General features: G+C 45.4%; 1 protein-coding gene across 1 annotated transcript; it reads left to right on the top strand.

Annotated features, from left to right (window-relative positions):
* Window positions 1-16,955: 16,955 nt before the first annotated feature.
* On the top strand, window positions 16,956-56,445 carry LOC144689980 (neuronal acetylcholine receptor subunit alpha-2-like). The gene is made up of 6 exons (XM_078557516.1): window positions 16,956-17,074; window positions 26,093-26,244; window positions 42,093-42,137; window positions 43,650-43,759; window positions 51,597-52,629; window positions 56,001-56,445. The coding sequence occupies exons 1-6, from the start codon at window positions 16,984-16,986 to the stop codon at window positions 56,124-56,126; spliced, it is 1,557 nt and encodes a 518-aa protein (XP_078413642.1). The 5' UTR covers window positions 16,956-16,983; the 3' UTR covers window positions 56,127-56,445.
* Window positions 56,446-72,089: the final 15,644 nt, after the last annotated feature.

Genomic DNA, 72,089 nt, shown 5'->3' on the forward strand with positions numbered 1-72,089 from the left:
ATACTCACACACACTGACATACTCCACACACTGACATACTCACACACACTGACATACTCACATACACTGACATACTCACACACACTGACATACTCACACACACTGACATACTCACATACAATGACATACTCACATACACTGACATACACACACACACTGACATACTCACACACACTGACATACTCCACACCACACTGACATACTCACACACACTGACATACTCACACACACTGACATACTCACACACACTGACATACTCACACACACTGACATACTACACACACACTGACATACTCACATACACTGACATACTCACATACACTGACATACTCACACACACTGACATACTCACACACACTGACATACTCCACACACACTGACATACTCACACACACTGACATACTCACATACACTGACATACTCACACACACTGACATACTCACACACACTGACATACTCCACACACACTGACATACTCACACACACTGACATACTCCACACACTGACATACTCACACACACTGACATATTCACATACACTGACATATTCACACACACTGACATACTCACACACACTGACATACTCACATACAATGACATACTCACATACACTGACATACACACACACACTGACATACTCACACACACTGACATACTCCACACCACACTGACATACTCACACACACTGACATACTCACACACACATACATACTCACACACACTGACATACACACACACACTGACATACTCACACACACTGACATACTCACACACACTGACATACTCACACACACTGACATACTCCACACACTGACATACTCACACACACTGACATACTCACACACACTGACATACTCCACACACTGACATACTCACACCACACTGACATACTCCACACACTGACATACTCACACACACTGACATACTCCACACACTGACATACTCACACACGCTGACATACTCACACACACTGACATACTCCACACACTGACATACTCACACCACACTGACATACTCCACACACTGAGATACTCACACCACACTGATATACTCACACACACTGACATACTCACACACACTGACATACTCCACACATTGAGTTACTCACACCACACTGATATACTCACACACACTGACATACTCCACACACACTGACATACTCCACACATTGACATACTCACACACACTGACATACTCACACACAATGACATACTCACACACAATGACATACTGACACACACTGACATACTCCACACACACTGACATAATCACACACACTGACATACTCACATACACTGACATACTCACACACACTGACATACTCACACACACTGACATACTCCACACAAACTGACATACTCACACACACTGACATACTCACATACACTGACATACTCACACACACTGACATACTCACACACACTGACATACTCACACACACTGACATACTCACACACACTGACATACTCCACACCACACTGACATACTCACACACACTGACATACTCAAATACACTGACATACTCCACACACACTGACATACTCACACACACTGACATACTCACACACACTGACATACTCCACACACTGACACACTCACACACACTGACATACTCACATACACTGACATACTCACACACACTGATATACTCACACACACTGACATACTCACATACAATGACATACTCACATACACTGACATACAGACACACACTGACATACTCACCCACACTGACATACTCCACACCACACTGACATACTCACACACACTGACATACTCACACACACTGACATACTCACACACAAAGACATACTCACACACACTGACATACTCCACACACACTGACATACTCACACACACTGACATACTCACATACACTGACATACTCACACACACTGAAATAATCACACACACTGACATACTCCACACACACTGACATACTCACACACACTGACATACTCACATACACTGACATACTCACACACACTGACATACTCACACACACTGACATACTCCACACACACTGACATACTCACACACACTGACATACTCCACACACTGACATACTCACACACACTGACATACTCACATACACTGACATACTCACACACACTGACATACTCACAAAAACTGACATACTCACATACAATGACATACTCACACACACTGACATACTCACACACACTGACATACTCCACACCACACTGACATACTCACACACACTGACATACTCACACACACTGACATACTCACACACAATGACATACTCACACACACTGACATACTCACACACACTGACATACTCCACACACACTGACATACTCACACACACTGACTTACTCACATACACTGACATACTCCACACACACTGACATACTCACACACACTGACATACTCACATACACTGACATACTCACACACACTGACATACTCACACACACTGACATACTCCACACACACTGACATACTCACACACACTGACATACTCACATACACTGATATACTCACGCACACTGACATACTCACATACACTGACATACTCACACAGACTGACATACTCCACACCACACTGACATACTCACACACACTGACATACTCACATACACTGACATACTCCACACACACTGACATACTCACACACACTGACATACTGCACACACTGACATACTCACACACACTGACATACTCACACACACTGACATACTCACACACACTGACATACTCACACACACTGACATACTCACATACAATGACATACTCACATACACTGACATACTCACACACACTGACATACTCACACACACTGACATACTCACACACACTGACATACTCACACACAATGACATACTCACACACACTGACATACTCACACACACTGACATACTCACATACACTGACATACTCACACACACTGACATACTCACACACACTGACATACTCCATACACACTGACATACTCACACACACTGACATACTCACATACACTGACATACTCACACACACTGACATACTCACACACACTGAAATACTCCACACACACTGACATACTCACACACACTGACATACTCCACACACTGACAAACTCACACACACTGACATACTCACATACACTGACATACTCACACACACTGACATACTCACACACACTGACATACTCACATACAATGACATACTCACATACACTGACATACACACACACACTGACATACTCACACACACTGACATACTCCACACACTGACATACTCACACACACTGACATACTCACACACACTGACAAACTCACACACACATACATACTCACACACACTGACATACACCACACACTGACATACTCACACACACTGACATACTAACACACACTGACATACTCACACACACTGACATACTCCACACACTGACATACTCACACACACTGACATACTCACACACACTGACATACTCCACACACTGACATACTCACACCACACTGACATACTCCACACACTGACATACTCACACACACTGACATACTCCACACACTGACATACTCACACACGCTGACATACTCACACACACTGACATACTCCACACACTGACATACTCACACCACACTGACATACTCCACACACTGAGATACTCACACCACACTGATATACTCACACACACTGACATACTCACACACACTGACATACTCCACACACTGACATACTCACACCACACTGATATACTCACACACACTGACATACTCCACACACACTGACATACTGCACACATTGACATACTCACACACACTGACATACTCACACACAATGACATACTCACACACAATGACATACTCACACACAATGACATACTCCACACACACTGACATACTCACACACACTGACATACTCACATACACTGACATACTCACACACACTGACATACTCACACACACTGACATACTCCACACACACTGACATACTCACACACACTGACATACTCACATACACTGACATACTCACACACACTGACATACTCACACACACTGACATACTCACACACACTGACATACTCACACACACTGACATACTCCACACCACACTGACATACTCACACACACTGACATACTCACATACACTGACATACTCCACACACACTGACATACTCACACACACTGACATACTCCACACACTGACATACTCACACACACTGACATACTCACATACACTGACATACTCACACACATTGACATACTCACACACACTGACATACTCACATACAATGACATACTCACATACACTGACATACACACACACACTGACATACTCACACACACTGAAATACTCCACACCACACTGACATACTCACACACACTGACATACTCACACACACTGACATACTCACACACAAAGACATACTCACACACACTGACATACTCACACACAATGACATACTCCACACACACTGACATACTCACACACACTGACATACTCACATACACTGACATACTCACACACACTGACATACTCACACACACTGACATACTCCACACACACTGACATACTCACACATACTGACATACTCACATATACTGACATACTCACACACACTGACATACTCACACACACTGACATACTCCACACACACTGACATACTCACACACACTGACATACTCCACACACTGACATACTCACACACACTGACATACTCACATACACTGACATACTCACACACACTGACATACTCACACACACTGACATACTCTACACACTGACATACTCACACACACTGACATACTCACATACACTGACATACTCACACACACTGACATACTCACACACACTGACATACTCCACACACTGACATACTCACACACACTGACATACTCACATACACTGACATACTCACACACACTGACATACTCACACACACTGACATACTCACATACAATGACATACTCACATTCACTGACATACACACACACACTGACATACTCACACACACTGACATACTCCACACCACACTGACATACTCACACACACTGACATACTCCACACACTGACATAATCACACACACTGACATACTCACACACACTGACATACTCACATACACTGACATACTCACACACACTGACATACTCACACACACTGACATACTCACACACACATACATACTCACACACACTGACATACTCCACACACTGACATACTCACACACACTGACATACTCACACACACTGACATACTCACACACACTGACATACTCCACACACTGACATACTCACACACACTGTCATACTCAAACCACTCTGACATACTCCACACACTGAGATACTCACACCACACTGATATACTCACACACACTGACATACTCACACACACTGACATACTCCACACACTGACATACTCACACCACACTGATATACTCACACACACTGACATACTCCACACACACTGACATACTCCACACATTGACATACTCACACACACTGACATACTCACACACACTGACATACTCACACATAATGACATACTCACACACACTGACATACTCACACACACTGACATACTCCACACACACTGACATACTCACACACACTGACATACTCACATACACTGACATACTCACACACACTGGCATACTCACACACACTGACATACTCCACATACACTTACATACTCACACACACTGACATACTCACATACACTGACATACTCACACACGCTGACATACTCACACACACTGACATACTCACACACACTGACATACTCACACACACTGACATAGTCCACACCACACTGACATACTCACACACACTGACATACTCACATACACTGACATACTCCACACACACTGACATACTCACACACACTGACATACTCCACACACTGACATACTCACACACACTGACATACTCACATACACTGACATACTCACACACACTGACATACTCACACACACTGACATACTCACATACAATGACATACTCACATACACTGACATACACACACACACTGACATACTCACACACACTGACATACTCCACACCACACTGACATACTCACACACACTGACATACTCACACACACTGACATACTCACACACAATGACATACTCACACACACTGACATACTCACACACACTGACATACTACACACACACTGACATACTCACACACACTGACATACTCACACACACTGACATACTCACATACAATGACATACTCACATACACTGACATCCACACACACACTGACATACTCACACACACTGACATACTCCACACCACACTGACATACTCACACACACTGACATACTCCACACACTGACATACTCACACACACTGACATACTCACACACACTGACATACTCATACACACATACATACTCACACACACTGACATACACACACACACTGACATACTCACACACACTGACATACTCACACACACTGACATACTCACACACACTGACATACTCCACACACTGACATACTCACACACACTGACATACTCACACACACTGACATACTCCACACACTGACATACTCACACCACACTGACGTACTCCACACACTGACATACTCACACACACTGACATACTCCACACACTGACATACTCACACACGCTGACATACTCACACACACTGACATACTCCACACACTGACATACTCACACCTCACTGATATACTCACACACACTGACATACTCCACACACACTGACATACTGCACACATTGACATACTCACACACACTGACATACTCACACACAATGACATACTCACACACAATGACATACTCACACACACTGACATACTCCACACAAACTGACATACTCACACACACTGACATACTCACATACACTGACATACTCACACACACTGACATACTCACACACACTGACATACTCCACACACACTAACATACTCACACACACTGACATACTCACATACACTGACATACTCACACACACTGACATACTCAAACACACTGACATACTCACACACACTGACATACTCACACACACTGACATACTCCACAACACACTGACATACTCACACACACTGACATACTCACACACACTGACATACTCATACACACTGACATACTCCACACCACACTGACATACTCACACACACTGACATACTCACACAGACTGACATACTCCACACCACACTGACATACTCACACACACTGACATACTCACATACACTGACATACTCCACACACACTGACATACTCACACACACTGACATACTCCACACACTGACATACTCACACACACTGACATACTCACATACACTGACATACTCACACACACTGACATACTCACACACACTGACATACTCACATACAATGACATACTCACATACACTGACATACACACACACACCGACATACTCACCCACACTGACATACTCCACACCACACTGACATACTCACACACACTGACATACTCACACACACTGACATACTCACACACAAAGACATACTCACACACACTGACATACTCACACACACTGACATACTCCACACACACTGACATACTCACACACACTGACATACTCACATACACTGACATACTCACACACACTGACATAATCACACACACTGACATACTCCACACACACTGACATACTCACACACACTGACATACTCACATACACTGACATACTCACACACACTGACATACTCACACACACTGACATACTCCACACACACTGACATACTCACACACACTGACATACTCCACACACTGGCATACTCACACACACTGACATACTCACATACACTGACATACTCACACACACTGACATACTCACACACACTGACATACTCACATACAATGACATACTCACATACACTGACATACACACACACACTGACATACTCACACACACTGACATACTCCACACCACACTGACATACTCACACACACTGACATACTCACACACACTGACATACTCACACACAATGACATACTCACACACACTGACATACTCACACACACTGACATACTCCACACACACTGACATACTCACACACACTGACTTACTCACATACACTGACATACTCCACACACACTGACATACTCACACACACTGACATACTCACATACACTGACATACTCACACACACTGACATACTCACACACACTGACATACTCCACACACACTTTCATACTCACACACACTGACATACTCACATACACTGACATACTCACACACACTGACATACTCACGCACACTGACATACTCACACACACTGACATACTCACACAGACTGACATACTCCACACCACACTGACATACTCACACACACTGACATACTGACATACACTGACATACTCCACACACACTGACATACTCACACACACTGACATACTCCGCACACTGACATACTCACACACACTGACATACTCACACACACTGACATACTCACATACAATGACATACTCACATACACTGACATACACACACACACTGACATACTCACACACACTGTCATACTCCACACCACACTGACATACTCACACACACTGACATACTCACAAACACTGACATACTCACACACAATGACATACTCACACACACTGACATACTCACACACACTGACATACTCACACACACTGACATACTCACATACACTGACATACTCACACACACTGACATACTCACACACACTGACATACTCCACACACACTGACATACTCACACACACTGACATACTCACATACACTGACATACTCACACACACTGACATACTCACACACACTGACATACTCCACACACACTGACATACTCACACACACTGACATACTCCACACAATGACATACTCACACACACTGACATACTCACATACACTGACATACTCACACACACTGACATACTCACGCACACTGACATACTCACCTACAATGACATACTCACATACACTGACATACACACACACACTGACATACTCACACACACTGACATACTCCACACCACACTGACATACTCACACACACTGACATACTCCACACACTGACATACTCACACACACTGACATACTCACACACACTGACATACTCACACACACATACATACTCACACACACTGACATACTCACACACACTGACATACTCCACACACTGACATACTCACACACACTGACATACTCACACACACTGACATACTCACATACACTGACATACTCACACACACTGACATACTCACACACACTGACATACTCCACACACACTGACATACTCACACACACTGACATACTCACATACACTGACATACTCACACACACTGACATACTCACACACACTGAAATACTCCACACACACTGACATACTCACACACACTGACATACTCCACACACTGACAAACTCACACACACTGACATACTCACATACACTGACATACTCACACACACTGACATACTCACACACACTGACATACTCACATACAATGACATACTCACATACACTGACATACACACACACACTGACATACTCACACACACTGATATACTCCACACACTGACATACTCACACACACTGACATACTCACACACACTGACATACTCACACACACATACATACTCACACACACTGACATACACCACACACTGACATACTCACACACACTGACATACTCACACACACTGACAAACTCACACACACTGACATACTCCACACACTGACATACTCACACACACTGACATACTCACACACACTGACATACTCCACACACTGACATACTCACACCACACTGACATACTCCACACACTGACATACTCACACACACTGACATACTCCACACACTGACATACTCACACACGCTGACATACTCACACACACTGACATACTCCACACACTGACATACTCACACCACACTGACATACTCCACACACTGAGATACTCACACCACACTGATATACTCACACACACTGACATACTCACACACACTGACATACTCCACACACTGACATACTCACACCACACTGATATACTCACACACACTGACATACTCCACACACACTGACATACTGCACACATTGACATACTCACACACACTGACATACTCACACACAATGACATACTCACACACAATGACATACTCACACACACTGACATACTCCACACACACTGACATACTCACACACACTGACATACTCACACACAATGACATACTCACACACACTGACATACTCACACACACTGACATACTCCACACACACTGACATACTCACACACACTGACATACTCACATACACTGACATACTCACACACACTGACATACTCACACACACTGACATACTCACACATACTGACATACTCACACACACTGACATACTCCACACCACACTGACATACTCACACACACTGACATACTCACATACACTGCCATACTCCACACACACTGACATACTCACACACACTGACATACTCCACACACTGACATACTCACACACACTGACATACTCACATACACTGACATACTCACACACACTGACATACTCACACACACTGACAGACTCACATGCAATGACATACTCACATACACTGACATACACACTCACACTGACATACTCACACACACTGACATACTCCACACCACACTGACATACTCACACACACTGACATACTCACACACACTGACATACTCACACACAAAGACATACTCACACACACTGACATACTCACACACACTGACATACTCCACACACACTGACATACTTACACACACTGACATACTCACACACACTGACATACTCACACACACTGACATACTCACACACACTGACATACTCCACACACACTGACATACTCACACACACTGACATACTCACATACACTGACATACTCACACACACTGACATACTCACACACACTGACATACTCCACACACACTGACATACTCACAGACACTGACATACTCCACACACTGACATACTCACACACACTGACATACTCACATACACTGACATACTCACACACACTGACATACTCACACACACTGACATACTCCACACACTGACATACTCACACACACTGACATACTCACATACACTGACATACTCACACACACTGACATACTCACACTCTGACATACTCACATACAATGACATACTCACATACACTGACATACACACATACACTGACATACTCACACACACTGACATACTCCACACCACACTGACATACTCACACACACTGACATACTCACACACACTGACATACTCACACACAATGACATACTCACACACACTGACATACTCACACACACTGACATACTCCACACACACTGACATACTCACACACACTGACTTACTCACATACACTGACATACTCACACACACTGACATACTCACACACACTGACATACTCCACACACACTGACATTCTCACATACACTGACATACTCACACACACTGACATACTCACACACACTGACATACTCACACACACTGACGTACTCACACACACTGACGTACTCACACACACTGACATACTCACACACACTGACATACTCACATACACTGACATACTCCACACACACTGACATACTCACACACACTGACATACTCCACACACTGACATACTCACACACACTGACATACTCACATACACTGACATACTCACACACACTGACATACTCACACACTGACATACTCCACACACTGACATTCTCACACCACACTGATATACTCACACACACTGACATACTCACACACACTGACATACTCCACACACTGACATACTCACACCACACTGATTTACTCACATACACTGACATACTCACACACACTGACATACTCACACACACTGACATACTCACATACACTGACATACTCACACACACTGACATACTCACACACACTGACATACTCCACACACTGACATTCTCACACACACTGACATACTCACACACACTGACATACTCCCACACACATACATACTCACACACACTGACATACTCCACACACTGACATACTCACACACACTGACATACTCACACACACTGACATACTCCACACACTGACATACTCACACACACTGACATACTCACACACACTGACATACTCCACACACTGACATACTCACACCACACTGACATACTCCACACACTGACATACTCACACACACTGACATACTCCACACACTGACATACTCACACACGCTGACATACTCACACACACTGACATACTCCACACACTGACATACTCACACCACACTGACATACTCCACACACTGACATACTCACACCACACTGATATACTCACACACACTGACATACTCCACACACACTGACATACTCACACCACACTGACATACTCCACACACTGACATACTCACACCACACTGATATACTCACACACACTGACATACTCACACACACTGACATACTCCACACACTGACATACTCACACCACACTAATATACTCACACACACTGACATACTCCACACACACTGACATACTCCACACACTGACATACTCCACACACTGACATACTCACACGCACTGACATACTCACACACTGACATACTCCACACACTGACATTCTCACACCACACTGATATACTCACAAACACTGACATACTCACACACACTGACATACTCCACACACTGACATACTCACACCACACTGATATACTCACATACACTGACATACTCACACACACTGACATACTCACACACACTGACATACTCACATACACTGACATACTCACACACACTGACATACTCACACACACTGACATACTCCACACACTGACATACTCACACACACTGACATACTCACACACACTGACATACTCACACACACATACATACTCACACACACTGACATACTCCACACACTGACATTCTCACACACACTGACATACTCACACACACTGACATACTCCACACACTGACATACTCACACACACTGACATACTCACACACACTGACATACTCCACACACTGACATTCTCACACCACACTGACATACTCCACACACTGACATACTCACACACACTGACATACTCCACACACTGACATACTCACACACGCTGACATACTCACACACACTGATATACTCCACACACTGACATACTCACACCACACTGACATACTCCACACACTGACATACTCACACCACACTGATATACTCACACACACTGACATACTCCACACACACTGACATACTCACACCACACTGACATACTCCACACACTGACATACTCACACCACACTGATATACTCACACACACTGACATACTCACACACACTGACATACTCCACACACTGACATACTCACACCACACTTATATACTCACACACACTGACATACTCCACACACACTGACATACTCCACACACTGACATACTCCACACACTGACATACTCACACACACTGACATACTCACACACACTGACATACTCCACACCACACTGACATACTCACACACACTGACATACTCACACCACACTGATATACACACACACTGACATACTCCACACACTGACATACTCACACACACTGACATACTCACACACACTGACATACTCACACACACATACATACTCACACACACTGACATACTCCACACACTGACATACTCACACACACTGACATACTCACACACACTGACATACTCCACACCACACTGACATACTCACACACACTGGCTTTTTTGCCAAGTTGCTTCGTTGTTTTTAGATTGTCCGGGAGTATCGCAGCCAGACTGACCATGTGCACTGGAGCAGACTGAAGCAGTATCGCCTGTGAACGGGTTCCGAGCCCCTCCTGACCGGGAGAGTGAGTGTGAACACATACTGGAGTCTGCCTCCCCGCTCAGTCAGGGGGAGGAGCACCACTGCCAGCTGGGAATCAGAGGCTTCTCCGGCTCAATCATCGGCACAGCTGGAATAAGGCAGGGACAAGACCAGCTCCACAATGAATCATTGCGAGACAGGACTGCTTTACACATGGTCTCGCAGGACCTGAAACTACAAAACCAGGGTTAGTGTGTTTGTGTGTGTGTGAGTGTGTGTCATAGAGTCACAGATGTTTACAGCACAGAAAATGACCCTTCGGCCCATCGAATCTGCGCTGGTCAAACAAATACCTAACTATTCTAATCCCATTTTCCAGCACTAGGCCCATAGCCTTGTATGTCATGGCATCGCAAGTGCACATCCAAATACTTCTTAAATGTTATGGGGGTTTTTGCCTCTACCACCCTTTCAGGCAGTGATTTCCAGATTCCCACCACCCTCTGGGTGAAAAAATTCTTCCTCACATCCCCTCTAAACCTCCTGCCCCTTACCTTAAATCTATGCCCCTGGTTATTGATCCCTCCATCAAGGGGAAAAGTTCCTTCCTGTTTACCCGATCTATGCCCCTCATAATTTTATACACCTCAATCATGTCCCCCCTCAATCTCCTCTGCTCCAAGGAAAATAACCCCAGTCTATCCAATCTCTCCTCATAACTAAAACACTCCAGCCCAGGCAACATCCTGGTAAATCTCCTCTGTACTCTCTCTAGTGTGTGTGTGTGTGTGTTTGTGTGTGTGTGTTTGGTTCCGTCACCCTCCGAGGGTGAAACTGCCCCATCACATTCTCTCTCTCTCTCTCCTCCAGTTTCCATTCTCTGTTTCTATTTCTATTATTCAGTCTCCTCTTTCTCTCTCTGTTTCTCTCTCCCTCTCTATTTTTCAGTTCTCCATCTCTCCACTATTTGTCTTTCCTCTCTCTCTGTCTCCTTCAGTTCATCCTTTATTCTATTTCTCTGCCTCTCCCATTCTGTTTGTTATTCAATAATGACTAAGTTATAATGTTTGCTCCTATCTTTCTCCATTTATCTCTTTATTTCATTCTCTCTCCGGCAAGTCGAATTGTTCACAGGCAGCTCTGCTCTTCCCTCTGTCGCTTTCTCTATCTTTCTGCTCACTTTTGTTCCTGTCTCTGCTTATTTTTCGATTATTACAATCTCTCTGTCTCTGACCAAACTATCTTGCCATTATTTCTCTCACACTCTATCTCTCCTAATTTGTATAGTTCTCCGTACCTCTCGCTGCATCTGTTCTCTATCTCGTTTTCTGAAATCTCAATCCTCTCTATCTCAATCTTCTCCCTACCTCTATCACTGTCTCTATTTATTTCTTTATCCCTTCACGGGGTGTGGGTATCATTGCCAAGATCAGCTTTTGTTGCCCATTCCTAATTGCCCAGGAACTGACTGACTTGTTAGACCATTTCACAGAGCAACCACCCGGGCCTCGGGATTACTAGTCCAATGACATTACCACAATGCCACCATCTCTCTCATAGATTTATTTTGTTATGTTTAGTTCTATATTTTATCTTTAGTTAACCTGGATCTCTCCGTTCTATTTCCTGTCTCTGTTCACCTTTCTGTCTCTCCCTCTTTCTTTGTTCTTCTCTCTCTCTCTCCCCCTCACTCTCTGTTCATTTCTCTCTCTCACTTTCCCTGGTGAGTACAACTTCCTCCAGGTCCATACAATGCCCGCGCTGATTCGATACAGCCAGTTGATTCAGTTTCATCAAGAAATGGTGGTCACTCAGTCGGAAAGTATGTGGCAAAACCCCGATAGATCTAGTAGAGATAGCAGTGAAATGAATGAGCAGAGATGTGTAGGGAGTTTTCGGTGTTCCTCGCGATGTACAGCTTTGGACAAGGTGCCGAGAAGATGAGATTGGTACCAGACATGAGCTGCGAGGGCTCGGGGTGAAGGAGACGGTTTGGCCAAATGCTCTGACTTTGGCACCCGTTTAAATGTTGGAATAATTCACTGGGCGAGGGGAGGCCACTGGGATCTTTCGTCAAAGCCCCTGAGGTGTTTCGAACGCCTCAAGTCGCAATAAAACCCCCTCCCAGAACAGAATGTGACCACCCCCCCATTCTTCCAGGTGATTCCAGTGTCGATTTCCAGAGCTTGGTACTGTCAGCTCAATTATACATCGTCCCCTTTAAACCGCTGGGTGCAGGTGCAGATATTTCAAATATTTATCGCCTGTCCGAATCATTTTTCAGAAACACGAATCAGGTCCAGTGCCCCCAACATCCAGACAGAATCCGGAGGGGCTGGTGCTAATCCCCCTCCCTCACACCCCGGTTAGTCCTCCCCACATGTCAGCGAAGACCCAGCTCCCTCTGTTCACTCACCTGTGTGTTTGTGGAGAGAGCCGCTCCTGACAAATTCTGACTGCGGTCTCTCGGTGGTGGGGAAGTGTTCGGGACAGGACCTACATTCAGGTCAGCCCTTTCCCTATCGAACAGCCCCCCACACACACACAGCACAAGGACAGCCAAGTGTCGGACAGGCTTTGAGAAGGAATTCGGTATCCCCCCCCCCTCCCCTATGTCGTGTTGGACTGGAGCCCAATTCATCAGCCCACAAGGCAGGACCAGAGCTGCCTCTGGCCTCTTAGAATGCCTTTCCATTTAAAACCTCGCAGTTTTATGGGAAGATGCGGGGGTTTTTTTTAATTAAACTTTGATGAGTGGGAGCCGAAAGCTTTGGGGTGGAGGGTTCCTTGAGCAGCCTTGGCCCAAGTTCCAGCCACCCAGGCGTTGTGGGGTGGGAGGGTGGGGAGGGCTCTGAGTTTTGGACGGATCTCTCACTCTGTCACTGACATTGATTGGAGAGGGTTTGAATGATGAGCACTCTGTTGTATTGCGGTGATGCGCACTCCACGAAGTTGAAATATTAATGCCAGCTCTTTTTTATTATTATTTATTTTCGCAGGAGCGCTCGTTAAACCTGGGGAAGGGGCGGCTCTCTCTTAAGGCAGTTTTTCCCCCCACCCAGAGCGGAGGTTTTCAGGACCAGGGACAGCGCAGCAAGAACCGCTCCACCCGGAGCAGCTACATTCAACCCAAGTGCCAACTCCACCGAGCCTGGGCTACGTCCGAAAGAGGGGAAACTCCCATCCCCCCAGTGCCTTCCTGGTGAGACCACAGAGGTTTTTTTTTTTTGCTGCCCCTTCCTTGTCCGAAGCTGAGGTTTCGGGAAAATGGCAACGTTTTGGGTCTCGCCCGTGGAATTCGGTGTCCTGAAAGGCTGCATTCTCCTCCTCACTTTCTTCATCTTCTTGGGCAGAAGCAGTAAGTTGAAATTTTTGCCACTTAAATTTAGGGGCGAGGTCTCCTCCCTGGCGTGTGTCCTTCTCATTCGCTGGATCTCACACCCCCATTGAGCAATACCCCACGGTAGAAGAACATTTAACCACACAGCGGGAGGCCATTCGGCCCATCGCGTCGGTGCTGGTCCAGGAAATGTTTCCCGGCCTGTTCCACCCTCCTATACCCCTGAGGGTCACTGATCTCCAATTAGGCCGAGTGCAGGAGGGTGGAATAGCACCAGCATGTGGTGGTGGGGGTGGGGGGTGGGGGAGGTGTTTGTCTCTGGGCCCTCCGCTCCCTGTCTCCCTCTGATACACATGAGGGCACAGGGCTGGGTTCTGCTCTCTGACCCGTGGGGTTAATCAATAGGTGATTTTAGGCTGGGGAGGCACTTCCTGCACCAACACCGGCATGATGGGCCGAATGGCCTTTTTCTGCGTTGTGAATTTTCTATGATTCTACGAGTGGGATTTAAATCCCTTGGGGACTTGCTCAATGGAATGTGAATGCTTTTCAAATGGGGAATATTTCCCGCTTCCCGCCAGTCACCTCTCCTTGAGCCTCTTGCTAAAAGTTCCAAAGGCTTGGAAATTGGGCATTCCTTATTTACTCAACCCCTCACTGCCTCACCCCCCCTCACCCCTCCGCCATTGCTTCATCCCAGGATGGGACCCTTCACTCTGCCCTAGGCTGAGGTCACCATGTGACAGGTGGCCTTGAACCTTGGACACTCATTGTCCAGCTGCGTGCGAAGCCCAACCACTCCAGAGACTCGTTCATGACACTGGGGAGGGGGGACAGAGAAGGGACAGGTAACGAGGATGGGATGGGAGGGGGACGGAGAAGGGGTAGATAATGGGGAGAGGATGGAGGGGAATGGAGCCAGAGGGGAAGGAGAGGGAAGATTAAAAAACAGAGTTCCAAATCCACATGTGAGGCTTTGGATTTCCATGTGGTGAATCATCAGACATCAGGCTCGGTTCTGATCAGTTCGGACTCCAGTAATGTATCCTTTACAAGAGTGCACTGCCTTTCATTATACACAATAAATATACAATTACTTATTAATTCAAAAGCAAATTATCTTGGGTTGCTGACATTCTGAGGTAAAAGCAGAGAATGCTGGAAAGCATCAGCATGTCTCTGGGCCCTCCGCTCCCTGTCTCCCCCTGATACACATGTGGAAACAGGGCTAGTCTCTCCTCTCTGGCCCGTGTGGTTAATCGACCAGTGATTTTAGGCTCAACCATGATGGCTGATCATGTGGATAAAGAATTACAGGGCGCCCGTTACCCGGGAAACTTCCCTGAAAAGTCCATTTCAGGAGGGGGAGTGTGAAAATCCTGGTTGAAAAGCCCATGGGAAGTGCTTTCCACTGGGAGGAGGGGGCTGATCAGGATGGAGAATGACTCCTGGGAATGAATCTATTTTAGAGAAAGGCTGGTATGAGCTGGGAGGGAGTTTTTAAACTGTTACCAGGGGCAGTGTTGCAGGATGGCTGTACATGGACTGAAAATGATTCGATCTCATTCTCTCCATAAAGTATTGGATTAATATTGAACAGGCTCCTGATAATGTTTATCATTGTCTTTCTAATTAACTTCTGTTACAGCCAGGATTTATGTCCTCCCTTGCAGTCAGTAATTAGGATGTCTGTGTGTAAGGTGCATGTTTTTCCTTATCCTCGGAGTGATGTTTTCTAATTTAAAATATACTCCAGCAGCAGGCTTTCTGGTGATGTTAAAAACAAACAAGCATTTTATTATCACATACTTGCCCCGGATGTTTGAATGCAATGTGTCAATTACAACCTCACCCATACTATCATGCACACGACGATTAGATACAGATGGAATTAAACCTGTAATTAGAAAAATGGAAGTTATAACTCAGCCTTTATATTGATGCAGGCCTGGTGTTTTCTTGGTTGGGTTGATACTTTAGTTGGTGTGAAGGTCTTTTTCGAAACAAATGATTCTCATGAAGCTGTGAAGTCTATTGTAGGTGAATAGCCAGGAGGTTGGTACTCAGGTGGACTTGGAAGAAAAAATATATACGTTCCATCGTTCCTTCGGTGGTCTTGAAATCCCAGTGGTGTTGCACCCTATAAGCTTGTTGTTTTTCCGGAGACAATCTCGTTTAAACTGCAATCCATCTTTTTCCAAAGTAGATGCTATGGCACTTGATATTCCCTGCTATTAAAACCCTCTATCTCTGTGATACATTCCAAAATGTAACAGAGATAGGGTCCTGAACTTGAGAATAGCAGGGAAAGAGAGAGGTGATGTTGCATTCTTCAGTCTTCTTCTTGATGTTACCGTTGCAATCTGCAGACTTGCACACACAGAGATTTGCTCTGTTCCAGGTGTATTATACTGCAGTACCTGACAGTTAAGTTCCATCACATGACTGTAGGGTTAACACTTCTGGGATCCAGATCACCACAATACAATGGCGGTTGACAGGATTACACTGTGTTGAAACTGGGAGTTTGGTGAGTGAGGGGATCTTAAGGGTTAATCTCGCTCTAAAGTCTAGGCTATGTTTACATTTAGCAGTTAGCTAAATATTGCTCTTTAAGTTGAGAGATAAGTTTCTTCCAGGCTTAAACAGGGAAATACAAGCTCTCTGAGAGCAGCTGTAGCTAATTAATTAGGTAGTTGGCTTAAACTGGTTTCTGAGGTTCAGCAGAACTGACTGATCATTGCTTTTCAGGGGGTGTAAATACAAGGCTATCTGAGTGCTGCTAGGCTGCACAGAATGTTGAAGCCAGGAGCTTGGCGAGTGAGGGAGTTAGGTGGAGAGGTGAACTATACATTAATTAATTAAATAATTTCAGTTAACACAATACTGATGGAAGGACAGATGATGTGTCACATTAGGGAGCTTCTGGAGCCAGTGCAGACCATGGCAACCACATCTGTAGTAAATGTTTGCGATTGCAGGAGCTTTGGCTCAGAGTTAATGAGTTGGAAACCGAACAGCAAACATCCTGATGCATCGGGTTGGGGGGGTGGTGGTGGGGAGGAGATAGTGGATGCATTGGTGATCATCTTTCAAAATTCTATAGATTCTGGAATGGTTCCTGCAGATTGGAAGGCGGCAAATGTAACCCCCACTGTTTAAGAAAGGAGGGAGGGGGAAAACAGGGAACTACAGACCTGTTAGCCTGACATCAGTATTAGGGAAAATGCTAGAATCTATTCTAAAATCCAGGGAGGAAATGACAGATGCGCTGAGGATCATTTTCCAATCCTCACTAGATTCCGGCGAGATCCCAGAGGATCGGAGCATTGTGCCAATATTTAAAAAGGGTGCGAGGGACAGGCCTTAAAATTATAGGCCGGTCAGCCTGACTTTGGTGGTCGGTAAATTATTGGAATCAATTCAGAGAGACAGGGTAAACTGTCACTGACAAAGGCATGGATTAATCAGGGGTAGTCAGCAAGGTTTTGTTAGGGGTAGGTCGTGTCTTACTAATTAAATCGAATTTTTTGAGGAAGGATCAAGGAGGATTGATAGCGCAATGGAAAAAGTTCCTCATCCAGGGGACTGTGGAGGATCAGTCACTGAGTATGTTCAAGGCTGAGATCGATAGATATTAAAAACATCCAGGGATACAGGGATAGTGCAGGAAAATGGTGTTGAAGTAAAAGATCAGCCATGATCTCATTGAACAGTGGAGCAGGCTCGAGAAGGACCTACTCCTGCTCCTATTTCTTATGTTCTTACAGTTATTCACTCTTATCTCTGCCCAAACTTGAGCTCAAATCCTTCCCGTTGTTCAATATGACACACGGAGACCAACAGTCTAAATAATTCATATTTCTCAAATGCTGGTTCATTCTTGAACAATGAGATGTGTTTTGCAGGTGGATGTGAATTTCCCTTATTCAGGTCCAGCAATGGGACAGCAACAAGACGTAAACATAATAGCACCTTAGGCACACCACAGGTTTTTCACTGGTGCTTTTGTGTTGGCCGCAATGAGGTCTTTATGAGTTGGTGTAATTTTTAACACTTTTGTCATTTTGTTTTCTTAAGTTCCTTTGGTTGTGATAATAAATTCAGACATGTCACCTTGGCTGAGGGAGCCTCTTTTCTTCTGCAGGTGGATGGTTATCAATAATGTTCTGAGTGTTTTGTGGGACATTCAGCTTTATTAACAAGGCTCTTAGTTAATGTTCTTAACCAGGCAGATTTTGCACTTAGGTACCGAGTATGGAGCCTGCAGCCCAGGTTTGTCTGGGAGGTCCATCTGTGCTGTGCTAGCTGAAGGTACTTTGGATTAAAGCCTCCAGGATGTCCCTACATCCCTGGAGCATGCCCGGGTCAGCGTCTACCCCCTTAGCATTTCCCTGTGCATGCTCATCCTCAGACTCACTGCTGGACTCATTGTGTGCAGCTGCATCCACTGCATCGATGTCTTCATTGTCCATTGGCATCTGAGACTCTGCTGACTCTGCTGTCCTGTTGGCCTCGATGACCTTGGCCATCATTCTCTGGCCTGTGGAGCCTGTGCTGGCCCCGCCTAGGAGGGAGCGGCCAGTTCTACAGCTGGCATCTCCCCAGTCGTCGCAGCCTCATTGGATGCCACGGTCACTGGGAGAGGGGTGGAGGAGCTGCTGCCCTCATATGGAGCACCCTGAGGGGAGCTCGCAGAGATGACAGGCAGCTGCTGCACCGATGTGAGGTCACTTTGGACCTCCCTGCTCCGTGGATGGATGGGCACCAAGCTGGGAAACTTGTTGCCCAGACCATCTCCCACACTGGCACTGACCAGCTGAGGTCAATGCCGATGTGAGGGCTTGCTGGTCCGAATACATCCCCAGGAAGCCCTGATGGGTCTCCTGGAGGAGCCTCTACACGAGAGTTGCCACACTCTCCATGGAGGACGCATGGCACTCGGACATGTGGCTCATTGCTTCGGTGATCGTCCGTGTAGACTCCTCCACCACGGACACCAACCCAAGCATAGCCTCATGTATCTCCCCCAGATGCTCCCACACACCCGGTTGCATTTCCTGCGTTTGCTGCACATCCAGAGGCACATCATCAGACACCGACTGAGCATGTGCCTGGTCCCCTGCAGTCCTCCGACTGCTGGCGCCATGGGCACTCTCTGTCTCTGCCAGCTTCTCCAGTGACTGTGAAGTGCCCTCACCGCTGTGCCCCGGGACACTAGCCAATAATCTAATTCCCACCGAGGTGCTAGTATCTGCGCTGGTGCCTGCCTGGCAGAGATGGTGTGATGCTGGTGGGTCTGAGGCTTCAGGCCCCTCAGGTGTGAGATGGGGCCTCTGCTGCTCCTCCTCCCGGCCCTGCTCCACTGATGCTGAAAGGAAGAACAAGGACATTGGATCAGTTAACGTGGAGGCAATGTCAACGTGTATCCCTGTCCCCCGGATCATTACACGCTCATCCTTCCATAAGCAATGGTCAAGCCATGTTGCAAACTCCAATCACTGAACATTCAGCACTGCATTGGCTGCTGGGAGGACAATGGTGACCTCACTGCTGGGCAAACATACCTGCCCGTGGCACCCCAGCCTCACCAACACCGGTGGACCTGGGCACATGGTGCCTCTCCAGATCTAGGGCCTCCTGTTCGAAGCGGCTGAGAATCACTAACTGGGCCGGCCCTCCGCCAGTCCTCACCCGCTCGGGGGCATTATGTGCAATTTTCTCCTGAAAAGGAGGGAAGAGCATTGATTAGTGCAACTTGTAACTGGAATCTCTTCGCACACGGCCCACCCCAACCAGAGTGGGACATTGCAGAGCTCCAGTGTCTCCTCACCCGCTGCTGCTGAACACTCACACAAAGATGCCAGGCCTGTTCCCCTGACTTGGCCAAATGCTGCCTACATCATATTAGGCACCACATAGCAAGGAGGCGCAAGCAAGTGGAGTGCAGAGGGCAGCAGATCGATCGGTGCCAACGCCACCTTGAAGCTCCCCTCCCAGCATCTCATCACCCTGACTTTGACATGTCCTGGAGTTCCAGCCCTGTGCCCAGGTACAGCTCCTCCAGGTTGCCCCCACACCAGCCATGTGGGTCTCAGTGTACCACATGCTGCAGGTGCAGAACCCATCTCTTCACCACCCTCTCAGGGTGACTTCAGCATGGGCAATATCTGCTGGCCCACCCAATGAAGGACACATGGCGTCAATGATTCAATGCAGTCACTACACTCAGACTTGGTGGGAGGGGGTGCACCGGGGGGGAAAGCCGACCTGCTGGGTTAAGTGACCAATGCCAACATGATCCTCACTCTTCCTGAGTGTAACAGGTCATTGAAGCGCTTGTGACACTGGATCCAGATGCACCGCACCACATCGCGGGAGCTCACCACCCCCGCCACCTCCTCCCAGGCACGTTTCACCATGTCGGGGGGGGGGCCTCCTCCTCCTGTCCTGGGGTACGAGGACCTCCCGCGGTGCTGCCACCCCCTTGAGGAGGGCAGCAAGGCAATCATCAGAAAAACGAAGGGCACAGTGCCCCCCTGCCCTCCCCTCCTGCCTGGCCTGTTCACCAGCAGCGCCCTGGGGAGCCCTTCCACTGGCCACAGTTCACAACCTGGGAAAGGCTGCAGGAGCTTTTTAAAACAGGCCGCCCGGGTCACCATTGGACCCGGTGGTCATTGCAGTCCCCCTGCCGCCTGCCCACTCCCGCTGTCCTCGGGAGCCGCGATTCACGCTGTGTGGGCCTTAATTGGCCCGCCCGCGTAAAATGGCGGCATGGACCCAATCGCAGGCGGCGATCAGGTCTGCACCCGCCCGCGCCCACTCCCGTACCACCTGCCCGACAGGCAGAAAATTCTGCCCGTGGACTGTATTCAGTATAGAATTTTCTGGAACTGCCTTTTCTTTTAAAAATGAACATTAAAAGGCTGCTAAGATGCTTAATGAGTGTCAGGTGACTTTTGCATAGACTCAGAATCTAATTGAATGGACTTAGCAAGAGGAAACCATTTGTGGAATGGAGAGGATGGTGGTGTCACTGGACTAGTAATCCTGAGGCCCAGGCTAATGGGTCTGGGGACATGGGTTCAAATCCCCCCCGTGGCAGGTGATGGAGTTTAAATTCAATTAATAAGTCTGGAATATAAAGTTAGTCTCAGTAATGGTGACCATGAAGCCATCATCGATTGCTATAAAAACCCATGTGGTTCGCTAATGCCCTTTAGGGAAGGAAATCTGCCATCCTTACCCGGTCTGGCCTATATGTGACTCCAGGCCCACAGCAATGTGGTTGACTCTTAACTGCCCTCTGAAAGGGCCCAGTAAACCACCCAGTTCAAGGGCAATTAGGGATGGGCAACAAATGCTGGCCTTGTCAGCAACACCCATATCCCGTGTTATGATAATTTTTTTTAACAAATCACACCTTTTATTGTTGTGGACTTACCCAAAACGCAAAATTTATGGACACCCAGACTCACTGCCTCTAAGTTCAAAACTTAACAAAGAGAGATGTAGAAAAAGCAGTTAAACCATAAGTAGGTGTGAATGGCCACCATCCCTCCCTCATTGTGTAGCAATGGCTTCAAACTTCAAATCATTCTGGGTGGACAATAGAAGCATTGACCATGTGGTCACCTGAACAAAACGTTCTTCAGGTAATCAATCTTACTCACTCCAAGCACCAGGGAGAAATCGGTCAGTCTGCAAACAACAGCAGCAGCTGCAAAGGCCTTAAATCTGGAGACTGCACCATCATAAGGTGTCCAAGCCTGTTTCCTTTCAAGTCCACCACGACAGAAAACTGATCTCTTAGGAATAAGATTACAGACAACTAACTTCGTGACGTGCTGAGAAATCCACTTCTTTGAGGGAATCTTGCAATGACTTTGATTTTTTAAAATTCATTCATGGGATGTGGGCTTCGTTGGCTGGGCCAGCATTTATTGCCCATCCCTAGTTGCCCTTGAGAAGGTGGTGGTGAGCTGCCTTCTTGAACCGCTGCAGTCCATGTGGTGTAGGTCCACCCACAGTGCTGTTAGGGAGGGAGTTCCAGGATTTTGACCCAGTGACAGTGAACGAACGGTGATATATTTCCAAGTTAGGATGGTGAGTGACTTGGAGGGGAACTTCCAGGTGGCGGTGTTTCCATGTGTCTTCTGCTCTTGGTCCTTCTAGATGGTAGCAGTTGTGGGTTTGGAAGGTGCTGTCTAAGGAGCCTTGGTCAATTCCTACAGTGCATCTTGTAGATGGTACACACTGCTGCTACTGTGCGTCAGTGGTGCTGGGAGTGAATGTTGAAGGTGGTGGATGTGGCGCCAATCAAGCAGACTGCTTTGTCCTAGTTAGTGTTGAGGTTTTAAGTATTGTTGGAGCTGCACTCATCCAGCCAAGTGGAGAGTATTCCATCACACTCCTGACTTGTGCCTTGTTGATGGTGGACAGGCTTTGGGAAGTCAGGAGGTGAGTTACTTGCTGCAGGATTCCCAGGCTCTGACCTGCTCTTGTGGCCATTGATTTTGTATAGCTTGCCCAGTTCAGTTTCTGGCCAATGGTAACTTCCAGGATCTTGATATATGACTTTGGTTATTGAATTCATCTAGCTTCACTTCAAGAGTGGAAGAGAACCCCCTCTTACTCAGGCCTGCGCCAACACCAACCAATCTCAAAGTATTCCTTGTTTGTAGCTTGTAAAACATGCACTACCCTCTTTAACTGTATTTTTCTCCTGTGGGCATGTGTATGTGAGTGGGTGTGTGATAAATGGAGCGTTAGATTTTTGGGGTGAATGTGTGAACAAATAATCACCCTTATTTAAACCTACAAAAAGCTTGCTGCTGGTTGATCAGGTTGTGCCCACACTCAGGGGTTAAGAAACTCACACCTCTTCCTTTTAAAAACACACCCTGATTACAGACAGTAAGAGATGGGAGCAGGGGTTCTAGTTCACTGTCACCCCTGTCTGTAACCAATGTTTTCAATCAATAATAATGGATTTCACCAAGGCCCTCACTCTCACCCTCTTTCTCTTATTTCTAGTTTATTGTCAGGAGAAAACTCGTTCCCAAGCGGAAGAGAGACTCTTCAACCATCTCTTCATTGGCTACAATAGGTGGTCCAGACCTGTGCCCAACACTTCAGATGCTGTCATCGTCAACTTTGGACTTTCCATTGCTCAGCTCATTGATGTGGTGAGAAATAGCTCAGATCTGTTCACAATCACTACTGTTCACAATCATTGCCATTCACAATCATTGCTGGCAGACTGTGGTGGGTTGACACTGTGTTTACACTCACCAAGGTAAATAAAAATGGTAGGGAAACATTAAGAAAATAACATGAATTTCTGAGGACATTCTTAAGGTGGGAGGGTGAACAGCCTGAGGTCATGGTTCATATTGGTGCCAATGACATAGGTAGGAAGAGGGATGAGGTCCTGAAAGCAAATTTTAGGGAGCTCGATAAGGCTTTAAAAAGCAGGACCTCAGGGGTAGTAATCTCCAGATTGCTACCATTGCCACGTGCTAGTGAACATAGAAATTCGAGGTTGGAGCTGATGAATGTGTGGCCGGAGGGATGGTGCTGGAGGGAGAGATTCAGATTCCTGGGGCACTGGGCCGGTTCTGAGGGGGGTGGGACCTGTGCCAGCCCAATGGTTTGCACCTCAATGGGGCTGGGACCAGTATCCTTGCTCGGAGGTTTGCTAGTTCTGTTGGAGAGGGTTAAAACTAGTTTGGCAGGGGGATGGGAACCTGAGGCTAGATTCAGATGGAGCAAAATCAGAAATGGTAATGGAAGGCAGAAAATCAGTGAGTGAGTCTGGAAGGCAGAAGAAACAAAAGATAGAAAATAAAAAGAGAGTTTGGCAGTGCTCAAGGGTATAAACTTCAATGCAAGGAGTGTAGTAAATAAAGCAGATGAGCTGAGGGCACAGATAGAAACGTGGCAGTATGATATCACAGCTATCACAGAAACATGGCTTAAAGAGGGACAGGAATGGCAACTCAACATTCCTGGTCACAGGGTTTTCAGACGGGACTATAGACCCCAAACAGTCAGAGAGAGATAGAAGAGTAAACATGTAGGCAAATCTCTGAGGAGTACAAAATCAATAGGGCAGTAATATAATAGTACGCGATTTTAATACCCCAAAATTAACTGGGGTAGTTTTAGTGTGAAAGGAATGGAGGGAACATAATTCTTAAGGTGCATTCAGGAGAACATTTTTGTCCAGTATGTTGCAAGTCCAACAAGAGAAGGGGCAGTTCTGGACTCAGTTTTTGGAAATAAAGCTGGACAGGTGGAAGGACTAACACTGGGAGAGCATTTTGGTCGTAATGATTGTCATGAAAGTATAATAATTTTCATAATATTTTCCTGGTTTATTGTAAAGTAGGTTTATGGGTAAGTATAGTTAGGTCTGTTTGTATGTGATTTAATTACATTTGAAGTCAGGTAGACTGCCGGCTTTGACTCTTCAAAAGAAGCTCGGTGCTTGGTGAGTTAATGAGTAAACATGGATGCTGGCTTAGCATGTAAGGTGTGAAGGGAATTTGCATTTGGAGATAGATGAAGGGAGATTTGAATTTCAAAGGGACCTCAATCTGTTTACAAATAGCCAGATAAGCAAGACTAAGGAATGTGTTTATTTTTCCCAAAGGTTACCGACAATAAATAGTAGCAACATGGAAGGTTTTATATTGTGAGGAAGCTACATTTTCAAAGAAAACATATGAAACAACAGAATTTACATATTAAAAAAGAGACAACCATATATAAAGGAGAATGATGGGTTGTCTTATGAGGAGAAGGCATTATGAAATTTAACAGAAGCCTGTGAAGTAGTCTTAATGAAGCCTCCAGTATTTGTGCATAGTCTGCTGTCTACTGAAACTGAAGCTGGAGAAAAATCATTTGGAATTCCACTGCCCAGGGAATAACCATAGGGTTTTAAAAACTTTTGGTTATTTGTAGTTAGTGTAAGAAAAGCGGCGAATACCAGGCGATTGCTGTCACTGTGCGAATTGCTCTGAGAGTGTTGGTGGAGTGAACGCCAGTACCGATTGCAGATGCGATCAGTACAGGAGCGCCTCTCTGACACAGGGACACATGAAGCTCATGTCTAACCAAGGCTTGGAAAGCTGGACAGAGTCGCCGTGTTAGGTCGATCTTATCTGTTGGAAAATTGAAAAAATAAATTCATCTGGTCCACAGAAGGAGTGTTATTTCTCCTTCGATTAGAGAAAGAATTTGCTGCTTATAACAATATTAACGTTATGATGTCCCGGGCATTATCCACAAAGACTGATAAGCAAACCTCAGCCGAGTTGGTCAAACCTCGAAGCAAGTTTAACACCTCGGAGGAAATAAATGTTAACAATAATATTTTTAGCTCTGCGTCACCTGCCGAGGACCAGAGGCATGTGATGTCCCAGAGGGAATCAGTTATAGGATTACAGGGAAATCGGGATGTATCGCTATTTAGAGGTTGAGGAATATCTGGTATTACGATAATACGGACACCTTAACGTTAACGAATAGCCTCTGAAGTTGTTAATAATAGAGCGGGTTCTAATAATGACTATATTAGCGGGATAGTACATCCATGGTTTGAAAGGGTAAACAACCAGCTAGAAAAGTTAACCATAAGCAGTAGGATATAATGGATCCCCTTAGGCTGTCAGTAAAAAATCCTCCCTTTAAAAACCCTGGGTCCGGGGAGAGACTCGCTAAAAAGAAACGAAAATGCAAAGAAATTCAGACACTTTATAAATTGAATTAAAAAAAAGGCTTGGCTAAGGGATGAATGGGGGCGGTGGGAAGGGGTTGGGTACCAGCCAAGTGTCATATCCTCTGAGTTTAGGTGACTTGGAAGAATATTTTAACCAATGATGATCTAAAAACAATAATAAAGCAGACATGGGTAAATTGTCGAGTGTCTGAATAAGGCCGATATTTTCCAGCTGTTTTGATGTGATTAGTGAGAATGAGATGAAGACATTTATAGGTCAGTTTAAGAGAGATACACCCCCAGGTCCCGGTAAAAGTACAGTTAAAGATTAAAATGATTGATTTGCCCAAAACCCAATACGCTTACGATTTGGCTTCGATCAAGTATCATCCCAGGTAAAATTAAAAACTGTAGAACGGGTTTCATCCCAAATTCTGACGAGTTTAAGACACTCGGAAACCCAGGTAACTGGAGGTCTATAAGTTTATATTATATTAAAAAGGTTATTCACTAAAATTATTGCCAGTGGGTTGACTCAAGCGAAAGAATTAAATCCAAATTAAGGCCAAAGGGCTTTGTAACTGGGTCTTCAGGTTGTGTTCAAAACATCCCAATCTCCCCAAACTGTTTGAAGGGTTGAAAGGCAACATAAGGAATTTACTGTCGTAGTTGTCGACTTAGCCAAAGCCTTTGACTCCACAGGACATGCATTCATTCTTAAAAGCCTTGGAATAAGTGTAAAATGTACTAATCTGATTGATAATTTATACCATAAGACCTCATAGAGACTAAAAAATAAATACGGGTAAAACAAGCCCGATTTTAATCAAGAAACGTGTCCAACAAGGGGATCCCTTGTCACCTTTGCTCTTTAATATGGACACGTTTTTAACAAAGTTGGGATATAAACAAAAAACTGCGGATGCTGGAAATCCAAAACAAAAACAGGAACAGAAATACCTGGAAAAACTCAGCAGTGACTCGGGACTGGACTCTGGGTCGCTCCATGTCTCTGTATTATCCTGTGTCCCGGTGATGTAGCTCTTCTGAGCGATTCCCCTTCCCGGGCATGGTTAAAGAAAATCTCTCAATTCTTGAGAAATATTGAAGTAAGGCAGAACTCGACATTAGTCTTCAGGAAACAGCTTTTGTTTTTGTCATCCAAGAATAAAACCTTTTTTTTTTAACAACCCGAGTCCTTGGAAGATCAAAGGCAGCGACCTGAAATTTGTCACAATGGGGCCGAGGGAAATATCTTGGAGCTGGGACTCACCGCTGGTCGGGACAAAGTGTCCATCCCTTCAGCTCCAAACTTCAAACATGGGTTGCTAATTTATTGTTCAGCCCTCTGAACCACCCCCCACCCCCCCAAGCTTTTGATATTCTAAAAGCCTTTCTTTATTCCTCGTTTTTAGTATCATCTGGGTTTTAATAGAAACCTCAAAATAGATTGATAGATTTGGCTGGTATTATTGAGAAGGCTGATGCATTGTCCTTTGTTTTACGTTGTGATTGTCACTGAATCCCTGATGCATTGTCTTGTGTTTACCAATGAGAGTGGCTCAGGTTTCCAATCTTAACATAGTTAAAGATGCTTTAGATAATGCCTCTCTGGTACATTTGCCGGTTGTTTGTCGTGCCCCTGAGGGTCTGACAATATCTGCGATATGCACTTTAATTGATGCGTGTAAGAAGTGGACGGCGTTAAATTATCAGGGCATTCCTTATTTTCATCACCATATCATTTTGAATGGTTGGCTGCATTTCAATCAGTTCGAACCATCTATTTTTTTTTAATCAAAGCTCTCTCTTACTTAGACCTAATGTTTACCCAACTAGATATTTTCCATCCTTCGGTAGATCCAAATACGTGGCAAAATGTAGATGGTGAACATTTAACGAGACCATTTCACTATTTCAGGTAGTTGCCTGTTTATGTTTAAAACGCAAGAATTCAACACCTCTTTAAGGACATGGTGATTAAACACGGATAGTCCGTTTTCATGGACCCATTTACATCAGAACAGCACTTTTTACACCGGGTTTAATTGTTTGGAGGGGCTGGTGGGAATGCTGTTGTAGATGTGAGATTAAGGCTTGAAGATAATGCCAATGGGTTAAAGAAGGCGCGGGGAAAGAAGGTTAAAGCAAATAATTTTACCTGGAAAAACTCAGCAGGTCTGGCAGCATCGGCGAAGAAAAGAGTTGACGTTTCGAGTCCAACATGACCCTTCAACAGAACTAAGTAAAATTAGGAGAGGGGTGAAATATAAGCTGGTTTAAGGTTGGGGGGGGGGGAGGTTGGGGGAGAGAAGTGGGGTGGGGTGGGGGGGCGGGGGGAGAGAAGTTGAGGGTGTGGTGATTGTGGAGATAAGCAAGCAGTGATAGGAGCAGATAATCAAAAGATGTCACAGACAAAAGGATCGAAGAGGTGTTGAAGGTGGTGATATTATCTAAGAAAATGTACTAATTAAGAATGGATGGCAGGACATTCAAGGTACAGCTCTAGTGGGGGTGGGGTGGAAAGACTGACAGGGCATTACAGGTATGGATTTAAAAATAATGGAAATAGGTGGGAAAAGAAAAATCTATATAAATTATTGGAAAAAACAAAAGGGAGGGGGAAGAAACGGGGTGGGAATGGGGGGAGGAGGGAGTTCAAGATCTAAAGTTGTTGAATTCAATATTCAGCCCGGAAGGCTGTAAAGTGCCTAGTCGGAAAATGAGGTGCTGTTCCTCCAGTTTGCGTTGGGCTTCACTGGAACAATGCAGCAGGCCAAGGACAGACATGTGGGCAAGAGAGCAGGGTGGAGTGTTAAAATGGCAAGCGACAGGGAGGTTTGGGTCTTTCTTGTGGACAGACCGCAGGTGTTCTGCAAAGCGGTCGCCCAGTTTACGTTTGGTCTCTCCAATGTAGAGGAGACTGCATTGGGAGCAACAATTCGGTAGATCCAAATACGTGGCAAAATGTAGATGGTGACCATTTAACGAGACCATTTCGCTATTTCAGGTAGTTGCCTGTTTATGTTTAAAATGCAAGAATTCAACACCTCTTTAAGGACATGGTGATTAAACACAGATAGTCCATTTTCAAGGACCCATATACATCAGAACAGCACTTTTTACACCGGATTTAATTGTTTGGGGGTACTGGCGGGAATACTGTTGTAGATGTGAGAATAAGGCTTGAAGATAATGCCAATGGGTTAAAGAAGGCGCGGGGAAAGAAGGTTAAAGCAAATAATTTGACCGATAAGGTCTCACCCTTAACCGAAGACTGAAAAGTGAAATATTTTGGCTTTGGACAGCGGGGCATGTGGTATGAAGTGAATAATTCCTCAATAAGCTATTTACAGATAGTTCATTGTAATAACTTCCTGCACCAAGCGCCCGCATCGCCATATTGTTAACTATTCCAATCTTGTAGATTCTTATCGACGATTGATTTTCGCTGCTCATTTTTTTTCTAAGTCAATTTTAATGTTAGTTTTACTTGTTTACTTAATTTTAAGATTTTTGTTAATTTATGGTTTTAGTAATAAAGATTAATTTAGTTTCAATTGATTGATTTTGAGATATACACATGTCAAATGATGAGGAATTCTCACCTGTTTGAACGGATTCTTACCCATTTCTTGTGTCCAGACTTTGCTTGTGTTGATATTGAAGCTGTAGGTGATTTTCCTTTTCCTTGCTGGGTCATTTTAACATCGGTGTTTCGCCGAGAATTGGGGATTTTCTTTTTTATCGTTTATGAATTTTTTTGCGGACCAGCCAAGTTAACTCAATATATACATTTGAAAATCTTATCAATATTTTGGCCAGCAGGGCAGGTCGATACGGTGGTTAAGAAGGCAAATGGAATCCTTTCATTTATTATTGGAGGCACAGAATATAAGGGCAGGGAGGTTATGCTGGAACTGTATAAAACATTAGTTAGGCCACAACTTGAGTACTGTGGGCAGCTCTGGTCACCTCATTACAGAAAGGATGTAATTACCCCAGAGAGGGTACAGAGGAGATTTCCCAGGATGTTGCCAGGGCTGGAAAATTGCAGCTATGAGGGGGGATTGGATGGGCTGGGGCTGTTCTCCTTGGAACAGAGGCTGAGGGGAGATTTGGTTGAGATGTACAAAATTGTGAGGGGGCCTGAATAGAGGGGATGGGAAGGGTCTATTTACTTTAGCAGAGAGATCAGTGTCTAGGGGGCATAGATTTAAAGTGACTGGTGGAAGGATTAGAGGGGAGATGAGGAAAACCTTTTCACCCAGAGGGTTTTGGGGGTCTGGAACTCACTGCCTGAAAAGGTAGTAGAGGCAGAAACCCTCAACTCATTGAAAAGGTGTCTGGATTTGCTGTAACTGGCAGGGCTATGGACCAAATGCTGGAAAGCGGGGTTAGGCTGAGTGGCTCATTTTCAGCCAGTGCAGACATGATGAACCAAGTGGCCTCTTTCTGTGCTGTAAGCTTTCTGTAACTTTCTATAGTGCCTTCCTCAACCTCAGGACATCCCAAAACACTTCACAGCCAATGAAGTACTTTTGAAGTGTAGTCACTGTCATAATGTGTACTCTGCACAGGCAATGGTTTCTGCCAAGGAGTTAAAGGGAATCATTTGCCGCCTTCCCTCTGTCATTGAAACTAACATATATTTTCATAATACTTTTCTGGTTTAGTGTGGAGTAGGTTTATAGGGGTAAGTATAGTTGGGTCAGTCTATGTGGGATTTAATTACACTTGGAGTCAAGTAGACTGCAAGCTTCAACTCATCAAAAGAAGCTAGGTGCTTGACATGCTAAATGAGCAAACATGGATGTTGGTTTAGCATGCAAGGTGTGAAGGGAATTTGATTTTTTAGATAAATGAAGGGAGATTTGAATTTCAAAGGGATTTTGGTCTGTTTACAACTAGCCAGATAAGCAAGGCTAAGGAAGGTGTTTATTTTTCTCAAAGGTTACTGACAATAATTAGTAACAACATGAAAGTTTTTATATTATGAGGAGAATACAATGTCAAAGACATATATAAAGAGAGAAACATATATAAAGGAGAATGAAAGGTTATCTGTCAGGAGAAGGCTGTGTAAGGTCTAACAGGTGTATGAAATAGCCTGAATGAAACCTCTAGCATTTGTACATAAGTCTGCTATCTAACGCAACTGAAGCTGGAGAAAAGCCACTTGGAATTCCACTGTCCAGGGTATTGTGTTAATTTGCTGAGTCTGTTTTAAATCTAAAAGCTATTTTGGACAGTTGCCTTAAAGGGAGTGTAACTGGGAATCAGGTTAATTAGGAATTTTAGGAGTTATCATAGTAGTTATTGTAATCTTATATATGTGCTTGACATCTTTTATTTTGTTATTAAGTATTTTAATTTAATTTTTTTAAATCTCTACATGTTTTGGTGGAGTTATTACTTCAGTGCACATACATCATCAAAAATACAAATTGCAAAACTGTAGTGATAGCGTGACCAGGTTTCCCTCATGGATTTGGTCCACCTGGCACACATCATCTGTCACATCATAACACCCTCCCCCACATTATATATCCACCGGGTAAATTGTATGGAACTGGGGGGGAGGGGGTACAATATCTGGAGGGTGTTCAGTGACCCAAGGGTGAAGTGTGGTCTCTCCACGGAGTGTCAATTGGTGCCGGAGGAGAACCTGAGTTGAAAACTGAATGAGTGTTAGTGCCTGCTAAGGAGATGGAGAACCTTGGGGGATGAACTATCAGGTCCAGACCTGGGCTGGGTGTTTTTATAGAGGATGCTGGTGAGAAGTGATTGAAGCATTCTGGGAGAAGTCACCACAGACACCGCAACTCAGGAGGGAATCGAGGAGAAGGACTCTTGCACTCAACAGGAGGAAGAGCATCCAACAGAGGGTGCTGGTGAGAAGTGACTGAAGCATTCTGGGAGAAGTCACTGCGACTCAGGAGGGAATCGAGGAGGACCCACTGTCAAAGAACAGAATAGCCCCAAACATTACATTGCTGCAGTGTTTCCATCCCTCCCTCCTCCTCAAACAAAAAAAAGAGAGAGAGAGGAAGAGGCAGTGCCTGCAGGAGTGCACCAGACCTGCGAGGGACACTCTTCTGAAAGTGGACTTTAAAGAAAAAGCAGCTGATTGGTGAGTAAATCCTGGTGAGTTTTTTTTTCAATCTATTAAAGTTATTCCTTGTTTAATACTGAGGTAGGAGCTAAAGAAAAGTATAGAGTAGTACTGTACAAGTATAATTAGTCAACAAACAAGGTTCCTAGCTAACATAAATAAGGCCCCGAGCTAGCGCATTTTTTTTAAGGGAGTAACTAGCTTAATTGAGAGGGACGTCATGGCAGGAGATCTCAGACCCGTGATATGCTCCTCCTGCAAGATGTGGGAAATGAGGGACACTTCCAGCGTCCCTGTTGACCATGAGTGCGGAAGGTGTGTGCAAATGCAGCTTCTAGCTAACCGGATTTCAGAGCTGGAGCTGCGGGTGGGCTCATTGTGGAGCATCCGTGATGCTGAGCAAGTTGTGAATAGCACGTTTAGTGAGGTGGTCACACCGCAGGTGAAGATTACACAGGCAGAAAGGGAATGGGTGACCATCAGGAACAGTAAAAGACTCAGGAAGGTAGTGCAGGAGTCCCCTGTGATCATCCCCCTCTCTAACAGATATACCGCTTTGGATACTGTTGGCGGGGGGGATGGCTTCTCAGGGGAAAGCAGCAACAGCCAAGTTCACGGCACCGTGGGTGGCTCTGCTGCTCAGAGGGGCGGGAGGAAAACAAGTGGCAGGGCTATAGCAATAGGGGATTCAATAGTTAGGGGCACAGACAGTTGCTTCTGTGGCTGCAAACATGAATCAAGGATGGTATGTTGCCTCCCTGGTGCCAGGGTCCAGGATGTCACGGAGTGGCTGCAGGACATTCTGGGGAGGGAAGGTAAACAGCCAGTGGTCGTTGTACACATTGGTACCAACGACATAGGTAAACTAAGGGATGAGGACCTGCAAGCTCAGTACAGGAAGTTAGGAGATAAATTAAAATGCAGGACCTCAAATGTAGTCATCTCAGGATCACTCCCAGTTCCACGTGCTAGCGAGAGCAGGAATAAGAGGATAGACCAAATGAACACGTGGCTGGAGAGATGGTGTAGCCGGGAGGGATTCAGATTCTTGAGGCACTGGGACCGGTTCTTGGGAAGGTGGGACCTGTACAAACCGGAGGGGCTGCACCCAGGCAGAGCTGGGACCGGTGTCCTTGTGGGGGCTTTTGCTCGTTCTGTTGGGGAGTATTTAAACTAGTGTGGCAGGGGGATGGGATCCCAGGAGTAGGATCAGATAGGTCAGATTCAGATCAGAAAAATGGAGGTAGAACATTAGCTAGGGACGTTTGATAGACATGGAGTTACATGACAAGCATAGTTTACAAAGTGTCCAGCAAGGGAAATTGACGGGGTTAAACTGTTTATACTTCAATGCAATGAGTATTACAAACAAGGTCGATGAGTTAAGGGCACAGGTAGACACATGGCAGCAGGATGTCATTGCTATAACGGAGACCTGGCTAAAGGAGGGACAAAACTGGCAGCTTAATATCCCTGGTTATAGAGCCTTCAGACACGATAGAGTAGGAGATAAAAAAGGAGGGGGGGTAGCACTAATAGTTAAAGAATCAATTCCAGTTGTGAGAAGGGATGATATACTAAATGGGTCAACAAATGAGGCTTTATGGATTGATCTTAGAAATAAAAGAGGGGCAGTCACACTACTGGGAGTATACTACAGACCCCCAAACAGTGAAAGGGAGATAGAAGAACAAATACGTAGGTAAATTTCTGCTTGTAAGAACAAGAGGGCAATAATAGTAGGAGACTTCAACTATCCTGATATCAACTGGGATTCAAACAATATAAGGGGCTCTGAGGGAGAAAAATTCACGCATTGTGTCCAGGAAAATTTTTTCAACCAATTAGTGACAAACCCAACGAGAGGAGATGCAATTCTAGACCTAGTCTTGGGGAATGAAGAAGGGCAAGTGGGTGAAGTGACAGTTGGCGACCATATCAGGGACAGTGATCACAATTCGGTTAGATTCAGCATTACCATGGAAAAGGACAGAGATAAGGCAGGAGTAAAAGTCTTGAACTAGGGGAAGGCAAATTTTGCAGAAATGAGAAGGGACTTGGCTGGGTTGGACTGGACAGCACTGCTGGAGGATAAAACAGTGGAAAACCAGTGGGAAGCACTAAAAAGCGAGATCCTAATTGTACAAAGTAGACATGTCCCCTACAAAAATAAGAGTGGTACTGCCAAATCTGGACCCCCCTGATTGTCTAGAGGAATACAGGGGAAGATCAAACAGAAAAAGAAAGCCTACGATAGGCACAAAGAGCTATGCAGATAGCCTAGATGAATATAGGAAGTGCAGGGACGAAGTAAAAAAGGGAATAAGGAAATCAAAAAGAGGGCATGAAAAAAGATTAGCAAGTAAAGTTAAAGATAACCCAAAGATGTTTTACCAATACATTAATGCTAAAAGGTTAGTTAAGGAAAAAGTGGGGCCTATCAGAGATAAAGATAGAAACTTGTGTGTAGACGCAGAGGCTGTGGGAAGGGTTTTGAATGAATATTTTGTCTCTGTGTTTACAAAGGAAAGGGAGGATGTAGATATAGTAGTCCAGGAGGAAGACTGCGAGATATTGGACGGGACAGTCATAAAGAGAGGAAGAACTCGAAGGGTTGAAATCCTTGAAAGTTGACAAGTCACCAGGGCCAGATGGATTGTTCCCGAGGCTGCTGAAGGAAGTCAGGGAGGAGATAGCAGATGCTCTGAGGATGATTTTCCAATCTTCACTAGATACAGGGGAGGTACCGGAGGACTGGAGAAATGCAAATGTAGTTCCATTGTTTAAAAAGGGATCAAAGGAAATGCCAAACAATTATAGGCCAGTTAGTTTTACATCGGTGGTGAGGAAATTAGTAGAATCAATCCTGAGAGATAGGGTTAACTGTTATGTGGAAAGGCATGGACTAGTCAGGGATGGTCAGCATGGATTTGTTAAAGGAAGGTCTTGCCTCACAAATTTGATTGAATTCTTTGAGGAAGTGACAAGAAGGGTTGATGAAGGTAGTGCAGTGGATGTTGTGTACATGGATTTTAGCAAGGCATTTGACAAGGTCCCACATGGCAGATTGGTCAGGAAAGTAAAAGCCCATGGGATTCAGGGTAATGTGGAAAACTGGATAAAAGGTTGGATTTGTAACAGGAAACAAAGGGTAATGGTCGATGGATGCCCTTGCGAATGGAAAGTTGTCTCAAGTGGTGTTCCACAGGGCTCGGTGTTGGGACCCTTGCTGTTTGTGTTATATATTAACGATTTGGACGTGAACGTGGGGGGGCACGATTGGGAAATTTGCAGATGACACAAAGATTGGCCGAGTAGTGGATAGTGTATAGGATAGCCATAATCTCCAAAACAATATAGATGGGTTGGTGGAGTGGGCAGTAAAGTGGCAGATGGATTTTAACATAGAGAAGTGTGAGGTCATACATTTAGGGAGGTCAAACAGTGACAGGGATTACACAACAAATGGGAATATACTAAGAGGGGTAGCTGAAGTGAGAGATCTTGGCGTACAAGTACACAGGTCCCTGAAGGCAGCAGTTCAAGTAGACAAGGTTGTAAAGAAGGCATATGGAATGCTCTCCTTCATTGTCAGAGGTATAGAATAGAAAAGTAAGGATATAATGTTGGAATTGTATAAAACACTGGTGAGGCCACAACTGGAGTGTTGTGTGCAGTTCTGGTCACCACTTTACAGGAAGGACGTAATAGTTCTGGAGAGAGTGCAGAGGAGGTTTACAAGAATTTTACCAGGGTTAGAAAAGTGTAGCTACGAGGAGAGATTGGATAGGTTGGGGTTATTTTCCTTAGAACAAAGAAGGCTGAGAGGTGACTTGATTGAGGTGTACAAAATTATGAGGGGAATAGATAGAGTGGACAGGATAAAATTGTTTCCCTTGGTGGAGAATTCTAGAACCAGGGGACATAGATTCAAGATAAGTGGCAGAAGGTGTAGGGGGGACATGAGGTAGAACTTTTTTACGCAGAGGGTAGTGGGTGTCTGGAATTCGCTGCCCAAGTTGGTGGTAGAGGCAGAAACTTTAAACTCTTTTAAAAAGTACCTGGATCTGCACCTAAAGTGCTGTAAGCTGCAGGGCTATGGGCCGGGTGCAGGAAGGTGGGATTAGAAAGGGCACCTGGGTGTCCTCGGGCTGGCATGGACAAGATGGACTGAATGGCCTCCTTCTGTGCTGTAACTTTTCTATGGGTCTATGGATGGAGGCGAAGGAGACAAACAACAAACAGATTAAAGATTTAGGACAGTGACTATGAAAGTTTAACAGACTGTCTACTGAATGATTTATAATCACATTTGTGTCTTGTTATCTGTGTTGTTGGGGTTGAGAGTTCCTGATTCTCTCTGGCATTCTCGCAAGCAGTGTTAACACATGCCAGCAAACAGCTCTCCACACTAACTCAGCAGCATTGGGAAATGCTGAGGCGGTTTGGGAGAATGTTTCATAGAATCATAGGGTGCTTAGAACACAGAAGAAGCTCATTAGGGACCATTGTATCTATGACATCTTGCTGTTTGTGCAATTCAGCTGGTCCCACTCCCCTACCTGCACTACCCCTTAGCCCTGTAATTTTCTCTCTTCACGTTATTATCCAGCTCCCTTGTGAAAGCTACAATTGAATCTGCTATAACCACGCTCTCAGGCAGCACATTCCAGATCCCAACTGCTCACTGAATGGAACATGTTTCTCCTCTTGTCACCATCTCTTCTATCATTTACTTAAACAGCTGTCATCTCATTCTTGATCCTTCCGCCAATGGGAACAGTTTCTCCCTATCTACTCTGTCCAGACCCTCTCATGATTTTGAATATCTCTCTCAGCTTCCTCTTCTCTAAGGAAAGCAGTCCCAACTTCTCCAATCTATCCAGGTGATTGAAGTTAATCATCCCTGGAACCATTCTCATGAATGTTTAATGGACCCTCTCTAAAATATTCACATCCTTCTCAAAGTGTGGGGCCCAGAGCTGGGCTCCAGTTGGAGCTGAACCAGTGTTTTATATGGTTTCATCCTAACTTCCTTGCTCTTGTGCTCAATGTCCTTATTTACAGGGCCCACGATCCCATTTGCCTTATTAACCAATTTCTCAAACTGTCTGGCCACCTTCAATGGTTTGTGCCCATGTCCCTCCAGGCCCCTCTCTCCTGCACACCCTTCACAATTCCACCTTTTAGTTTATATTGTCTCTCCTCATTTTCTCTACCAAAATGAAACCCTTCCCACTTCCCTGTGTTCAATTGCAGAGTTTGTGATTAAAATCTATCTCGAGAGGAAGGGGGACCTTCTTCTACACTGTGTACACTCCAATAGGATTTCCGATTGGACCCAGGTTATAACCCCACTGCTATCAATTGTGCATTGGCTTGTCCTCTATGCCTCTGAGATAGGGGGAGGAAGCAAAACTCAGTCCGGGTTCCCCTCTAACCCCCCCACACTTCCAATCTTGTCACATTAGACTCCACTGTGATGCTTCCATGGTCAAATAGTCTGATTCCAGCTCTTTGAACTTGAACAGTGCGTTAGGTTTTAGGCAGCAATGTCTTGATTTTAAAATTCTCACCTGTGCTTTCAAAACTCATGGCTTTACCCTCTCTAGCTCTATAATCTCCTCCAGCCCCACATCCCTCCAAGATAAACTGTGCTCCTCTAATTCTGGCCTCTTGTACACCCTCAATTTTAATCACTCTATCAGTGGCCTGGGCCTTCAGCTGCCAGGACTATAAGCTCTGGAATTCCATCCCTAAAACACTCCTCCTCCCTACCTCACTTTCCTCCTTCCGCTCGCTCCTTAAAATCAACCTCTTTGTCCAAGCTTGTGACCAACTTGTCCAATATCTCCTTATGTGACTGAGTGTCTTATTTTGTTTTCTAATGCTACCGTGAAGTGCCTTGGGCTATTTTATTATGTTAAAGGTGCTACAAAGATATAAATTATGGTTGGATCCAAAATAGTCATCACTGCATCTGTTATCCAGACAAAAATTACTCTGGGGAGGGGGGTGGTGAACGGAGAGAGACACAGCCACTTCAACCTGTGCAGCCCAGAGAATCTCCTCACTCACTCTGTTCCTCGCTCGCTCTGTTCCTCGCTCGCTCTGCTCCTCGCTCGCTCTGCTCCTCGCTTGCCCTGCTCCTCGCTCGCCCTGTACCTCACTCGCCCTGTTCCTCACTCGCCCTGCTCCTCGCTCACTCTGCTCCTCGCTCACTCTGTTCCTCACTCACTCTGTTCCTCACTCACTCTGTTCCTCATTCACTCTGCTCCTCGCTCACACTGCTCCTCGCTCACTCTGCTCCTCGCTCTGTTCCTCGCTCGCTCTGTTCCTCGCTCGCTCTGTTCCTCACTCGCTCTGTTCCTCACTCACTCTGCTCCTCGCTCACTCTGCTCCTCACTCACTCAGTAAGACTGAAATCCATTTGCACTTAGCTCACGCTTCAATTACCTGCAGGAGGCTGGTGCAGACCGCACTCAGCACAGATATTCCGGCTGCACAATATCACAAGGGAAAATGAATGATCTCACCGGTTGATTGGTGCCCATTACATCAGGGCACAGATTAAATAAATGTGTCTCTCAGTCACAAATTATTAGAGCAGAAAATGTTTCCTGTTTACTGACAGTGATGGGCTGCAGCCAATACCGTCTGCCCTCACTTACCCTTTATTCAACAGCACACAGTTTCAGCCTCACACTCCAGCTGCCCCCTCAGGTGGTACAAAGGATCCAATGGCACAACTTCGAAGAAGAGCACAGGGATCCTCCCTGATGTGCCGGTCAATATTTACCCCTCAATCAACACCACTAAAAACAGATTTTCTGATAATTATCACCGTGCTGTTTGTGGGAGCTTGCTGTGCATAAATTGGTTCCCACATTTTCTACATGACAACAGTGACTTCACTTTAAAAGTACTTTGGGACATTCTAAGGTGGTGACAGGTGCTATGGAAATGAAAGTTTGTTCTCCTATCCTTGATTAGTTTCCAGAAAAGCAACTGTTTCAAAACAGCTTAATGCCTTCAGAAAATAACAGGCAATGTCCAAATGAATGAGTTAGGATTTTCTTGCCAGCATAACCCAGGGGGATTTTCTGATCCAATGTAACGGAGTCACTCCGCTGGTGCATTGTTATACTGCTTATGAAGCTGTGATTGATTGTTTCCTTTCCCCTTGGAATTAGGATGAGAAAAACCAGATGATGACGACCAACGTTTGGCTGAAGCAGGTAGGTCAGCTCTGTAAAGGGAAGAATCCCTACCCCAAGTTCAGACCCAGCTGAAAGTCTGATGTTGGCCAATGGGATCTCCTCATTGTCCGCCCTACATTTTTCACTGGCCAGCCTGACGGAAGCAGGAACCAATCCCCAGGCCTGAGGAGCTCCACAGCAAGCCCCCAAAGGGACATACCTCAAGGCCAAGTCTTTAGACCCAGGCTGGTGGGGCCCAAGGATTAGGGGCTCCCAGGTGTATGCAGAGGCACTGCTGGTGTTTAAAAAGCAGGCATCAAGCTTTCAGCTGCTCAACCAGCCAGGACCACACTTACTTGAAGAGACTCGACTTCAGGGCTATGTGGAACCATGTGTTGACTGGTCACTCAACAGTTCCCTGTCAATTGGCGATCTGATGGCCCTATCAGTGTATGATTTGGGGAATTCTTGAATTTGTGGTGTATACTCTGCAGAACTGATGGACCTGTTGGTGTGGACCTTGCACAGCTGATGAGGCACAACCTTAACTTGAGTGCCAATAGGGAGGAACCGAATCCATGAATTCAAGTTAATGTTGATTTGAAGATAAAGTTAATTATACTTTAGTTCCTTGCCATTGAACTGACATGTTGGCTCAGTCTAAATAGTTGGTTTCACTGGGCCGGGGGTTCAATATGGTCAGTTATATCATTTATAACTGAACAACTTGCTGTGGGAACTTTAACCCTTTGCGTGAAGCTTTACCTCTGCACTCTCAATACTCCAGGCGTCCAGGCCTTGCCACACACTGTGACAGCTCCTTGTTACTCACACGGTGTTCCTGATTTATACATACAAACATTCAAACAAGGAGCAGAAGTAGCCCCTCGAGCCTGCTCCGCCATTTAATAAGTTCATGGCTGATCTGATAGTAACCTCAAATCTGCATAATCCCTGATAACCTATCACCCCCTTGCTTACCAAGAATCCATCCACCTCTGCCTTAAAAATATTCAAAGGCTCTGCTTCCACCACCTTTTGAGGAAGAGAGTTCCAAAGACTCATGACCCTCTGAGTGAAAAAATTTCAACTCATCTCTGTTTTAAACGGACGACCCCTTATTTTTAAACAGTGACCCCTAGTTCTAGATTCTCCCACAAGAGGAAACATCCTCTCCACATCCACCCTGTCAAAACCCCTCAGGATCTTATATATTTTAATCAAGTCACCTCTTAATCTTCTAAACTCCAGTGGATACATGCCTAGTCTGTCCAACCTTTCCTCATAAGACAACCCGCTCATTCCAGGTATTAGCCTGGTAAACCTTCTCTGAACTGCTTCCAACACATTTACAACTTTCCTTAAATAAGGAGACCAATACTGATAACAGTACCCCAGATGTGGTTTCACTAGTGCCCTGTACAACTGAAGCATAACCTCCCTAATTTGTAATCAATTCCCCTCACAGTAAATGATAACATTCGATTAGCTTTTCTAATTACTTGCTGTACTTGTATACTAATCTTTTGTGATTTCCACTGTCTCTTTCAGGAATGGTATGATTATAAACTCATGTGGGATCCTGTAGAATTTGACAATGTTACCTCAGTCCGTGTGCCCTCTGAGATGATCTGGATCCCTGACATCGTTCTTTACAACAAGTGAGTTTCACAATTTCAGGGGGGTGAAATTCCTCAAGGATTTAATACAGAGAAGAGTCAGGTGATGCACTTTTACAGAAGGAATAAGGAGAGGCAATATAAATTTAATGGCACAATTCTAAAAACTGTACAGGAACAGAGGAACCTGTGTGTGTGCATTGGCATCAATCTATGAAGGTGGCAGGACACATTGAGAGAGTGTTTAGCAAAGTATATGGGATCTTGGGCTTCATAAATAGTGGCATTGGGTAGAATGGTGGGGTAGAAAGGCTCTGGTTAGGTTACAACTTGAGCGTTGTGTCCAGTTCTGGTCACCACATTATAGGAAGGATGTGAGGGTCCTTGGGTGCAGAAGAGGTTTACCAGAATGTTTTCAGGGATGTGCGGGGGTGGGGGTGGATTTTTGTTACAAGATTAGGTTGGAGAAGCTGGGGTTGTCCTCCTTGGAGCAGAGCAGATCGTGGGGAGATTTGAAAGAGGATAATGACAGGTTTAGATCAGGTAGACAAGGTGAAACTGTTCTCATTAGCTGATGGTTCAAGGATTAGAGGATGCAGATTTAAGATTTTGGGCAAGAGATACGGGAGGATTGTCAGGAAGAACTTTTTTACGCAAACAGTGGTGATGACCTGAAACATCTGGAGTATTGTGTACAGTTTAGGTCTCCTTATTTAACAAAGGATATAATTGCATTAGCAGTAGTGGAGAGAAGTTCACTTGAATCATTCCTGGGATGAATGGGTTGTCTTATGAGGAAAGGTTGGACAGGCTGGGCCTGTATCCATTTGAGTTTAGAAGAATGAGAGGGGACCTTATTGAAAGGTATAAGATTCCTGAGGGGACTTGACAGGGTGGGTGCTCAAAGGATGCTTCCTCTTGAGGGGGAGACTAGAAATAGGGGACACAGATTTAAAAAAAGGGGTCTCCCATTTAAGATTGAGTGAGAAGAATATATTTCTCTCAGAGTGCTGTGAGCCTGTGGAATTCTCTTCCCCAGATACCAATGGATGTATTTAAGGCTGAGTTCGATAGATTCTTGATCGACAATGGAATCAAAGGGTAAAGGAGGTAAACAGAAAAGTAGAGTTAAGGCCACAATCAGATCAACCATGGCCGTATCAAATGGAGCAGCAGGCTCGAGGGGCTGAATAGCCTACCCAGGTTCTATTTCATTCATTTGTATGTCTTTTGGCTGTGAGGAAGGTGGAAATGGAAACAATCAATGATTTCAGAAGGATATTGGATGGACACTCGAAGGAAATAAAAGTACAGGTGATCGAGCGCAAGAAAAGGACTGACAGGACTGGTCTGCAGGGAGTCAGCATGGACTCTCTGGACTGAATGGCCTCCTTCTGTGCTGTAACCTACTCTGTAATTCATCTGATCAGGAAGTTGAGGAAGGTTAGATACAGAGTAAAGCTCCCTCTACACTGTCCCCATCAAACACTCCCAGGGCAGGTACAGCACGGGGTTAGATACAGAGTAAAGCTCCCTCTACACTGTCCCCATCAAACACTCCCAGGGCAGGTACAGCACGGGGTTAGATACAGAGCAAAGCTCCCTCTACACTGTCCCCATCAAACACTCCCAGGGCAGGTACCGCACGAGGTTAGATACAGAGTAAATCTCCCTCTACACTGTCCCCATCAAACACTCCCAGGGCAGGTACAGCACGGGGTTAGATACAGAGTAAATCTCCCTCTACACTGTCGCCATCAAACACTCCCAGGGCAGGTACAGCACGGGGTTAGATACAGAGTAAAGCTCCCTCTACATTGTCCCCATCAAACACTCCCAGGACAGGTACAGCACGGGGTTAGATACAGAGTAAAACTCTCTCTACACTGTCCCCATCAAACACTCCCAGGACAGGTACAGCACAGGGTTAGATACAGAGTAAAGCTCCCTCTACACTGTTCCCATCAAATACTCCCAGGACAGGTACAGCACAGGGTTAGATACAGAGTAAAGCTCCCTCTACACTGTCCCCATCAAATACTCCCAGGACAGGTACAGCACGGGGTTAGATACAGAGTAAAGCTCCCTCTACACTATCCCCATCAAACACTCCCAGGACAGGTACAGGACGGGGTTAGATACAGATTAAAGCTCTCTCTACACCGTCCCCATCAAACACTCCCAGGACAGGTACAGCACTGGGCTAGATACAGAGTAAAGTTCCCTCTACACTGTCCCCATCAAACACTCCCAGGACAAGTAGAGCACGGGGCTAGATACAGAGTAAAGCTCCCTCTACACTGTCCCCATCAAACACTCCCAGGGCAGGTACAGCACAGGGTTAGATACAGAGTAAAGCTCCCTCTACACTGTCCCATCAAACGCTCCCAGGGCAGGTACAGCACGGGGTTAGATACAGAGTAAAGGTCCCTCTACACTGTCCCCATCAAACACTCCCAGGACAGGTACAGCACAGGGTTAGATAGAGAGTAAAGCTCCCTCTACACTGTCCCCATCAAACACTCCCAGGACAGGTACAGCACGGGGTTAGATACAGAGTAAAGCTCCCTCTACACTGTCCCCATCAAACACTCCCAGGGCAGGTACAGCACAGGGTTAGATACAGAGTAAATCTCCCTCTACACTGTCGCCATCAAACACTCCCAGGGCAGGTACAGCACGGGGTTAGATACAGAGTAAAGCTCCCTCTACATTGTCCCCATCAAACACTCCCAGGACAGGTACAGCACGGGGTTAGATACAGAGTAAAACTCTCTCTACACTGTCCCCATCAAACACTCCCAGGACAGGTACAGCACAGGGTTAGATACAGAGTAAAGCTCCCTCTACACTGTCCCCATCAAATACTCCCAGGACAGGTACAGCACAGGGTTAGATACAGAGTAAAGCTCCCTCTACACTGTCCCCATCAAATACTCCCAGGACAGGTACAGCACAGGGTTAGATACAGAGTAAAGCTCCCTCTACACTATCCCCATCAAACACTCCCAGGACAGGTACAGCACAGGGTTAGATACAGATTAAAGCTCTCTCTACACCGTCCCCATCAAACACTCCCAGGACAGGTACAGCACTGGGTTAGATACAGAGTAAAGCTCCCTCTACACTATCCCCATCAAACACTCCCAGGGCAGGTACAGGACGGGGTTAGATACAGAGTAAAGCTCCCTCTACACTGTCCCCATCAAACACTCCCAGGACAGGTACAGGACGGGGTTAGATACAGAGTAAAGCTCCCTCTACACTGTCCCCATCAAACACTCCCAGGACAGGTACAGGACGGGGTTAGATACAGAGTAAAGCTCCCTCTACACTGTCCCCATCAAACACTCCCAGGACAGGTACAGCACTGGGTTAGATACAGAGTAAAGCTCCCTCTACACTATCCCCATCAAACACTCCCAGGGCAGGTACAGGACGGGGTTAGATACAGAGTAAAGCTCCCTCTACACTGTCGCCATCAAACACTCCCAGGACAGGTACAGCACGGGGTTAGATACGGAGTAAAGCTCTCTCTACCCTGTCTTACAATTGAACTTTAAATGTACCATGCCCCTCACTCTGTCTGGCAGATATATCGACAGGGAGTATCTGACTGGCGTAAACCCTTGTACATGTAACAAATAACAGATGTTTTCAGAATCTAAAATTACTGAACCATCTTCTGGATTTAATTAGATGATGGATGATGTGTAAAATATAATACCAGACTATAGTCTGGGTCTGGATACATGCTCCCTCCTGTACAATGACTGTGACAATGTTTCAGTGGTTTCTCCTGTTGTAGAGTGTAGGCAATGTATATACAACCATAGAAGCATAGAAAAGTTACAGTGCAGAAAGAGGCCATTCAGCCCAACATGCCTGTGCCGGCCAAAAAGAGAAAAATGAAACCAGCCTCTCATTTTAATCCCACTTTCCAGCCCCTGGTCCTTGCAGGTGACAGAGCTTCAGGTGCAGATCCAGGTACCTTTTAAATGAATTGAGCATTTCAGCCTCAACCACCAACTTAGGCCGTGAATTCCAGACACCCACCACCCTCTGGGTGAAAAAGTTTTTCCTCATGTCCCCTCTAATCCTTCTACGAATCACCTTAAATCTATTCCCCCTGGTAATTGACCCCTCAGTTAGGGCAAACAACCCCAGCCTATCCAATCTCTCCTCATAGTGCAATTTTCAAGTCCTGGCAACATTCATGTAAATCTCCTCTACATTCTCTTCAGATCAATTATGTCCTTCCGGTAATGTGGTGACCAGAACTGTACACAAAATTCCAGCTGTTTTACCAGTGGTTTATACAGTTCCATCATTACATCCCTGCTTTTGTATTCAATACCTTGCCCAATAAAGGAAAGCATTCCATATGCTTTCTTGACCACCTTATCCACCTGTCCTGTCACCTTCAAGGACCTGTGGACATGTACTCCAAGGTCTCTCACTTCTTCTACCCCTCTCAATAACTTACCGTTTATTGTGTATTCCCTTCCTTTGTTTTCCCTCCCCAAATGCATTACCTCACACTTTTCCAGATTGAATTCCATTTGACACTTCTCCGCCCACTCAACCAAACCATTGATATCATTCTGGAGTGGACAGCTATCCCCTTTGCTATCAACTACATGGCCAATTTTTGCATGTCTAAATCATTAATATATACAACAAACAGCAAGGGCCCCAACACTGAGCCCTGTGGAACTCCACTGGAAACTGTTTTCCATTCACAAAAGTATCCATCATCCATTACCCTTTGTTCCCTGTCACTGAGCCAATTCTGGATCCAACCTGTCATCTTCCCCTGTATCCCAAGAGATGACTTTCCTGACCAGTGTCCCATGCGGGACCTTGACAAATGCCTCACTGAAATCCATGTAGATAACATCCACTGCACTACCCTCATCAATCCTCCTTGCTGCCTCTTCAGAAAATTCTTTTAAGTTAGTAAGGCACAACCTTCCCTGAACAAAACCATGCTGACTATCCCTGATCAATCCTTGCCTTTGTAAGTGACAGTTTATCCTGTCTCTCAGAACTTTTTCCAATAATTTGCCCACCACCAAAGTCAGGCTGACCGGTCTATAATTTTCAGGCCTATCCCTCGCACCCCTTTTAAAATAATGGCACAACATTCGCAGACCCCCAGTCCTCTGGGACCTCACCTGTATCTAATGAGGATTGGAAAATGATCCTCAGAGCATCCACCATTCCCTCCCTGGCTTCCTTCAACAGCCTGGGATACAATTCATCTGGCCCTGGTGATTTATCCACCTTCAAGGATGCCATTCCCTCCAGCACTTCCTCTCTCGCTATGCTTAATAATATTTCACACTCCTCTTTAACTAGAATGTCTGCATCATCCCTCTCCTTAGTGAAGACAGAGACAAAGTACTCATTGAGAACCCTGCCCACATCTTGTGCATCAACCCACAGTTACCATGTACATGTCTGATAGGTCCTACTTTTTCCTTAGTTATTCTCTTGCTCTTAATGTACTGGTAAAACGTCTTAGGATTTTCTTTGATTTTACCTGCCAATATTTTTTTGTATCCTCTCTTTGTTTTCCTAATTTCCTTCTTTACTTCACCCCTGTATTTTCTATACTTCTCTTGGCTTCCTACAGTGTTACTGGCCGGATTCTCCGCACCCGCTCGCCGCCGGAACCTTCCGGAACTGCCACAAGTCAATGGGCTTCTGGCTGGGGCACCGCCTCGGCCCACGGCGGGTCCCACCCACCACAGGGCCGGACATTCCCGGCCTAAGGCTTTTGTGGTTGTCATTAGCTTCCTTTTTTTTTTGTTTTATCTTGGTCTGTATACTTCTGGGTAACCAGGAAGCTCTAGATTTGGCAGCACCACCCTTATTCTTTGTGGGGACATGTCTACACTGTGTCCGCAGAGTCTTGCCTTTGAATACCTCCCACTGATTTGACACAGTTTTTCCTTCTAATAGCTGTGTCCAGTTCACTCTCACCAGCTCTGTTTTGTAAAGATTGTCTTCCCTCGATTTAGAACTTTTACTCCTGTTCTATCTCTGTCCTTTTCCATAATGATGCTAAATCTAACTACATTATGGTCACTATCTCCAAAGTGACCCCCCCACTGCTACTTCATCCACTTGCCCAGCTCCATTTCCTAAGACTAAATGTAGAAGTGTACCCCCTCTCCTGAGTTAGCCGGTATCTGGGTCAAGCGATAGAGTAGAGCAGGACTTTGGGCAGTGAGACTTTGCTGACTCAGAGAGCACAGAGCAGAACCCTGGGTTTAATTCACTATTATCTCTGATGGTTTCAATAAAGAGTTTGCAGTGTTGGGTAACACTAGCAACAATGGGATTGCCCCCTTGTCTTTGCCCCTGGATGTTGAGGAACATTTTTAAAATTCAGCCATGGGATGTGGGCTTCACCAGGCTAGCGTTTATTGCCCATCCCTAATTGCCCTTTAGAATTTATGAAATAGAAACAAGATTAGGCCATTCGGCCCATTGAGTCTGCTCCTCCGTTCAGTGATATCATGGCTGATCTTCTGCCTCAACTGTACCTTCCTGTCCTATCCCCATAAAGCCAAGAGCTGATCCATTCAGTGTCGGGTAGTGGAACAGGTTCGATATCAGTGAGTTAAAGTTCACCATCTCCATTGTAGACATACATGGTCATTCGCAGCCACAGTGGAGAAGGAGTTTCAGTACAGCCATGGATTTACACCATCAGAGAATGCTGGGAAATGCCTATGGCCATGGAGTCATGGTGTTTTGAGCTTTCTGTTTACCAGCCAGCGGGATTCGTGCCAGATTAATCAGGCACCAGATTTATTGTGTTCTTGGTTAGGTTACTGTTCAACTATCAGTCCTCTGCTCTGGTACCAGGAGTGCACAAATGCCTCAAAGTGACAACCACACTTTCATTGTAATTCTCACTGGACCAGGAGACTGTCAGAGGTCCAGTGAGTTATGTTACTGGGTTACCAGTCTTGTGGCCCAAGTTAATAATCCTGGGAAAGGCTGTTCAGATCACACCGTGCTTGAGAATTCCAAAATCCTTAAAAAATCTGGAAGTAAAAAAATGGTCTCAGTAAAACTGACCATGGAGCTGTCAGATTGTCCTAAAAAGTCAATGGGTTCGCTTTAGTGTCCTTTAGTGAAGTAAACCTGCTCTACATGTGACTCCAGACCCACAGCAGAATGATCTCCACTTAACTTCCCTCTGATGTGAAGAATCCATTGAGGATTACTGGCGATTGGTGATAAATACCAGCCTTTCCCACAAAGCCCACATCCTGAGAACATCTTAAAAAGAAATTGCACGTCATGGCTCCCTCTTGATTCATGGGAAACGTCTGGAGAGATTTCATTTGATTTTAATGTACCTACTTATCTTGTTAGTGTATTTTGGCTGGGATGCAGAAATCAGCTTTGTTAGGGGAGATTTGTGGAACCTGCGAGCTTGTATGAGCACATTAACCCGAGGCACATCATGCCAAATACTCAACCAACACCTATTGCAGGCAGCAGACCAGCTAAATTGTATCCATTTTAATCAATGCAAAGTTAACTGCTCATTAATTCCAATTGGTTGCATAAACTGCAAGGATTGCATCTTTGAGGGAGACGGATAGATTATATTTAGCAAAGGGTAATTATTCAAAAGTTAAAGTACCAGCCTTGTCTTAATGATAACTTACTCCCTGTTGACTATATATATATATATATATATATATATATATAATCTAGTTCTGTTGAAGGGTCATGAGGACTCGAAACGTCAACTGTGCTCTTCTCCGCCGATGCTGCCAGACCTGCTGAGTTTTTCCAGGTATTTCTGTTTCTGTTTTTGACTGTATAAACCTGTTGTGTTTGCATGTTCCAGTGCAGATGGAGAGTTTGCTGTGACACACATGACAAAGGCTCACCTTTTCTCGACGGGCAGGGTTCAGTGGGTGCCCCCGGCCATCTATAAGAGTTCCTGCAGCATCGATGTCACGTTCTTCCCTTTTGACCAGCAGAACTGCAAAATGAAATTTGGCTCCTGGACGCACGACAAGTCCAAGATTGATTTGAGGAGCATGGGCAGGAACGTGGACCTTAAGGACTACTGGGAGAGCGGCGAGTGGGCCATAGTCAATGCGGTGGGCATTTACAACAGCAAGAAGTATGACTGTTGCTCTGAGGTGTATGTCGATATCACATACTCCTTCATTATCAGGAGGCTCCCTCTCTTCTACACCATTAACCTCATCATTCCCTGTCTGCTCATCTCCTGTTTAACTGTTCTAGTCTTCTATTTACCATCAGGCTGTGGAGAGAAGATCACACTTTGTATATCAGTGTTGCTGTCTCTCACTGTCTTCCTGCTACTTATAACAGAGATTATCCCCTCGACCTCCCTGGTCATCCCTTTAATCGGTGAATACCTGCTCTTCACCATGATCTTCGTCACACTCTCCATTGTCATCACCGTCTTTGTCCTCAATGTTCATCACCGCTCACCCAACACACACAAGATGCCCAGGTGGGTGAGAAAGGTTTTCCTTGACTTCATTCCTCGGTGGCTTTTCATGAAGAGACCGGGACCCAAGGCGGAAACCTTCACCAATCACTTCAGCCTGCTGGAGTTGAAGCTCGGCCCCACCAAGCGCTGCCCCCAAGCAGAGCCTGAGGCCCCCTGTTTCAGTCTGCCCCTGTGTCACCCCAGGCCAACGGGCCTCCACACTCATGGGTACCAGTGTCGTCACGAGCCCAACAAGTACACAGGAGGGAGACCCAATCACAGCCAGAGAAGCAGCCTGAACAACGGCACTCAGGCAGAGTCCACCCTGCTGCTCTCCCCCAGCATCATCAGGGCCCTCGAGGGAGTGCACTACATCGCCAATCACCTCCGAGCTGAGGATGCTGATTTTTCAGTAAGTATTGCTGTTGGTGTTGGGGGGTGGGGGTGAAGGGGAGTGTGTCCCATTCAGCTGGGGAGGGTGTGGGAGGGTTGGTGTCTACAGTGACTGGATTTTAACACCCCCAACCCCAGGAGTGGGCTGGCAGGTGAAGTGGCAATATAAAATCAGATGGGATGGTGGGGGAAGGGGAAAGGTCAATTAATTGTGGTCAATTAATGGCCACTTAATGGATTTTCCTGCAGCCGCTGATATTTTACCAGAGGCAGGTTGGCACTTTGCCACCTAGGTTTCACTACCCAGTGAAACCTGGCAACCTCTCTGCAGGTATGGGGAGGGGAGGTGGCCCCTGATGACCAAGCACCCTGCTGTCCAGAGAAGGCCCCTCCAGTGGTTATGAAGAGAGGTTGGATAGACTTGGGTTGTTTTCGTTGGAGCAAAGAAGACTGAGGGGTGACCTGATCGAAGTGTACAAGATTATGAGGGGCATGGACAGGGTGGATAGGGAACAGCTGTTCCCCTTAGTTGAAGGGTCAGTCACAAGGGGACATAAGTTCAAGGTGAGGGGCAGGAGGTTTAGGGGGGATGTGAGGAAAAACTTTTTTACCCAGAGGGTGGTGACGGTCTGGAATGCACTGCCTGGGAGGGTGGTGGAGGCGGGTTGCCTCACATCCTTTAAAAAGTACCTGGATGAGCACTTGGCACCTCATAACATTCAAGGCTATGGGCCAAGTGCTGGTAAATGGGATTAGGTAGGTCGGTCAGGTGTTTCTCACGTGTCGGTGCAGACTCGATGGGCCGAAGGGCCTCTTCTGCACTGTGTGATTCTGTGGCAAGAGCTCATCCTGGTGGAAGATTGCTGCCCCCTCACCACCACCCTTGCGAATGACATGGCCAGTCATTCCAGGCCTCCTCCATTGTGGCTGGTCTGGGGTCTGCTACAATTTCAGCACTGGCCATCACTACTGGTGGCGCCACTGGGACTGAACAGCTGCTGGCCCCCTGATTGGCCGACAGCTCTTAGAGGCCGGACATCCGGCCTGGGAGGGGTGGAAGCCATGGCTGCAGGGAGGTAACTGCAATGGCGATAGTAAAACCAGGTTGTGCCTTCCAAGGACAGAGAAGGCTCATTTCTGACTGTCCGGCTGGTGAGAGGGGCCAGAGCCTTGAAGTAAAACCTGGGCCTCTGAGAGAGCAGTAAGAGGGGGGCAAGGATTGGGTGTGTGTGAGGCAGGGTGTGCAGCGAGGGTCTGGGTAATGTGTGGGGAGGGTTGATGCCCACAAATGGGGTGGGTTTTGGGGGTACTGGGGCGAGGAGCTCTTGGAGTGTGGTCCAGGGGAGGGTTGCAGGGGTGGTTTGGATGGGGAAGAGGAGGAGGGAGTGTGGGTGTTTTACCAGCGCCATTGGATAGACTGTGGAGTATTTCACAGGCCCATGAGAGCTGTAGGGAGGGCTTTAAACTAAATAGTGGGGGCGAGAGTTCATGTGAGGGGGGATTTGGAAAGTTAAAGAGAAAAGGAAGGTAATAGCACAGGGTAGTGATGCGAGTAATGGTAACCAGAGGGTGAGATGAAGAGTCTGTGTGCACAAAGACAAGAGGGCAACAGCAAATAAGGTCAACGCAGGGAAAAATGGCTTTAAACTACCAGAGGGGCGGAGTGTTTGGGTGAAGGGAGATTTAGAAACCCAAAGATAAAAGTTGAGGCAATAGGAAGTTATATTATTGTGGGTAAAGGCAAGCTGAATGGGACAGGAAGGGACGGAGAGTTTAACGGTAAGAGTGTATCAGAGTGCAAGGTCCATGTCATGAATGGTAGTAAAAAGTAAACTTGAAGTCACTTTACCTGAATACAAGGAGCATCCACAATGGCACAAATAGAGATAAATTAAAGGGGGAGGCAGTGGTGTAGCGGTAATGTCACTGGACTAGTAATCCAGAGACCCAGGCTATTCCTCGGGGGAGATCGCAGTTGGTGGAATTTAAATTCAATTAATAAATCTGGAATTAAAAGCTAGTCTCAGTAATTTCAGGGATCATGACAGCTACCACTGACTGTTGTAAAAACCCACCTGGTTCACTAATGTCCCTTTAGGGCAGGAAATCTGCCGTCCTTACCCGATCCGGCCTCCATGTGACTCCAGGTTGACTCTTAACTACTCTCTGAAATGACCCAGCAAGCCACTCAGTTCAAGGGTAGTTAGGGATGGGCAATAAATGCTGGGCTAACCAGCAATGCCCGTGAATGAATAAATAAAAAAAGTCAAAACCTGCTCACAGAGACTGTCAGAAAGGGTTAACGGGAAATGGAAAATCAGGGAAAGAGTAAAATCAAAAACTGCAAAAATGACAGAAAATCCTGAACTGAAAATGTAAAGTAGCTGCAAAGGCCAAAGTCTGAAATGGGGAATGGTTAACCAAAACCCGGGGATATGTTAAAGCAAAACGTGGAGATCATTAAAAGAGGAAAATAGTTAACCAAAAGTGGGAAATTATTTTTAGACACGCAATTTGAAGTGGCAACTGGTTAACCAAATATCTTCCTGAAAAAGACAGCTGCTCAGTGGGATGGAAACCATTCCCCATTGCATACTGGCTGCATTTGTATAGCGCCGGTTGGACATGTTTTGCTGCGGAGGTCTGAGTTCTTCCCTCCAGAGGCTCAATGCTATTCGGCAGCACCAGCTCTGCTTGAGCAAGGGGAGGGGGTGAAACAATGAATCCACCGCTGGCCCATGGTGTATTGGGGCCAATCTTCTGGTCGTGACATTAGTTCAGGATATCGGATCTCCCCCAGGTCATTGGGCTGTGAAAGGGTTCACTGAAACAGTGAGAGGGGTACCCAGGCTGTGTGGCTGCATCGCTGTAGAACAGAGCGACAGAAAGTTGCAGTGATTTTGCTTTTGGGTTTGTTCACAGTACTGGCTGGGAGATTATCCTGGTTGTTCCATATAGAATTCCCTATGGTTTTCCAAACTTCTACTCACCTAATACATTGCAAACTCCATCTTCACAGAACAGAGAAGATGTGACTGGACCACCTCCTGAGGAATTTACCGGGTATATGACATCTTTTCCACTCAGACCCCACCCTGAGGGGCTGGTGATGGTTACACTTGGTCTTGGGCACAGGTGGAAAGTTGCTCCTGGTAACAGACAGGAAATGGGGAACCAGAACAGGCTCCAACTGATGGTTGAATTTATCATCATTCTCAAATTGGTCAGAGTGAACTTTCCTCTGTTTAACCTCTCCTCTCTCCTCTCCCCTCTCCCTCCACCTCCCCTCCCCTTTCCTGACCTCCCCTCCCATTCCCTTCCCTCCCCTCCCCCTCCCCTCCCCCATCCATCCCCTCCTTTCTTCTCCTCTCTGCTCCTCTTCTCTTTCAGGTAAAGGAAGACTGGAAGTACGTCGCCATGGTGATTGACCGCATCTTTCTCTGGATATTCATCATCGCCTGCCTGCTGGGGACATTCGGACTGTTCCTCCCTCCTTGGCTGGCGGGAATGGTTTGAAGAGTTCCCTGTGTCAAGTGGGGAGAAGGAGGGGAGACTAAGCAGTGGGGGTTTGAGCTGCAATGTGTGGGGGGGTAGCAGCTTAAAGGAACTCTCCCCTTCACCGCCGTATCAGCCTCCGTCCCTCCCTACCACCCCACCCAGCGCATGACCAGCAACACAGCAAATATACCAAGGTGCAAGTTGGTTGACGACTGGTCACAAGGGATTAACTGACAACTCACACACTAATCCCCAACTCTCCCTTTACCTGATCACATTATTCATATTGATGTTTTCATGATGTTGCGTAAAATTAATAAATAATAATTTTAAAGATGTGGGTACGGAAGGATATAAAGTACCACATTTTGTTCATTAAGAAGTAATTTGCAGCTAAACGGTTTTTTGATTTATTGGCTTGGAATATCCCAGAAAACATTGAGATTTCTTTTGACTCTCCCGGTGATTCTGAGCACATTATCAGGAAAGGGATAGCAGCTTTCAGTTAGGAATGGCGCACCTCTCCTTGGAATCCTTCATCAGTCGGATGTAGAGGAGGATCCCTCGCATCACCGTGCCCCTCTCTGCATTTCACCCGCAAAATAAAGCATCCTGAGTGTTTAAATGTACTTGTGCTGTTTCTCTCAGACTCTGAATGCACCCTGTGGGACATTGGTGAAGAAAGCTTTCTACAGACAACCTTTCCGTACTTTGAGCAGAGATGTTAACCCATCTTAAAAGAAACCTCCATTAAATACAAAGGAAGATTCTCAGTCAGACTTGGCTGCGGGTGTGCCTTTTCTGGGTCAATGTTCAGAATAATGAGAACATAAGAAATAGGAGCAGGGGTAGGCCATTCGGCCCTTCAAACCTGCCTCGCCAGTTATTAAGATCATGGCTGATCTTCCCCAGGCCCCAAATCCTCTTTCGTGCCAGCTCCTCATAGCCCTCAAACCCCCAGAATGTGATTAATCAGAATATTTCACTTGGTAGCACTCCCCACTCAGAGAGTCAGAGAGTTGAGGTGTCAAGCCCCACTTCAGAGACTGGAGGCTGATAATCCAGGTTGCACTTGCTACCTCTCAGCTCGCCTATTCCAACACTTTCTTGGCTGGCCTCTCAACTTCACCTTCCAAAACCTTGAGCACATCAAAACATACTGCCTGCATCTTAACTCGCAGCAAAGTCTGTTCACCCATCGTCCCCATGCTTAGTGATCTACATTGTCTCCCAGTCCAGTCCAGCTTTGATTTAAAATTCTCATCTTTGTTTTTATATCCTCTTCGAATCTCTGCAATCTCCTGCAGCCTCACCTTGTGCTCTTCTAGGTCTCGCCTCTTGAACATTCTCCATTTGAATCACTCGGCCGTGGTGAGCTGCGCCTCCAGCTGCCTGGGCCCTGAGCATTGGAATCCCTTCGCTAAACCTCTCTGCCTCTCTATCTCGCTTTTCTCCTTCAAGGCCCCCCCCCGCCCCACTATGGCATCTCTCCTAATATTTCCTCATGTGGTTCGGTTTCACACCTGGTTTGGTAATTTGCCTGTGAAGTGCCTTGAGAGGCTTCTAGATGTTAAAGGGGCTACATAAATGCAAGTTATTGTTGTTGACACTCCCAGCCCAATTCTGAGGGAGTGCTCCACTACCAGAGGTGCTGTCTTTTACATGAGATGTTAAAGCAAGTCACTGCTACCCTCTCAGGTGAATGTCAAAGGTTCCATGTGAATAATTGAAGAGAGCAGCGGAGCTCTTGATGCACAGTTTGGGTTCCGCCAGGGCCACTCAGCTCCTGTCCTCATTACAGCCTTGGTTCAAACATGGACAAAAGAGCTGAACTCCCAAGGTGAGGTGAGAGTGACTGCCCTTGACATCACGGCTGCATTTAACTGAGTGTGGCATCAAGGAGCCATGATTGAATGGTGGAGCAGACTCGGTGGGCCAAATGGCCTAATTTCTGCTCCTATATCTTATGGTCATATGGTGTTATGGAGCCTTAGCAAAACTGGAGTCAATGGGAATCAGGAATAAAACTCTCTGCTGGTTGGAGTCATACCGAGCACAAAGGAAGATGATTGTGGTTGTTCGAGGTCAATCACCTCAGTTCCAGGACATCACTGCAGGAGTTCCTCAGGGTAGTGTCCTCGGCCCAACCATCTTCAGCTGCTTCATCAATGACCTTCCTTCCAACATAAGGTCAGAAGTGGGGATGTTCGCTGATGATTGCACAATGTTCAGCACCATTCACGACTCTTCAGATACTGAAGCAGTCTATGTCCAAATGCAGCAAGACTTGGACAATATCCAAGCTTGGGCTGACAAGTGGCAAGTAACATTCACGCCACACAAGTGCCAGGCAATGACCATTTCCAACAAGGGAGAATCTAACCATCTTCCGTCGACATTCAATGGCATCACTATCATTGAATCCCCCACTATCAACATCATGGGGGTTACCATTGACCAGAAACTGAACTGGACTAGCCAAATAAATACTGTGGCTAAAGGAGCAGGTCAGAAGGTAGAAATCCTGCAGCGAGTAACTTACCTCCTGACTCCCCAAAGCCTGTCCACCATCTACAAGGTACAAGTCAGGAGTGTGATGTAATACTTTCTATTTGCCTGAATGAGTGCAGCTCCAACAACAGCCACAGGAAAGTTTAAATAATGGACAATGTTCATTATATATTCATTCATTATGAATTGTGATAATTAACTACCAACTAAAGCCAGAAGGCAGTCTGTCAGTTCTACTGCTCTACTCAATGAAACTGTTCCATTCACAGCAGAACTTGCATTTTCTGACATTTATGTGTGTCAGACAGGGAGCTCTTCATGTGGTAGATAAGCAGCCAGCTCCAACTGCCTACAGACAGGTGCCCAGGTTGCAGCTCTGGACCCTGTTCCATTCCCTTCCTCCACTTTGTCTCTCTGACTCCTGCTCAAATGTAAATGAGAATGAATTCTTCCCATGTGCATGAGAATCTTTAGCAGTTCAAGAAGGCAGCTCACCACCACCTCTCAAGGGCAATTAGGGATGGGCAATAAATGTTGGCCCAGCCAACAACACCCACACCCCATGAACATTTAAAAAGAAAAGGATCTTCGCAAATGGAGGGGAATGGATAGTGATATGTGTTTGTGTTTTTTTTATTCATTCACGGGATGTGGGCTTCATTGGCTTTTATTGCTCATCCCTAATTGCCCTTGAGAAGGTGGTGGTGAGCTGCCTTCCTGAACCGCTGCAGTCCATCAGCCATGATCTTATTGAATGGCGGAGCAGGCTTGAGGGGCTGAATGGTCTATTCCTGTTCCTATTTCTTATGTTCTTATGTGGTGTAGGTACACCCACAGTGCTTAGGGAGGGAGTTCCAGGATTTTGACCCAGTGACAGTGAAGGAACGGTGATATATTTCCAAGTCAGATGGTGAGTGACTTGGAGGGGAACTTCCAGGTGGTGGTATTCCAATGTGTCTTCTGCCCTTGTACTTCTGGATGGTAGTGGTTGTGGGTGTGGAAGGTGCTGTTGAAGGAGCCTTGGTGAATTCCTGCAGTGCATCTTGTAGATGTGTGTATTTATGTGTATGTTTGTGTGTGTGTGTTTGTGTGTGTGTGTGTGTGTGTGCATGTTTGGATTTGCATGTCTATCACGTGACAGCTTATTGGCACATTGCATAGCGCTGATGGTACAGGAGATTGTGACCTCAGTATGGCACAGGGGGATAATGTACATGAAACTCTCCTAAAGTATATTTCTCTGCTATTGGATTAAATGCTTTTTAAAATATTTGTTCATGGTCGATAAATGATGCTGGCTTGGCCAGTATTTATTGCCCATCCCTAATTGCCTTTGAGAAGGTGGCATTGAACTGGCCTCTTGAACCACTGCAGTCCATCATTTAGGCACACCCACAGTGCTGTTAGGAAGGGAGTTCCAGGATTTTTGGCTCAGCGAGAGTGGAGGAACCAAAATATACTTGGGCTCATAATCCACACTGCCTCTCCTGGGGTCAGACTGAGCACTGAAGCACTCCGCTGCACTTTCAGAGGCATTTTTATTTGGGTGAGGCATTGAGACCCAGTCTGCCCTCTCAGCTGGATGTAAAAGATCCTATGGCACGATTTTGAAGTAAGGGAGTTCTCCCCGACGTTCTGGCAAATATTTATCCCTCAATCAGCAAGACAAAGAGCAGATTAGCTGCTTATTATCATATTGCTGTGTTGGGGAGCTTGTTGTGCAGAAATTTGCTGTTGTGCTTTCTACAAGTTTCACCTGGGATGACATTGTCCTTTGGTGATCGTACATCAACTGTTCAATATTCACGGACTGCAGCGGGGTTATGAAAGGGGCTGTTGATTCATAATCATCCATTTTACCACACTGTCCGAGGACAATTTAACCAATTAGCCTCTTCTGGTCCAAGTTTGACGCTGGCAATCTCTGTTTTCTAACTCCCTACTTATTTGCCAGTTAAATGTTGAGATGTTTAACAAGTCAGGCTTCTCTCTCAGGCCAGAATTAAAGATGGAAACTGATCTGAGAAGCTGAATGAAGGTTCAAAGTTCATCTCCTGGTGCCTGACTAAAAGACAGGGGTCGGGTGACAGGAGTGAACCCCCCCCCCACCCCGGAACCTCATCTGCCTCATCCAATCACATCCAGTTCTGAAGAGTCAGGGTTGTCCGATTCCATCACAAGCGGCAAAATAATAAATTCCCTCGAAATAACATGTTGCAAATCTCATTAAAGTGACGTCTCCGGAAGCTGGACCTCTTTGCCTTCTCATTAATGCGTGTATGTTAAATGAGAGGAGACAGCCAGCTGGGCCCTGTCATTATCCTCTTCCTAAATGCATGGAATGAATGTTCAAATCTGTCTGTCACTGTTCCCTGCTCTCTTGACACTCCTTCAAGGTAAACATCTGTCATCAACTTGTTTCCACAAGATAATTAAATTCAGATTGCAGTTTTGCTGTCAATGGTTAACAATTCTATCTGATGCACCCCTGCACGCTGTCCCTATGTCTCAGTGTTTTTTGGAGCGTGCCTTTTCCTAATGGGGATGTGTCAGTGCGTGCAAGTCTCAGAGTGATAAAGGAGTGGGACAAACAACAATCATTGACCAATGAAACGTCAATACCCAGCAGCAGAACAATGCTGGCGTTCCACCCCCCTCCCCCAACCCCCACCGCACACCCTCCCCAGCCACCCACTCACCCAACTATATGGGATCCCCAGTGACATATTTAAATGAGCCACCTTGTTTCATGGATTAGTTCAGATTGTGCCAGTGCTCAGGATCCATGAGTCCAGTCAGCGTGTTATTATTGCTGCTGGAGAGAACGAGCCCCTTCTCTCGGCAGTTAGTGCAAGGCACATGGAACATCGATGTCCTCTGCTGGTACAGTGAGAACTTTACATGATGAACATTCTTTCCAAGTCGCAATGTGTTTTTTTTTTACATCCCCTTTAACCTCTGGGCAATTTACAGGGCAGCAGAGATGGGTTTTAAAACCATATTTTAAAGTGGGAAAGAGTAATGGAGTGGAGGCTGTGGGGAAGAGATCCAGAGAGTGGTCACAGAATCACAGAATTGTTACAGCAAAGAGAGCGGCCATTTGGCCCATCGTGTCTGCATTGACTCTCCGAATGAGCATTTCACCTAGTTCCATTCTCCCGCCTTTTCCCCATAACCCTGCACGTTCTTTCTTTCAGATATCAACACCCTGGGGGTTACCATTGACCAGAAACTGAACTGCACTAGCCATATAAATAAAAACAGAATTACCTGGAAAAACTCAGCAGGTCTGGCAGCATCGGTGGAGAAGAAAACAGTTGACGTTTCGAGTCCTCATGACCCTTCGGCAGAACATGAGGACTCGAAACGTCAATTGTTTTCTTCTCCGCCGATGCTGCCAGACCTGCTGAGTTTTTCCAGGTAATTCTGTTTTTGTTTTGGATTTCCAGCATCCGCAGTAGCTTTTAGCTTTTTGTTTTTATAGCCATATAAATACTCTGGCTACAAGAGCAAGTCAGAGGCTAGGAATCCTGTGACAAGTAACTCACCTCCTGACTCCCCAAAGCCTGTCCACCATCTACAAGGCACAGGTCAGGAGTGTGATGGAATACTCCCCACTTGCCTGGATGAGTGCAGCTCCAACAACACTCAAGAAGCTTGACAGCATCCAGGACAAAGCAGCCCACTTGATTGGCACCACATCCACAAACATTAATTCCCTCCACCACCGATGCACAATAGCAGCAGTGTGTACCATCTACAAGATGCACTGCAGGAATTCACCAAGGCTCCTTAGACAGCACCTTCCAAACCCACGACCACTACCATCTAGAAGGACAAGGACAGCAGGTACATGGGAACACCACCACCTGGAAGTTCTTCTCCAAGTCACTCACCATCCTGACTTGGAAATATATCGCCGTTCCTTCACTGTTGCTGGGTCAGAATCCTGGAACTCCCTCCCTAACAGCACTGTGGGTGTACCTACACCACATGGACTGCAGCGGTTCAAGAAGGCAGCTCACCACCACCTTCTCAAGGCCAACCAGGGATGGGCAATAAATGCTGGCCCAGCCAGCGATGTCCACATCATGTAAATGAATAAAAAAAACCTTACATGCCAGCAACCTCTGTACCCAGGAAAGCACCCCCAGCCCATCCAATCTTTCCTCATAACTAAAATTCCTCCAGTCCAGGCAACAGTCTCATGAATCTCCTCTGCACACTCTCTAGTGCAATCACATCTTTCCAATAACATGGTGACTAGGACTGCACTCAGTACCCCAGCTGTGGCCTAACTAGTGGTTTATTTACAGCACAAACACAAAAATAGCTGGAAAAACTCAGCAGGCCTGACAGCATCTGTGGAGAGGAAGACAGGGTTAACGTTTCGAGTCCGTATGACTCTTCATTAGAGCACAGTGGTTTATTTAGTTTTTCTTATTGGTTCATGGGATGTGGGCGTTGCTGGCTGGGCTAGCATTATTGTGCATGCCTAACTGCCCTTGAGAACCAAGTGGCTTGCTCAGCCATTTCAGAGTCAACCACATTGCTGTACCTCCACCGATGCAGCCAGACCTGCTGAGTTTTTCCAGGTAATTCTGTTTTTGTTTTTGACTGCCACCTCTCTTCAAGAAATGCCCTCGCTGTGGGTCTGGAGTCACATGTAGGCCAGACTAGGTAAGGACAGCAGATTTCCTTCCCTAAGGGGCATTAATGAACCGGATGAGTTTTAACAACAATCAACAATGGTTTCATGATCATCATTAGACTTTGAATTTCAGGGTTTTCTCTCTATTGAATTCAAATTTCACCATCTGCTGCAGTGGGATTCAAACCGAGATCTCCAGAGAATTATAAGCGTGTGTCTGGTGACAATGCTGCTACACTGCCCGCCTCCCAGTTCCAGCATAGAAACATAGAAACTAGGAGCAGGAGTAGGCCATTCGGCCCTTCGAGCCTGCTCCGCCATTCAATATGATCATGGCTGATCCTCTATCTCAACGCCATATTCCCGCTTTCTCTCCATACCCATTGATACCCCTAATATGCAAATATTTATCAATTTCTTTCTTGAATATACTCAGTGACCCACTGAGGCCTCCACAGCTTCTGTGGTAGAGAATTCCACAGATTGACCACCCTCTGAGTGAAGAAATATTTCCTCATCTCAGTCCTAAATGGCCTGCCCCGTATCCTGAGACTGTGGCCCCTGGTTCTAGACTCCCCATCCAGGGGGAACATCCTCCCTGCATCTAGTCTGTCTAGCCCTGTTAGAATTTTATATGTTTCAATCAGATCCCCTCTCATTCTTCTAAACTCTAGTGAATATAGGGCCAGTCGAACCAATCTCTCCTCATATGACAGTCCTGCCATCCCCGGTATCAGCCTAGTGAACCTTCACTGCACTTCCTCTATGGCATGTGTATCCTTTCTTAGGTAGGGAGACCAAAACTGCACACAATACTTCAGGAGTTACACCATTTTTCAAGAAAGGAGGGAGAAAAAGAGACATGTACTGCAGGCCAATTAGCCTAACATTAGTCGTTAGGAAGATGCTGGAATCTATTATCAAGGAAGTCTTAACAAAGCGCTTGGAAATGCATAGTATGATTAGAACAAGTCAACATGGTTTTACTAAAGAGAAATCCGATTTGACAAATTTATTAGGGTTTTTTCAGGATGTAACTAGTAGTGTAGATAAAGGGGAACCAGCAGATGTAGTATACCTTGATTTCCAAAAGGCACTTGATAAGTGCCAGGCAAGAGGTTAATAGGCAAGATAAGGGCTCATGGAGTTGAGGGTAATGTATCAGTGTGGATAGGAGATTGTTTAATGGATAGAATGCAGAGGGTGGGATAAATGGAGCTTTTTCAAGTTGGCAGGCTGCGGCTAGTGGAGTGACACAGGGATCAGTGCTGAGACCTCAACTATTTACAGTCTATATTAATGACTTAAATGAAGAGACAGAGAGTAACTGCCAACTTCAATGGGATAAGAGGGGACCTGGGCTGAATAAATTGCAGCCAAAGGTTGGCAGCTGAACACTGGGCTACCTTCAAAGAAGAGATGTCAGGCACATTCAAGGTATTTTCCCTCAAAAGAGAAAGGTAGAGTAAACAGTGCTCCGTGGATGATGAAAGAGATGGAGATTAAGATAAGGCAGAAAAAGTGTGCTAATGTATAATACAGTGAAGAACCAGACTGAATATAGAAGGTTCAGAAGGGAGGTGAAGAAGCAAATAAGAGAAGCAAAGAGGGAGTATGAAAAGAGACTGGCAGCCAAAATAAAAGGGAATCCAAAAGTCTACTTTAGGCAGATAACACAGTAAAAGGAGGAATAGGGCTTATTAGGAGCCAAAATGGGGATTTGCACATCGATGCAGGGGGCATAGTTGATATGTCAAGTCAATACTTTGCACCTGTCTTTACCAAAGAAGAAGGTGCTACCCAGGCCATGGTGAAAGAGGAAGAAATTCAGACACTAGAAGGGTTTAAAACCGAAAAGGAGGGGGTATTGGATAGGCTATCTGCACTTAAAGTTGATAAGGCACCGGGACTGGATCAGATGTGTCCAAGGTACTGAGGGAAGTGAGAGTGGAAACTGCAAAGGCACTGGGCATAATTTTTCAACCCTCCTTAGACTCAGGGGTGGTGCCAGAGGATTGGGGAATTGCAAATGTTACACCCTTGTTGAAAACAGATTGTAAAGATAGGCCCAGGTACTACAGCTAGTCAGTTTAACTTCAGCGGTGGGGAAACTTCTAGAAACAATAATTCGGGTCAAAAATTAACCGTAACGTAGACAAATGCAAGTTAATAAAGGAAAGCCAGAATAGATTTCTGAAGGGAGGTGGTGGCACAGTGGTATTATCACTGGGCTGGTAATCCATGGGCCCAGGGTAATGCTCTGGAGGCCTGGGTTCAAGTCCCACCATGGCAGACAGTGAAATTTGAATTCAGTGAAAATCTAATGATGACCCTGAAGCTATTGTTGACGCAGACACAGAAAATGTTGGAAAAACTCAGCAGGTCTGACAGCATCTGTGGAGAGAGAAACAGAGTTGATGTTTTGAGTCTGTGTGACTCTTCCTCAGAGCTATTGTTGTTAAAAACCACCTGGTTCACTAATGTCCTTTAGGGAAGGAAATCTGCTGTCCCTAACTGGTCTGGCCTTCATGTGACTCCAGACCCAGAGCAATGTGGTTGACTCTTAACTGCCCTCTGAAATAGCCCAGCAAGCTACTCGGTTGCATAAAAACCACTAGAAATCCCATGAAACTGGACAGATTGTTCAGCATCAACCTAGGCACCAGGAACAATAAACTCAGCCCTGTGTCAAGAAAATATAACAATAACATTTTAATATTATTGTGATTTATTGTAAAGGTAGGTTAATCGTGGGGTTTGGATTGTTTCTGTCTGTATGTCTGTGGGGATTTAATTGAATTGGAGGCAGTTGGTCTGGAGGCTTTGAGTCATTAAAAAGAAGCTAGGTTTGAAATGCTAAATATGTAAACGTGGCTCAAGTTTTAGAATGTGAGGGGTAAGGAAAATTGGCATTTTTAGATAAATTAGTTTAGTTTGAATTTCAAAGAGATGGTAAGATGCTACACCTAGCCAGAAGAAGCTAAGTCAAAAGGCGTGTTTATTTTTCCCAAAGGTTACTGATAAAATTAGTGCCATGAAAAGATTTGTATTATGAGAGGGGCAAAGTTCCAAAGACATATCAGAACAATGAAACTTGCATTAAAAAGGAAAAACATATATAAAGGAGAGGAGACTAAGTGTAAGAGATGGAAGGCATTCTAAGATCTGACATAAGTGTTAAACATCTCCAGCCCCTGTGCATCAAGTTGCTGTCTACAGGAACCGAAGCTGAGGAAACTCACTTTGAATTCTACTGTCCAGGGTATCGTGTTACCATGTCCAAATGCAGCAAGACCTGGACAATATCCAGGCTTGGGCTGACAAGTGGCAAGTAACATTCGCGCCACACAAGTGCCAAGCAATGACCATCTCCAACAAGTGTCACGGCTCACTGGGGACAGTGCGCTGTAATATCCAGTCCCACTCTTCCCCGAGCCGTGACTAATATGAAAATTTTGATCAAACCACCAGATTGCCCCAATTCTGCCTGTTTAATTTAGGTTAACAGAATACGAGCACCAGGCTTGTAAACTTAATAAGTAAATAACTGTTTATTGAACAACCTGTTGTTAACCAGTGGCTCCTCTGATAGTGATTCCAATATTTTTCCACTGCTGAGGTAAAACTGACGTGGCAATAATTCTCACGACATGTTCAACCTCCCTCCTTAAATATCTGAATTACCTTAGCTGTCCACCCATCCAACACTTTCTCCAATCAATTTTTTTTGTAATACCTATTTGCTGTCTCTTAACTAGATTATTTTAAAATTCACAGATTTAATCCTCCTGGATCAAGTATTTTACCCTGTTTGAGTTTGATTAGTTTATTTAATATTTCTCGCTTTTTAAAAATTTTAAATGCAGTTTTTAAATCTCATTTTCTGATGCCATGCCCACCTTATCTAATTCTCTTTCAACATTTCAATTCCTCGTTCAACTCTCTCCCATTACCATTCCCGGCCTCTTGTGGTTTATAATCCAGGACCCTTTCAGAAACTGGTAAGGAAATCAGTAAATTCAAAACGTCTATGAGGATTAATTAAATGAACGTCTGCCATTGGGCCAATGGGTAAACTGATCATCTTGACCCAATGATTGGGCACAAGGCAAAGAATCCACAAAACAGAAACTACGTTTCCGTTGCATCACACAGCAGAGTGTAACACACCAAACAAACTGCAGAAAGACCCACAGGAAAGAGAAACTCTGACCTGAACACTTCTTCCATTGGGGAATTAATAGCACAGGGTGGATGCACATGCCAGTGTGAATCCACTGCTACTTATCACTGACTTTCCCTCTCAGTGGCTGGGTATCAGAGGGTCTCACTTTGACATAGGACAACCCCTGCAAAGACTCAAATGCCTCCTTTATTCAAAATCGCTCTGGCTGACACAAAACCTACTGCTAGTCTTTATGGACACTTCAATTAAAGGGACATTGGACCCTCAATCTCAGTGTGCACTGAGAAATTGGCCATACTACTCACAAGCCACTAACATTGCCTGCTCTTCCTCCAAGCTAATGATGCTCTACAGCCAGTGAAGAAATACAGTCAGGTTCCTCCATCCTTCATTCAGCTTCTTAAAGCAATAAACCATTTTCCATTGTAATATTACACAGGACGCAGCAAACTAGAATGATTCCAGAGGATGTATTGATTTTTGGTTATATTTTGGTCACCACCAGATTTATCCAGCAGATAAATTTTGAGAATTCTCGGATGCTTTGTGTAGTGACAATTGGCCTCAGTGTTCCTGTATCTGTCTGCCACCTACAGCATCCTTACTGGAGTCATGAACCCAATGAATTCAGGTTTCTGAGGGACTGATGTTCAGAAAGATCAAGGAGACTTTCTTGGTTTGTAGACTCTAGTGAGTGTAGGGAAGGGTCACAATAACTGTGAGATCAACAATCTAGTGTCTTCTTCATATCCTCCTCTTAATCCTAACAGGATTCCCATTGAGTGATTAACCCAATTCCCATAAATTCTTAACCCCTCTAACCCTTTCCCCAAACTTCTCTCCCGGTATTTACCCCCCATGATGTAAGTGACAGTAGGAGATGGAAGAAGGTATTGCTGAGTGGGGCAGTGCATTGAGGAGGCCACTTAATGTACTGATGTTGAAGGTTGAAGTGATTTTGACAGAATATTGGGATTTTTAGTACCTCAGTGAGGAATTTTGTGATTAGTTTTATGTAGCATTGGTCACCTGAGCTTCCCAATTGCCAGCCCGTGGAGTTTAGGTGTGAGATAACCAGGCTGGGTGTCTCAGAGTCATATCTGATGTTGTATTTTCCCATTGAACCATGACAAAGGCCAAACTATCGCAAATCTTAAACAGAAATATCGGACCACAAAATACACATCACTCACCCATAATCACAAGATCAAACTCAGTGAAAGAAAAGCAAACTCTGGGTATTTACTTACCCACTGCGATACAGAGGGTCAGAACCAGGGCTGACAATGCCAGGCAAAACATTTATATTTTTCAAAGATTAAATTCCAATTCTTTCACACACTGCATTCTAGTGTCGGTGCTCACTCATGTCGTTTAACGTTCATCTGTTCTTGTTCCATGTAGAACACAGAAAGAGGAAATAATAGGTGTGTTGTCCACTTAGAGGAAACTTGCTGAACAACGTATTTACACGTCTCAGTCAAACAGTGAGGATGTGCCTCCTGTTTCTCTCCGTCTCTCAGTAAGGAAATGACCTGCTGGGGTGTAAAATTCAGCTCTAGAGTGTGAGTAGCTTCAACACTAGAGGTTCATCATTAGTACCAAAATTGCGTTCCCACTGCTCCCGTTCATATTCCCCCCCCCCTCCCCCCCCCCACCCATGAACAGTATCTTGTGTAAGATCCATATCCCTCAACATGCACTGTGTCTCCTACAGGAACCCCACACCCTCACTTTAACGGTGTTTGGGTGGTATTGGTTGCACAGCTTGTCTGTTAAAAAAGTCTTCATAGTCGTCTGTATTTTAAGAGCAAGCCTTCATGAACTACTTGTAACTATACACACATACACAATAAGGGGCACAGGAAAGGAGTTATCTCCATGTCTAGGTCTTAACACATCTCTGCTCAACACCACACAGACTCTAGATCTGGGTCATGTACCTTCTTATGTCACAGCATGGCAGCACTGTACTTGGTCCCACATTAATCCTGTATGTTCCAGACCCTTGTATCACATCTTCCCCCACGCCACCCCCCCCAAATCTTTATCCCCTGGATATGGAGTTACACTAGCTATCATTCCTATACATTTACCTGGTTGTTAATGTCTTAATGCTATTCCAATATTATTACTATTAGCCTATTACCATTAACAACATGCTTGCTACCCCATCTCCCCCTCGCTTCAAATCCTTGAATTTAATGGTTCAGGCAGTCTGAAGACCTGACAGACCTTCCACATCATCTTTGGTGTTCTGTTGGGGCAGTGTTGGTTCTGGTTCTTGTTGGCTTCGAGGTTGGACTGGCATTTGGGTATGGTTTCATTCTTTCTTTCCATTGTTTCATGTTGAACCACACCCGATCAGTTTGGCTGCTCCATTGATCCATGGTTGCTGTTACTCTCGATCATTTCCTGTGGGGTTAATGAACATGGTACTTGTCTCCTTGGTGCTGCTTTCTCTCCTTCTTTCTCCACGTGAGCCATCTCGCAGGCCTCTGAGGCTGAGGGAGAGTGTTCCCGTGGCGAGAAGAAAGTTTAGTGGTGTGCTCACTTTTACTTTTTGTTGTCAATGGTGAGAGGCTGGTACAGGCTCCAGCATCCCTTGTGGTTGTGGCATGTGGGCTGGAAGTTGCAGTGTGTGCACAGTGGTTGCTGTGCCAACTAGCTGTACCATTATTGTAGTCAGAGGTAGAGGCTTCTCAGGCTGCTGATCACTCTCTGGTACCATTCCCACAGCAGAAGTTATGGTAACCTCATGGGTGGTAGGTTGGTCTGACCATTAGGGGCTTTCAGGGACCTGGAATGATGATGGACAAACCTACTCCGCACGGAGAGAAGAGAGATCGAAGGTGAAATCAGAGTCAGAATACTCTTCAGTATTTGAGTGCTCAGGGCCGTGCTGTTCTGTCTGGCTAATGACAGTGGTAGTCTGGACACCCTCTGCCATCTGGAGGAGATTCAGTCTGATGCAGGCACCTGTTCGGGAGACAGAAAAGCTCGTTGGGATATGGCAGCTGGTACTTGATGGGCTGACCAAATCCCAAAGGGAAAGTTGGTCACGCTATCATGATTTGCAATTTGTATTTTTGTTACGTGAAGGTATGTGTACTGAAGTCAGAAATTAAGATTCCATTGGAATATTAAATTAAAACATTGATTAACAAAAGAAAAGAAAAACTTAAAGACACAAGATGACAGTTACACAGTTAAATTTAGTCTTACAACATTCCCCCAAAGATTCCTACTTAGCCAGACTCACAAATAAACTCCATTTTCCAGGCAACAGTCCCAATAGATTCTTAATCTATAAAAAAATTTAGTAATGTTACCATAAGACAACTACTATTGCTATAGGGGCGGTATGTCACAGGCTTGTCTCTCCCTCTCATTTGATAATAAAAATCTAAGGCTTGTAACAAAACCTTGTTTTCTGGAAAACAAACAAGCCCTTCTCTGGAGTGGCTAGAGGCTGCTTACTTCACAGGTCTGTCCTTGTACAACACACTCTTGAAGATCTCACATGGCCACACACTGCCCCCCGCCCCCCACCCCCATACAGCTTTCAAACTTTCCTTAAATATGTCTTTTCTCTTTCATCTTTAACCCATTGTTCTTAACTTTCTTTGGAAGTTACCTGTCCCAGAATATAAACATCTTTCATGTTGTCTTTATAACCACTGCTGCTGGGAAAAGTAACTTTGCTTTGGTCATTTATAAACTTTGCCAGTTGTAAAACTTCCTTTTTACATCTGTTTGAAGTTCAACAGCTAAAAATTCAACTCCCTATTTATCTCCCAATGCAAATTCCTATTCATGTTGTATTTACTTGTATCCCATCTTAGTTTGTTCATCTCCATTTTAAAATACCTGTTTTTACACCTAACTCTTTGATGATTTAAACCTTGTAGCCTGACTGTCTTCAGTTTAATTAAATTAGTCACACACACACAGACACAAACATACACAGAGCCCTCATAAGCCTGTTTCACAGTATCACAAAGAAACATTGGAAAATATGGTATTTTTCTTTACAGACTGGTTACAGATGATGTATATCAGCTCAAAGCTCTATTGCTGCCGTTCCTCAGTGGTTCCAGGATCATGTTGATGATCGGGAATAAATCTAATTTAAAATCAGCTAGATGGCTGTTTACCAGGATGTCAGCATTCCAAAATGAAGAACCACAACCATTGACCTCACCCAAGAAGCATGGCTGTGTGTCCTCTGGGTTTTCGGTCTTGACCTCGTGGATGACCTTTGGGTTCTCTGTGTGGGGCTGGGGTTTTGACTTGCACAGTTGGCAAAGTGTCCCTGCCTGTTGTAGTGAATGCATTGGGCCATACCCACAGGACGCTGATCTCTCCTGTGAGGGAGCTTCACACCGCAGCGCAGGCAAGGTCGCTCTGCTGGGCGACTCAGCAATCGGTTTCCCTGACTGGAATTGTCCCGGCGTCTTTGTGACCCGATAAACTGGACTGAGGGTTGGCTTCTGCCCCATGCTGTATTCTCTCCCCTTAGGATTGTCCTGTATGGTTTGCGTGGCTCAGACAGTCTAACTATCTGGATGGCCTTGCCTAGAGTTGCATCATCTATAGCTCGTAGGCCAGGGAGTGAATTGTCTGTGGCACC

This window comes from Cetorhinus maximus, chromosome 14 (assembly GCF_964194155.1).
Source record: "Cetorhinus maximus chromosome 14, sCetMax3.hap1.1, whole genome shotgun sequence".
Lineage (NCBI taxonomy): Eukaryota > Metazoa > Chordata > Chondrichthyes > Lamniformes > Cetorhinidae > Cetorhinus > Cetorhinus maximus.

Coding starts and splice junctions, on each gene's coding strand:
- LOC144689980 (XM_078557516.1), top strand. CDS start 16,984: ATGGCAACGTTTTGGGTCTCGCCCGTGGAATTCGGTGTCCTGAAAGGC. Junction 17,075..26,092: donor CATCTTCTTGGGCAGAAGCA/GTAAGTTGAAAT, acceptor TCTTATTTCTAG/TTTATTGTCAGGAGAAAACT. Junction 42,138..43,649: donor CCAACGTTTGGCTGAAGCAG/GTAGGTCAGCTC, acceptor TGTCTCTTTCAG/GAATGGTATGATTATAAACT.